A 72089-nucleotide genomic window follows, 5' to 3' on the forward strand; every position below is an offset into this window, starting at 1 on the left:
CGTGATTTTGTAATTATGTATGAATTGTTTTTATTTAGGTCTTTGATGTACCCAAAATGTTCTCATAACTTTATACTTGGGATCATTTTTTATGTAATTTTTAAATCTTAAATTATTGATGTTTTGATCTGTTACTCTGCACTTTAGTAGCCTATTTACCCAATACTTTTTTACTCTTACTTGAGTAATTTTTAGACTTTTTAAGTTTACTTGAGTAAAAATATGTTGTAGTAGTTCTACTCTTACTTGATATTTGGATACTCTACCTCTGGTGGAGAAAAGTGTCTTAGTTCCTTTTGTTTACTGGGATTTATGATAGTAGCAACGTAGATTTCAACAAATCTGAAATATTTTTTAAACTGTATGGGTTTATGCTTTTTATTGAATAGTTTTTGTTGTCATATTTTTGTGTTTTATCTCTGAACAGACTCCTCTGTAGGTGACTGCATTCTCAGTTTACCTGCCGCAGCAGTCGATGCTGACTCGACTTGTCATGGTTCTGGTTCATCCTTTCTCTAATGTGACATACATCCTTGGATAACTTCCTGAACATTTCACTCTTCTGCGTCAGTTTCTGCGGATGCCCTTCCTCCCAGCGCCCACACCCCCTCCCGGCCGTCCTGCGTCACCTCCATCCCGGCTGCTGGATGGGGAGGGAGTGGGCAGTTCACGGTTTCATTTGTGGCGGCACTTTCTCCATCTCCCTCCTTTCTCCCCGAGCCTCCTTGCCTGTCGGTGCACGGCTGCAGCTCCAGCTTGTATCTACCTGCGCAGAGCATCCAGCTGCTTCCCCCCCTGACCGGACAGACGCACTGCAGCACGCAGAGAGGAGCTGACGGAACATTCTTGTACCGAGCAGTCAGGCCGTCCTGCTCCAGCTGAAATGCTGCTGACACCAACCAGGTCGGCTTTTCATTCGCTTCATGTCTTAATAATGATTTCATGCCGTCTTTTTTTTTTTTTTTTTTGCGCTTTGCGTTGTTACGGAGTCAAGTTCATTGCAGCTGCACCTAAGAGTGAGGTGCATTACTGTGCAAAAGTTTTAAACCATCCCATCATCGCTTTAAACTTTGCTTCGATCCTAACAGGATTTTAGTGTTTTAATGGGGATTTTAAAGTTTTTCTTGGACTTTGGTTGCTTTGGCATTATATTTCTTCAGAGTCGATTACATTAAGTGCCAGTCCAATAAATTAAGATTACCATGAGGGACTTGGTTGATTTAAAAATGATATTACTTGCGCTTAAAGCATTGCCAATTAATTTACAAAAGTTTGTTTTTCATAAGATCAAGCGATAGAGATAACAGAGGTGAGCCTGTGCGTGTGGTTTTCTAAAATATTTGGAAATATGGATTTTTAATTTAAATTTTAACAATATTGACTGATTCAAGAAACATAAATGAAACTGAATTGTTTAAAACTTCTAGAAAATGTAAAAAAAAAAAAAAAAAAAAAAACATGTAAAAAGTGAATTAGGACAGTCTTACATTTAAATTACTTTTAAAGTTACACAGAAGGATCCTTCTGTTTTTTGATATGAAAGTAGAGGGCTGTCCAATAAAAAAATTTAAAAAAATCTTTAAAAACTTTCATTGGTGATATGCAAAGAAAAGATCTTTGCTCCCATTAAGGACAGACAGAACAGAAGTTTGCTAGAGATTATTCTGGAATAGATAGATTAGTTTTTGCTGAATAATTAATTAAACCATATGCATCTTGGCCTGTCATGAAAGCACAATGTCCCAGACATTATTGTGGTAAATGGTAATATTGTTGTTTTGAGACCATTTTCTAGTAATATAACATAAGTCCACTCTCTCAAAGATCAATAAACTTTAATTTCTAATGAACATTTAACACTGCACCTGGAAGACATTTTAAATATCCAAAATAAATAAACAAAACAACCGAAACAACAACTAAAATGGTTACTGAAGTCTTTGTAAACAATAGTCCTCAAAGAAAAGGACTTGTGGAGACCAAAGCACCAGATTTAAAGCTTTTGTTATTCACTCTTTGGTTGAACAAGATAGAAAAATGAGAAAAACAATCATGCATATAGAAATGATCAAGCTCGTTTTAATTTATCATGTGATTAGTAGATTTATTGAGACAGGCTTATATGTACAGCATTACAGGAAAAGACCGTCATTCGAACGGTGAAGCATGAAGGTGGAAGTGTCATAGTTTGTGGATGCTTTGCTGCTGCATCATCTGATTCATCGTGATTTCTACCACATATTAAAGGATGTTGGAGAAAAATCTGAAGTCATGGGTCTGAAACTGGACCCTGCAACACGACAGTGGCCCAAAACAAACCAGTAAATCCACCAAAGACAAGCTAAAAATGTATAAATGTAAGAGCCTGTATGAGTCAAATCCCAGATCTCAACCCCATAGAGATGCTGTGCTCAAAAATATCAGAACTGACAGTGAGCAGAATGGTGAACTTTCTTTCTTCTGATGTCAGATGGCTTCAAGACGCGCATCAGCTTTCCAGACATTTCGTAATCAAGAACTGAATATTTAATGAGGTGTCCCTATTTTGTCACATCACACTGTAGCCGACACAGTAGATAAGAGATAACCATCTTCCAGTTGTTTGCCAGTAATGACTCTCTACTTTGGGAACCACCATATTGGTACAAAATTTATATTTATCAAACTAATGTATGTGTAATAGCTTTAACTAAATAAATCAGAACCTACTATGTCCTTGTGGCATCTACCAAATTAACTAAATCAAAGTTGTTTATTGTGTTTAGACACAACACTAAAACATATTTTACACTGCCACAAACTGGCTCCACAGACATGACAACATTTAAATTAACAATAAAAATAAAGCGCTGAACAATAGAATAGCAACCAGTGCAGCAACATTCAATTGCATGTGTTAAATACTTAAAACAAACAAATGATGGAGAGAAAAACAAGAGGAAGGGAGATTTTAAAAGGCTGAAACACAAATATCTCAGTCAATCAATGCTCTGCTGCCTTAATCTAAGAAGAACAGATGTTGAAATACAAGAAAAGAATGTCACGTATACTTTCATATCTTTTACCCATTTAAATTCAGACCACTTTATTTTACATGGCTCCAGTTCAGAACGTATACCACCCCATGCTTCATGATCCAACCTGGATCAAAACCATCCAGTTTGGTGGTTTCGATACATCCAGGCTCAATATGATCACTATCAACTGTGATAAGTTGGGTTAAGAAGACAGAAAGGAGCCAGACAATGAAATGCAAATGAAAACCCCAAAGAGAACTGATCATTGATGGCAGTAAGAGCATTCCCATTGGTTCTGTACAGAGAAGAGCAACTCAAAGTAACTCAAAAGGCCTCGGGCTGGCAGGACTTTTAATAAGAAAAGCAAACAGAGTACAAAAAGGTAAGAATGGTAAGAAAATGGGAGAAAAGTGCAGGAACATTATGTCCTCCAGCAGCCATTAGCAGAAGAAGAAGTTCAAGATAATCCAGAGGCTTAAGTTTTTAAGTCTAGTGTTGAAGGTCCGAGTGGTGTGGATAAGATTTATCTGAAAGTAGCCAAGTTCTGGATATTTAGAAAGCCAATACAAACCATTCAAAAAATAATGATAATAAGAAAAAATCTTGACTTACTGGGGACAAAATATAAACAAATGAGGGGAAAATAATTATTTTTACCCAGTTCTGTAGCTGTGAAAATTTGCATTATAGTTTTTAATCAGCATTTTTGTCTAGATAAAAGCAAAATATATATTGCATATTCATAAACCGCAGGTTTTTATGTACCCTGGAGAGCCAGGATGCTGCTTTTAGTTTTGAGTGCTTTCCCCAAATGTTACCTCACTTTCTGCACTTCACCTTGAGGCGCAGGTAAATTTAAGTAATGGACACAGAGAGCGCCAGTGGTCACATTCAGTCATGTAGCCTTCTTTTTAGTAGCTTCTGTTATATAATGCTTCAATGGATTCTGGAGTTTAAGAGGTAAAGATGTGACGATTCAGATATAATATTCTGTCTTTGCTTGTAATGGTGAATCAGCATTCAGTACTCATTTTTATTAAACTACTTAAAAAAATGTCAAGCAACTGCAAGTTTCAAGAGTATTTCATTGGGAAAACACTAAATTTGACTTTGAATCTCAGTATGGGATTTAAAATGAGTCCCTGCTCGTTTTTAAAGGCGTCAATCTGACAATCACTACCATACCTTTTCTTATCCATCCATGTTTAGTTTTCTTCTTGTACCTTTGACAGAAAAACACACTGTAATCAACCTGTATTATCTAATGATTTGTATTATTAATCTAAACGTATTACATAGTTCCTTCCTGGTAATGTTAACTGAACAGACTTATTTTTGCTACTGATTGCTTTAATCAATTCACTTTAATTAAACTCTAGTTCGTTTGTCCAGAAAGTCAGGTTCGTTTGTGGAGGTGTGAATGCACAATCGGACTCTGATCCGGACCAGAAAAGAAAACTCTGGTCTGCCCAAAAACCAAGTTATTGGTTCGGTTGAAGTGAATGATGGTGCGGTCCGAATGTGAACGCTATCCGACCGGGTACTGCTCCAAAAGCAGGATACGAACCACATAGCAGAGCATTGTGGGTAAAAATAAATGTGGGGTCTAGCGCTACAGGGAGAAATGGCTGATTGTTTTTCACCAGAGACAAAAGAGAAATCCTACAACCGCTAAAATCTGACGCTACTCCGTTTTTGTTTACATTTTGTGAAGCAGGAAGTTGCGCTGGTTTTCTTTGTTGGTTTTTGTGTCGTTTCCTTCAATTGTTCCTGGTGCAGCGCCACCTCAGGCAAGGAGGTGAACAGATTTTTTAATTAGTTTGGTTCATCTTTCACACAGTCCAGTGTGAAAGCGAACTGAAAATGTAGAAAATGTTGCGATTTTGGTCCCCAACTGAAGCGAGTCTACTGGTTTATCAGGTGCTCAAACATCGTAAAACTCACTCATGATGAACTTTTCTATTTTACTTCCAAGAAGTCAAGCTTTCTTGTAATGTTTTATCATAATCAATGGCTTTCCAGACATGCTGAAGGTTTTGTTGTGATTTTTCTTATTTTCTATTCAATCTTTTTTATGAACCCTTTTGAAAATTAAGAACGCTCACATACAGAGGAAATAAGATACCTGATGGAGTTATAGTTCAGACTTAGTTAGTGGTTTTACAAACAGAAAAACATTCCTCTCAAAATGACCAGGTACTGCAGTGAAAATAAGTGGAAACATAGTTTGAAGCTTTTCCAGACCCACTGGATGGTGAATCATAGTGGGTGGCTTTCTGGCACAGAGATGCTGTGGGGAGACATCCTAGTGGTTTTTCTTGGAGATGTGCAAGCGGAAGAGGAAAAAAGCCTGTATTATGGTGTCAAGTTAATACTCTAACAGATAATTAACTTAATTTAGAGGCATTGGTCATTTCAGGTACGTCAAATGACATGTAATTTTCCAACCTTTCTTTTTATTTATCACCCCACAAGGGGTCTTTTTGTGGACTCTAGTGTCCCCTTTTCAAAGTAGGCTGACCGGAAAGGGGGGAAGACATGCGGTAAACGTCGTCGGGTCCGGGAGTCGAACCCGCGACAGCCGCATTGCCTCTGAATGTGGGTCGCGCTAACCCCTCCGCCACCATGGCACACTCCCTTTCCAACCTTTTTAAGGTATCTTAAAACCCAAATCGTCTTACTGAATGTCTTATTTTACTCTAAAAAAAAATCTCTGCCCAGTCTTTCGTGGAGGCACACTGTTAGTTTGTTGGATACTTGGACGTTAAGAGTAATTGTTTTGCATGTAGTAGGTAGAGCTTGCCATATTACACAAACATAAAATCTAGACTTAAACAGAAGTCTGTCATAATACCCCAAAACCAAATTCTTAGTCCAAGTAAAGTTGTCAAATTAATTAGTATTTTGATACATTAAAGATATATATTTTTAATTACTTTAAGTTGTGCGATTTTTATCACGTTTGGCACACAACTTTGCACAGCATTGCTCCAGATATTATCCCTTTCTCTCTGTTGTATCAACGTACCTGATGGCTGAGAATCACAAAGGTGAAGCTTAAAAGTTTCTGAAGGAAAACCTTTGCGACTTTACTCAAACATTTGCATGGAAAGTGTTGTTTGGATGTATTTTACCTGGAGTGAAAAAAGAAAGCAGGAGGATGTCTATCGGCCCTTATGCAAGCCAGTGATTCCTAGAAAACATTAGATTTTCAAACTTGTTACTTCTTTCAAACACCTTAAAGCCCAACTCCCTGATGCTTAAAAGGTTAACAAAGCTCCTTTCTATATAGCAGCAAACTGTTGAAGATGCCGGAAAACTACAATAAAGAAGGTGCAACATTAACCACAAACCTCACCACTCCATTACTCCCCCACTTTGTTCAGGCCTAATGAAAAAACAAGTAATGTTAAAGAAAACGTTATACATGCTACAAATTTTTGTGTCAAACAAAGTTAATTCATGAGTTAAAAACTTTGTTAAATTACTTGTTTTTAATCCAAGAATAAATATATTTGACCAGAAATTTGTAAGAAACTGTGGTAGGTTGTTGATCGATGGAACTGTGACTGAAGAAACCAACGTTTAGTTCTCTATTGTTTTGCTCTACAAGAAAATGACATTTTTAATAAGTTTTAATTAATAAGTGGCTATTGAATTCCCTGCTGTTTATTGGATGTTAACTAATAAAGACACAAAATGCATCATATTATTCCAGCTTTAATTTTTTTTTTTAAAGAACCTTCTGGTTTAAAATAAACCTTAGCAGTATTAAAAACAATATAGAGTATCAAGTATCTTACCTAATGTCAGTATTGAATCTTAAATTTCAGGGTAATGTCAACATTATCATTAAGTATTAAAAGACTGGATGACAAATTATTAAAAGTTGTAGTAGCTTCTTTAATTTTTCTACACTGGTGTTAGCTAGTTAGGTCTGTTTTAGTTAGCTTACGTAGCTAGCAGCTAATGGTTTACGAGTCATTCTCATAGTGCCGATGAAAGGTTTGTATGTTGCCTTTCACTCTGTCAATGTCAAAATGCTGCCACACAAATGATTTTAAAGCAGTGAAGTGGTCATGTTTATGTAGCCTAATCTTGCCCAAAGCAGATAGCAACGTTAGCATAGTTGCTGCTAACGGTTAGCTAGCTGTTATATCTTGTCTACCAGAACTGGTTAGTTCTTCTTCAAAGCTTTTGTTACTCTGTTACATAGATATTTTGGCAGAACATTTGTTTGTTTGTTTTTTTTGTTGCAGGTTTGTGTTTAAATTTAGGGTCTAAAACTACTAGGCTATTATAGTTGTGAACCTGTTAGCTTGTCCTATCACCCAGTTCTTTTTTCGGCAGCCCAAGGAATATAGCTGGAGTCAGTTTTAGTTTCCACAAGCCAAAGTCTAATTTATTTGTGACCACATATATAGTTTTACAGCTCTGGTCCCTTTATGCGTTGTGAACACCACAGATAGAGTAAAGTAGTTAGAGTATTTAATATTTATCTTAAGATAATACGCTGGACTCAGGCACACACCGCAATGTAATTAGCCATATGCTAATACTGTGGGCAGGCCAACGTCTGCACAGGTCAAGTCGTTGGAGTGTGTGTGTTGCTTTTGGCATGTAGCTAACTGCAACAAAACTGATAGTAAAAGACCTTGAAGGCACTGCAGTGCTCTGTTGTCAGCTCCACATAATATAATCTTTTTGATTACACTAATCAAAAAGAAAGTTCCCATGAAATTCCATAAAGCTTACAAAGGGTTTTCCAGTTCTCAACCATGTGAATAAATCAGAATTTATCTGAAACTCCATGAAGCTTACAAAATGTAACCACACAAACAAGCTGGTAAATTGTTAATATTGTTTCACACACAGTGATCACAAATAAGTTAACTCTAACAATTAGAATATAACATTTCAAAATAAGAAATACATGCTGAAAAGCTCTAATTTAAGTGATTAAAATGATAAATCAACAAAAGAATTAACATGTTGGAACTTTTTTAAACAAATGCAAGAAGCTTCTTTGTTTTAAATAGACTATAGTGCTGTTTCTTGCAAAAAGAAAACCACAAAGTCAGCAGAAAAATATGTTTTAGTGAGTATTCAGCTTTCTGTTTAAATCGACCTTTTGTGTGCCGGATATTGCATTAGATCTTATTGGTGTTTTGCATGAGGATCTCTACTTTTTACTGCATGTAATTGTAATGCAATCACACTAAAATCAAAAATCTGGGGTAGACCGAGCGTACTCGTAGAGTAAAAAAGCTTGAGCGCCACATTTATACCTCGTAAAAGGTCAATTAGTGGGCTTTAGAGAAAATGTGTGTTGTTCCATCTCAGCACTCCTTCGAGCTCGCTGCACATCCGTCAAACAGACGTGTTTGACCTGGCTGAATTGGGATCACGAGTCATTTTCTGGCTTGTTGGTTGGAACCGGGGATGAGGTCTCCCTGTATTGACAGTGATGTAAAACTCTACAGAGACCACCCACGAGACGCAGGGGGAATTTATTTACAGTGCAACATTTGCAAAAATGGTGTAACCACGCTCCTTATGTTTCTTGATCTACTGAATATATTTTAAAGCAATCTTTAGGCTAACATAGTTTAAGGTTTCAATGACGAAAACAGAGTTACTTTGTTGTCACTTTTTATTTGTCTAATTCGGTAAGATTTAATGAATTTTTAGTGTGTTTGCTAGTTTTTATTAGCTATTATTAGTTTAATGTTGTTTACTTTCAGTTTACTTTTTATTTGCTATAGTAGTAGTTTTTGTTTTTTCCTTTTTTAAATTTTTAGGTACAGAATTCAAAAGGGTTAAAGTATTTTATTGTGATTATGTATACATTGATTGGGTAAGGAATATTTAATAGAAGGTATCATTTTCAGAAAATGTATTCAATTATTGTTGGACAAGAAACAACAATTGGTTGGTGTTTTCTACCAACTTTTGCTGTTGCTATTTTGCGGGCTAGCATAAGTGTTAGCCCGCAACAGTTTATGTTCCTACACAAACGTAAACTGTTTGTGTGGGAGAAAAAAAAATCAATTTCACATCAGTTTAAAAGGCGAATAAATAGATTCATAAACACAAAAACGATGGATAACATTTCTATAATTTCTGTATGTTTCAGCTAATTTACAATATAGTCCTAGTTAGTTATAGGATTTTCCCATTAATCACAGTTTTCATTTATCTCAGTTAACAAAAATGTTTTCTCAGTTTTAGTTTTTGCTAGTTTTAGTTAGCTATAATGACGTTAATAGTCTGGAGCTAATCTGTGTTGACGGGATAACACATTGGCTGCAGTTTGCAGACCCCTAAATGCACTGGGTGCCATTGATTTCAGCTTGACTTTTCTTCAATGCCGTTTAAAGAAGAGGAGCTGCGAGCCTTCAGTGGCAAATGCGATATAAAGATGGCACAACACCCAGCAACCGCAATTATTCTCCTCTCCCATCAACTTGATTCACAGACGGTCATTTGGGCCTAACAGTGCGGGCGTTTGAATCAGTGTCCGGGGTCTTAATGCTGCTGTTTCTCTTCTACAAAGCCTGGTGCACAGCGATCCTAAGTGCTGAAAACTTCCCTTTCCAGCCATGAAAAGAGAGAGAAAAAGAAAAGAGAAATAGTGTGCGAGTGTGCCAGTGGCCTGTCCTTTAATTTTCCATGCAGCCTTTTGTGAGGGAGTTGGTATGAAGTGAAAGCACAGTGTGCAGCTGTCCCCTTGGCTCCATGCTTGGTCTTTTATGAGACGTTTTCTTGTCAAGAATACTAATAGTGATACCAGCCTTGTAGAGTCCAGCCAGCTGCCAGGAAAACAGACGGCAATTATACTGCCATAAGAGAAGGCCATTTCATTTGACAAAAGTCAACGAGGTCTATTTGTGCCGACTCATTTCAAAGGAACTGTTTCACATAAATGCAGAAAGTATAAATGTATTAAGTCTTTTTTATGCTTCAGTCCAGAGGTTATAACTTTATTAATATAATATGTAGTCTTGGGTTTTGACTCCAACATCCACTTTTTAGTTTTGGATATTTTTAATCAAATAAGTCTGTCTGGGTACCTTTTTTATTTCAATTATTTTAATAATACTTATTTTCTTATAGCTTTACTAACATATTGGTTTGTTTTGTTGTTGCTCTGCCTCTGCAATAGTTTCTGTTAAAGGTGACTTTTATGTTTCCTTGATCAGGTTAGAATATGTCTTTGGGCAATACACAAACATCTTTATTAATTTTTAATTTTTTTATTTTTTGCAGAAAATTATTCTTAGGCTACGTTCACTCTGCAGCGTGAAGTGACCCAATTCTAATATTTTTGTCAAATCAGAATTTTCTTTTTTTTTTTTTGGCGTGGCTGTTCACATTTCTAAATATGTGCGACTCCAGCGAGAACTGCAAACAACCTGAAAGTGTCCCGCATGCGCAGTAGAGGGCGGAATAACGTCACACATAGAGCGCGTGCTCAGCGTTTTGCCAATCACGAAGAAGTGCTCAGTGTTTGCGGAAGTTATGCTAACGGTGGAGCATAGCTTACACATTTTGAAGTTGTTCTTCGACCGGAACCAGCACTTTAACAACTTAATCCTCTTTATCGTCCGCCATGGTTGTTGTTTTTCTTCCCGCTTGCACGTATCAGGACAAAGAATAGTGACGTTTGTCGAGTATCAATGACGTTCAGGTCGGATGAATGCGACCTGGACATTAGGTCACATTTGAATCGGATACGTATCGGATATCCAAGTGGACTGGATCGCATTCGAAAAAAAATCCGACCTGTGTTGTTTAGGCTGTCATGAAAAGATCAGATACAGGTCGCATTAAGGCAAAGAAATCGGATAGTGAGTATTCAGTCTGCTCAGTTATGCCTATTTTAAGATCCTTTCAGAATGAGCTGTTTTAGGGCGTCTTGTCACTTTAAATCCAAATAAGCAGCTTGGGTTGCTAGGTGACTGGCTGGACTTCCCATGAGTTGCTAGGTAACAGTGCAGCGCCCACCAAAGGTGATGTAGCATTTTCTGTACACCAAGAGCACTTTAACTTATTTCCAAATATGTATGGGTGTTTTTTAAGCTCTTAGGCTGCTTTTAAAATCAGTTTAGGCTCAAATCGAAGTAAAAAAAAGAATTTTGGTGAAAAGAAATCTAGTAGTTAGCATTTATTTGTTGTTATGTTGGGTGGCAGACGAAATGTTCTGCCCAGGTTTCAGTTTCTGTCACACCTATAGTAAATTCATCATTATTACCAGAATACCTCCATGATTTTAGCTTTGACGGCTACACAGATGAATAAATGGTTGACCAGAATGTATTTAGCAGACTTGCTAAGTCCTAGAGACTTTGAGGAGGTAAATATGGCAGCTAATATATTCATTGATACTGCGAACAAACCCTCTGAGACAAACTATGATCTCATTGGACTTAACTTCAAGGTTTGATCGCCTGCCAGGCCTTATTGAGTTGCTTGGGCAGGGAGAGCTGCTGGCAGAAGTGGAGCAAGAGAATTTAGAAGTTTGGGCAGCTTTCACATAATTTTTTAGGAGCGCTCAATTAATTATCAGACTTCATCCAAGAAACTAAAGTTTTCAAAGCTGAGAGAGTCTCCACAACATCTAAACATCCCTGTCCCTGATTTTCAGGACCTGTCTCTCCACAAGGGAGGTTCATCTCAATAAAAGAAGATTTCTAAGGATAAATCCGCAGTAAGCTTCAAAAATGATGTCTGAACAGGTTTATATATAGAGGAGGATTAGGGTCTGTGATGATAAAGATTTCTGATTGAATTTTCTCAAAATTCTAATTTTAATATAATTCTGACTTTAATCTCAGAATTCTAATCTCGGAATTTTGTCCTTAATCTCTTATTTCAGATTTTTTTTCTCAGAACTTTGTCTTTAATCTCAGAACTTTGACTTTTTTCCCTCAGAATTATAACTTTAATCTTAAAATTCAGACTTTTTTCAAAATTCCAACATTATTCTCAGAATTCTGATGTTTTTTCTCCTCAGAATTCTGACTTTAATCTCACAATTCTTACTTTTCTTTTCAGAATTTAGATTATGTTCTCAGAATTAATGTTTTCTTAGAATTTTGACTTTTTTCTCAAAATTCAGTTTTTTCTTTCTTGAAATTTTGACTTTAATCTCAGAATTTTGAGGGCATTGTGATGTCATAGCACTTCTATATAAATTAGCATAATTATCACATAGCTCAAAATGACAATTCCTCGGTCACAGAAAAACTTGCGTAGATCCAACATGTTTTTCCAGAAAATTCATTATTCTCCCCCATAAATCTCATATTGATTACTGATCCTGGTTCCTCCCAGGTACCCATTTCCTTTAAAGTCAGAAGTCTTTATTTATTTATGTTTTTTGTCCAGTGTGTTAAGGAAATAAATAAGTCTTACCTAAGGTGAAACAGTGAGTCAATCAAGCATGAATCAAAATGCATTTTGATTATTATTTTATTAAGAAATTAAGCAAAGAATATAGTAATGACTCCCCTGACATAAGAGGTGACCCTAATCTTCTTTATACATGTGACTTGGGTTGAACATAAAAGACCTAATCTACTCTGCGGTAAAGAAATAGTGCAGAAGCACTGTCTTTCCACAATGAAGGAATATTTCCAGTTGTTCCAGAGGTTGTATGAGGTCACTGTAGACATCCCGTCATGGCTGCTGGGTTAATAACAGACCTGGGCTGGTGATGGAGGGCTGGACAGATGCCTCCCGGCTGAGACGCTGTGTCATTAGCTCATGGAGGTGATAAATAGCTTGAGGTCAGAGGCCTGCGGCACCGATTTCCCTTTGAAAATCAGAAAAATCTGCTGTATGGTTGGGCTTTTAGTTGCTTTCGTGGCTCCTGTAATTTACAAAAGCCCCCACAGTTTGTTCAAATCACATGGATTCTTTCCTTGAAACCAGCTGGTTAAAATGAACAGTTTTAGTCAGATTCATGTGCTATTCAGGTAGAAAATGTTGTATAAAATTAGCAAAAAACATTCACAGATTTCAATAGATATAAACACACAGATTTACATTGTTTTGTTTAATAACTAAAGCACTACTTCAATCTATTTACTCTATATATACTCTACTATAGTCTATAAATGATTTTTAAACATAAACTTAAGATAAAAAAGATTAAATGTTAACAAAATAAATTAAAAGCAGAATAAATCTGAAAAAGCAATTATATGAAATAGATCTCCAGTTGATCTTGTCAAGGAATGAAGTCAATCAATAGTAATAATAGTTAAATGAACAGCAGGATATAACCACAAAATAAAAAGTATTTTACATGCAAGTGCAGGTATAATGCATGTATGAATTGATCAATTTGAGATCAATGGAGCATAATTAGCTGAACCAACAATATGCACACTTTCCAGCATCAAAAATCTATTTTCTATGTTATTCTCCAGGAGGTTCTGAAGAATATTTTTCATCTTAAATGCAAATGTTTCTATTTATTGTTCTAAAGTTGTTATTCTTTCAGGATATGTCATATCTTTGAGTCTGTATTCTAAATTAATGGACAATTAATCACAATGTCGGTGATTCATTGTTTCAGATCTTTTATTGTGGTAATTTGGAGTGATTGTTGTTTTATCTTTACAGATATGTCCAGATCCTTCCAGTCATCTGTGCAGTTTGTCATCTCACCCTGGCCTTCCCCATTCAAACGCCATCAGCTCAAGGTGAGTCCACCTTTCTCGCCTTACAAAATAATTAAAAACCCTGTGAACTTTCACCACATTATGTGACACTAGCTCTTTCATTATGCAGTTGGATAGAATGAATATTTATCAAGCGGTATAAAACGAAAGCAGGATTGAATATCAATACACGTTACGGTTTTCAGAATGTTAGAGGAAAATTTTATTTCATTTAAACTTTTTTACACTACTTTTTGTGCAATCACATTAAGTCCTAATAAGCTTAATAAAAGTTTATAGTTGTGATGTGTAATAATTTATATTTTTGAAAAGGAACTGTTTTTGTATTTGCTTTACGTAGAGTGCAAGCAAAAAATATGCTCAGTAAGTCTAAATATATGTCTAATTTCACCATGAACAGGTGGTATTGAGTTACTGTGTCCAGGCTAAGAAAAGAAATAATTATATTACCAGAATAAAGTCAAAGTAATACAATAATAAAGTTGTAGTAATATGCAAATAAAGTCAGAATATGGCAAGAATAGTTATAACATTACCAGAATAAACTAATATTAAGAGAACTCCAACAAGAAAAAGCAGTTTTACAGCTGCAATAAAATGAAGAATGTGGAAAATGTTGTAAAGCTATACTTTAGTATTTATCTTATAAATAAGAAAATACTTAATCTGTTTACACATCAGCATTAGATTATTATTAGTAGCAAGCTGTATCCTTGTTACCGATAATTTGACGCTGATGTGTTCACTACGACTTTATTCTGGTAATATTATGACTTTATTTTCATAACATTATAATTTTATTCTTGTATTACTATTATGACTTTATTCTCATATTACTATGAGTTTATTGTCTAACTATTATGACTTTACTCTCATACAACGTTATTCTTATAATATTATGATTTTATTGCCAAAATTTTATGACTTTATGCTTATAACCCTATAATTTTATTCTGGTATTACTATTACAACTTTATTCTGATATCACTATAACTTGATCCTCAAAATATTATGACTTTATTCTCATATTTTTATGACTTTTGTTGACTTTATTATGTTTATTTGATAGTGATAGACACACATTAGCGTAGACAAACTGAATAAGACAACAATCCCTTGGTGCTTATAGCTAAGCTAATTTGTCCCTTTTCTTGTATTATTTTCCCCTATATTACTCCATATTATTTTTAGCATAATTTTTTAGTAAATTATTTTATTAAATAAATGTAGTTTTGGGAAGCTTTCGGAGCCGTTTTGTCCCCCGTAATTATTATTTTTTTCTTGTTTCCATCAGATGACGTGCGGCAGCTGAAGCTGGACATCCCCCACTCAGGTCCAATTCTTGTCCCTCTGGGCAGCTCCATCTCCATCCCTTGCTTCGTGTCTCTGTCCTCTTCCTCGTCCCCGCCTGTCGTCCCCCGGGTGAAGTGGACAGTTGTGTCCGGCGGGATTGAGACACAGATCTTGGTAGCGCGAAGTTCAAGGGTGAAGATCAACGAAGCGTACCGCGACCGTGTGGCGCTGCTGAACTACACGTCCTCCCCTGAAGACGCGTCTCTGTGGTTAGGCGATCTGCGCCACAGCGACTCCGGTCACTATCGCTGCGAGGTGCAGCAGGGACTGGAAGATGCCAGCAAAGTCGTACAAGTTAAAGTCAAAGGTAGCATCAGTATGTTGAGACTTATTCGAATTTTTTTTCTGTGCAACACTTTCCCCCAGTGTGTTATAAGCCTGGCGGGCTCCCAGGCTTTACTCGTGCCCCCACCAGGCTAAGCATTGCTTATTTATTTAAGTATTTTTAAAATGTTTGCATTTTTTAAGACTTTATAGTTGGTGTTCAGGTGTTAATCTTACAATCTTTCAATAACACGATTATCAAGTGATATTTTCAAATTCAAAAATTATTTTACTCAAAAATGTGACGGGCCGCTGGATGAATGTCTGCTCTAGAGCCCAAACACCAGACTCGGCAAATTTTCTGGGGGAAACTTGGTGGAAATTTTGAAAAATATGCGATCATTCTGTGTCCAGAGTTGGGTAGTAAATAGTTACATTTACTCAATTACATTTCCTTGAGAAAAAAATCTACTTTTAGGAGTATTTTTACTACGCTATACTTTTTATTTTTACTTGAGTAATTTCATTATGAAGTATCGCTACTCTTCCTTGAGTAAAATTTCTGCATTCTCTGCGCACTGAATGAAAAACAAACATGTTTTAATCAAAAATTCAGACACACAATGCAGTTTTTGTTCAAGTTTCATACGTTTTTTTGTTGAAAGAAACTGATTTGGAAAAAAAATTATTTTGCCGGATTTTGTTATTTTTTGTTACTTATATGAATTGCTGTCATTTTCGTGCAAAATATACCAAAATTTCCACTTAACTTTACCTTTTGGTCCGTCTGATTATGTCATTTTAAAATATAAAATAATTAATAATTTGATCACTTACTCAGTACTTGAGTAGATTTTTTACCAAATATTTTTTTACTCTTACTTGAATAATTTCTTGGATGGCTACTTTTTACTTTTACTGAAATAAAAAATATGTTGAAGTAGTGCTACTGTTACTTGAGTAAAATTGTTGTGTATTTTACCCAGCTCTGTATGTGTCAGCTGTAAAATATTTGATTATGTCATGTTAATAATTGCACAACCTTACTGTCCAGTATATTTCTGAATGTGTAAATATGTTGTGATGTTTTTAGGTGTGGTGTTCCACTATCGAGATGCTTTGGGTCGATACTCCTTCTCCTTCCAGCAGGCCCAGAGGGCTTGTGAGGGGATCGGTGCTCAGGTCGCCACACCCGACCAGCTGCTTGCAGCTTATTTTGATGGATATGAGCAATGTGACGCAGGTTGGCTGGCGGACCAATCTGTCAGGTAGTTTTTCACTCTTTAAAGGGCACCTATTGTGCAAAATGCACATCTTTGTCCTTCTATTTGGGTTTCTATTGCTTCTAAAAACAACCCAGGGATCTTCTGGCAATCAGTTAATGCTTTTTGGAAAATGCTTCAAAACCCTCCCGATTGTTAAGTCACATTCAATGGGCACTGCACTGCTACCTAGCAACCCCAGCACGTTTGGTCAGCTGGTTTTATAGCGGTATGCACTGTATCATGGCTGCTGGAAAAGTGTTTTGTTATTGACTGACCATCCAGAAACCACTTGCTGCATTCATTTTGGTTGTGAAGGAAGCTCTACTTCTGCTTTTCAAAGATGCACGGTTGCATAATTGCATCTTTTTGCAGCCATTTTCACGTACGAGTGTAAACATTGAGTTGGGGGGCCTGGCAAGCAGCAGATTATCTGGATTTAAAGTGATAAGACACCCTACAGCAGCTCATTCTGGAAGAAAATACAGACTAAAATCTCATTGGAGAATGATTTTGTGTAAAAAAAAATATAATCAACATGCTTTGTACAGCACTAACCCATTCAAGGAAGCATAATATCTTTGAACTTTTATTATATTTCATGCTGAAATCACACAAAATCCAGAAATTACTTCTTTAATCCCATAATATATTTATGAATCTAGGGTTTGTTTTTTATTTTGTCAAACCTGCATTAATTTCTCTGTCAGTTTCATTTTAGAAAGCATTCTTCTTCACTGATGTAGGTATCCAATCCAAGTACCCCGTGAAGGTTGCTATGGAGACATGGATGGGCAACCAGGAGTGAGGAACTATGGGACGATGGATCCAGATGATCTCTTTGACGTCTATTGCTACATAGAGCAAATTCACGGTACGAATTACAATAATGTAAAATTAGATGTGGTGTACAGAGAAACAGTTCAAATCAGATAAACTTTCTAAAAAGTACACAAAACTTTTTTCCCACTGTCTGGCAATATTAGGTTATTTTTTTGCTGTCATACATTCATGTCAACATCTCATGAGTTATTTACAGTATATTGTAAGTTGCAATCTTTTGACATACTATTGATACGAATTTCCTCACACTTCCAGAAGGTCTTTTCAAAATGTACATCTAAATTTAAAAGTTTAGAGACTGTGGACAATTTCACTGCTGTTTCTGGATCTTCTGGGTCATAACACCATTCCTGACACCAAACCTGACATGAAGTCAGACTAAAAAGCAGACAGAAGAATTAAAGTCTCAAAATAAAGGATATTTTCTTAAGATAACTTTAGAATGACACCGGGAAAACAACAAGAGAGCATAAATTATCAAGACACATGAGAGAAACAACAGAAAAGAGGCTTGGAAGCAGGTGGATCTGACAAGGAATAAGCAAAACGGGCAGGCTTATCAATGTTTGGGGAGATGATTAGGGAAATCAGGACCAAAGTGGTTAGTAGCTAATAGAGTTATAGGATAAGTCTAATGAGCTAAGAAAAACAGATCAGTGACCCACAAGGAAGACAGAGGTATAGGTCGAAAACAGAAGATTACCTTAAAATACACAGAACTAAGATAAAACCAAACTCAAAATTTATGGCATCATGACACTAATATTTTTTTTTACTTCAAAAATGTGTGCTCTTTGGTATTTTTCATAGATTTAACTAAGAAAATATGAACACAATGTTTTCTTGAGACACAAAAACACTCGATTTTTATGAAAATATCGTCGATGTAACAACACCAGGGTTTCCCCCAGTGTATCATAAGCCTGGTGGGCCACCAGGCTTTACTTATGCCCCCACCAGTCTAAGCATTGCTTATTTATTTAAGTCTTTTTAAAATGTTTGCATAGTTGATTTTCAGGTATTAATCTTCCAATATTTCAATAACGCATGATTATCAAGTGATATTTTCAAATTTCCTGTCAACTTTAAAAAAGATTTAACTGAAAAACACGACAGGCCGCTGGATGAATGAGTGCCCTGCCACCCAACCACCGGGCTTAGCAAGTTTTCTATGGAAAACCTTGAACACAATAGAGGTTTAGGAGACTATTTAAGTCTGAATAATTCACATTTTAAAGCTACGTTTAACTAATGTAAAAAAAACATAATCTGAAAATTACCATGTGCAATGGGCATTTGTAAAAAAACAACAAAAGGCATAAAAATTGAAACTATGATCAATTGAGAGGTGACGAATCTCTTGATTTCTCTGACAAGTTTTTGCTGGATTTTATTCCTGATATTAAGTAGTTGATTTGCAGATACTGTTACTTTCTTTTTGATAGTTTTTATAGAACCTTCTTCTTCTCTCCTTCACCAGTCTTATTGTTTTCAGCACATTATGCAAGTACAAGCCATGTTCTCAAAATGAAAAGCCTGAGGAACCTTAAAATGACAAGAAATAAAATCTAAAACCTCAATCTGTTCCGTACTAGTAATCAAAGCCAATATTTTGTGTTTTTAGGAAAGGTCTTTTATGACCCCGTCCCACAGCAGTTGTCATTTGACGAAGCCCAGTCGTATTGCGGAGCTGCAGGAGCACAGCTGGCTACAACCGCACAGCTGTACTCGGCGTGGAGCGAAGGGCTGGACCGCTGCAGTCCAGGCTGGCTGTCTGACGGCAGTGTGCGCTACCCCATTGTAATCCCAAGAGAGCGATGTGGTGGCCCACAAGCAGGCGTCAAAACACTCTACCGCTTCAGCAACCAGACCGGTTTCCCAGAGCCGTCTGCCCTGCATGATGTCTATTGTTTCAAAGGTAGGCGTCTTTAAATACGCCGGACTATAAGGTGGTCCTTTAAAGTGTGACTAACCTCCCTTGAGCTGTTACTATCATGATTATGGAGACCGAAGACTGTTGTCAGTAGGTTTATTGACAAACAAAAGAGTGAAACTGAAAAAAAGACAATGTGATAAAAATTATAAAGCTGTGCAGCATTGTACTGAATTTCTGCCAAATAAAAGCCAAAAACATCTATATGAACCTACACTGCTGATGCCATCTTGGACAACTTTGCAAATCGTGACTAATTTTTATAGCAAAACAACTCATTTTTCAGTCAAATAATGCATCTAGCATAAAAACAGTGTTACAAAATAATTCATTTAGTACATACCGGCAATGCAACCTTAAATGAAAGATATATGCAGTAATTTCCTTCAACAGGGCATCATGAAGTGACTACTGACACCATTACTGTTTTGCTTGACTGCAAGGAAAGGTTTTGGTCCAGATTTTAAAAAAAGAAAGATTGCCAAGTTGCAATACCTGAAAAGTGATGGTGTATTACGACCAATGTAAATAGAAACAAAAAAGAAAGAGTAAATATTATCAACCCATTTAGTAAGTTAATCAGAAAAAAACCCTTTATTTTTTGGGGGAGTTAGTTACACTTTAATATTCTTGTTTGTTGTTGCTTTTACTCTGAAAGCAAACTTTTAATTGATGACCTGTCCTCAACAGGACACGGAGAAACTTCTACTGACTCTCCAGTGGATAATCTGATCACAGAAGCTAAAAACTTACAACAAAATGTTGTTATTCTAGAGGAACGAGAACAAGAAATACATCTTAATCAACTGGAGAAGCAAGTGGAACGGGAAGCACAAAGCGAACTGGAATCTTTACCCCTGTTGCCCGACTCTTTTACTACAGAAGATCCACTCGATGGAAACCAAACGGTCACCTCAGATAGAGCAGAATCTTTCCCCACTACAACTTATGCTTTGGACTTCCTTAAACCACTAAATGAAAGCACAGAAATACGTTACGACTCCCAGCATCTTCCAGAGACAGCGGTCAGCACAATCAGCACAACGAAGACCTTTGATTCAACACAAAGCACAACGACTCCTCCTGGTGATTACAACGGGACAGACTTACACCAGAACCTGAGCTTCACCTTTCACACTTCGGAGTTTGAGATAAGCACATATGAACCGCAGATGGAGAACCAGACAGCATCAGACACAAACTCTACTGAGTATCTACAATCAACTGAACAGACAATCCAGTACCAAGAAATTCACGAGACCAGTTTGGACAAATCTCACACCAATTACAGCGAAACCAAGAACAACCGTACAGACGTAGATGTAGAGAAAGCGTTTTGGGAGGGAACGACTTTGGCGGCTGGTCCGTTGCTTCAGGTAAAGTTGGAAGATGCAACTACAGAGGATCCTGTACAGATGGACACGACTCAGACGACCCAAGACAAAAGAACTCCAGCCACACAAGAAACTCCAACTACTAAACTAACCATTGAGGCCTACTCAATATGGACTCCCAGTGATGGATCTGGAGATATTTCCCAAGGTAGAGAAACTATTTAATAAAATAAGTGCATTATACAGGCCAATCACCTGAAAATGTGTCATTGTATAATTAAATGATGATATGTTTAGAATCAGAGCATATTAGCTCTAAATGTTAATATTCAATACATTTTATAAGCCACATTTAGAGAGTTTGATTAAGACAGAGTTTTCAAGAGGTTGGTATTTTCTATGTAAATTAAAGTCAAACACTACGGATTTCACTGCAAAAACACAAAATCTGATCAATAATTTTTGGTTTCTTTTCTAAGGGAAATGTCTTTGTACATATGAAATAAGACAAATCTAATCTACAAGTAACTTCTCAGCAAGATAACTCAATAATGCTTTAATAATGGCAAAAAAGTACCAGTATCCCCGACAGATTATTTCACTTATAACAAGACATTTTTCCCATTTTACAAGTTGAATAAAATGCCAGTGACACCAGTACTTTTTCATCAATATTAAGCAATTATTTACTTAAAACAAGCTCCTATATCTCGCTGAAGAGTTATCTGTAAGTTAGTTTTGTCTTTTTTCAGGTGTACTAACTTATGTGCATTAGAAACTAGACCAAAAATACTTTTTGTGTTTTGCAGTGTTGTTAATGAAAATTTAATTTTTTTTGTTTTTTAATAGACAGGTACTTGTTGTTTTCTTCTTTATGTCATACAGATTTTTTCAAACAAGTTTCCTCCGGTATCTAAAACAAAAATTTATATTCAGAATTGATTTTTTTTTCAATTGATTTGTTTATTTATTTATTCATTCACTTCTTGTTTATTTATTTACAGGAAACTATGTAATTATTGGTTTATATTTTACGTTTAGCCACTTTAAATATTTTTCTGAACAATATCCAACAAAGATCAAGTTGCTTAATTTAAAACTACACACACACAAATTGTATTTGACTTTGGATTTTTGTGCCAGGTGTTAAGTTGTAAACTTTTTTGATATCAATATTAAGTGTTTTGTAGTGTCAGAATTTCTTTCTGATATTTTTACATGACTTGAGTTAAAAATCTTCAGTGTTTTTAGTGGTTTGTGTTAAAAAAGATTTTATTTTGCAGGACTAAACTGCTTGAGCGAAATGTGCTTGAAATTTAGGTGCATTATTTAAGGTTAAATGAGAGCTAGAAAACTAGGTGCAAAGTTGAAATAATGAGGATGTGTAAATCAATTTAAACTTTTACAAAACAATTTTATTGAAGACATTTATCCAGATTTCCACTGCTTTTGCTTTATAAACCTGATATTTAGATGAGATAATATGTTATCTCAGTAAACTCTTATCAGTTAAGCATTTTGTCAAACCTACAACCCAAAATATTTTATGCTTTCTTTCAGAGAGAGAATTTGAAACGGAAGCAGCCACCTTCATGTCCTCGTCTCAATCCTCCGCTGCTGGATTCACCGCTAAACCGTTGGGTTCTGCGGTGGCTAGCACCACACCTCAGAGGGAAACTCCTGATCCAACCTTCTCTTCTGTGTCACGCCATGTGGGCAAATTGGATTTTGAAATCCACACCACGACACCAGACTTGTGGGAACTCACTATTTCTAGACAGGAAGGAAGTACAAGCTTAGACACAGAGGAGGTTGATGCAACTCTGGCTCCTAAACAGGTAGTTTCTGGAGTAAGTTTGCCTATGACTGAATCTCCAGAGGACTTCAATGTCTCTCATTCACCGTCTGAATTTGCAACGGAACAGTATCAGACATTAGGCAGCTCTTATGAAGAGGCAAGCGGATCTGAACTTGGAACAGCTACTTCCATCTTTCAGGAAGGCATTAAAGTTGCATCGCCTTTTGAGAAAACATTTGTAGTTTCCCCAACCCATGGCAAAGAAGAGAACAAGTCGACTTCAACTGAAGAAGAAGCTAAATTTTTCTCAACTGCTGTGCCCATAAAAGAAGCTAATGCTAGCCAAAGCACTGAAGAAATTGCCCCAACACTTGTTCTTGAAGTAGGAACCAAAGTTACACCAACTGTTGTCCTAGTAGAAGAAGCTAAAGTTAGCCCCACATTGGGTCTTGAAGACAGTAAAGTTGTCCCAGCTCTAGTTGCTGAAGAAGAAGCTAAAGGAACCCCAACAACTGCTCTTGGAGAAGATGTTAACATAACCCCAACAGCTGCTCTTGGAGAAGATGTTAACATAACCCCAACAGCTGCTCTTGAAGAAGACACTAAAATTGCATCAACCCCAGTTTTTGAAGGAGAAACTAAAGCTGATCCAAATGTTGCAGAAGAAGCTAAAGTTACAGCAACTCTGGTTTTTGAAAAAGAAGCTCATGTTGACCCAACTGTTGCTCTAGATGAAGAGACTAAAGTTAGCCCAACTTTGGTCCTTGAAGAAGTGAAAGTAGCTCCAGTTCTGGTTACTGAAGAAGACACTAATGTTGAATCAATGGTTGCAGAAGCTAAAGTTCACCCTACTTTGGTTCCTAAAAAAGAAGCTAATTTTGAGCCAACAGTTGTAGAAGAATCTAAAATTCGCCCAACTTTGGTTCCTAAAGAAGAAGCTATGGTTGACCCAACTTTTGTCCCAATAGAAGAATCTAAAGTTAGCCCGACATTGGTTGCTGAAGAAAATAAAATTGTGCCAGCTCTGGTTGTTGAAGAAGAAGCCAATGTTGACCCAACTGTTGCAGAAGAAGTTAAAGTTCACCCGACTTTGGTACCTGAACAAGAAGCTCATGTGGACCCAACTGTTGTCCCAGTAGAAGAAGTTAAAGTTATCCCAACTTTGGTTGTTGAAGAAAATAAAGTAGCCCCAACAGCTGCTCTTGAAGAATACTCTAAAACTGGATCAACCCCTGCCGTCGAAGAAGAATCTAAAGTTGACCCAGAAATTATAGGAGAAACTTCAAGTCCCCCAACTCTGGGTCTTGAGGAAGAGGCTAATGTTGACCCAACTCCAGTCCTTGGAGTTGTCATTGATGAAGAATCCAGACTAACCCTAAACATTACTTTTGAAGAAAAAGCTAAAGTTGACTCAACTCTGGTTCTTGAAGAAGAAGCTAGTTTTACTCCAAGTGTTAAAAAAGGAGCTCAAGTTGATCCCACTTTGATTTATGAGGAAAGTAAATCTACCCAAATCCCTCTCCAGGAGGAAGAAGTCAATGTCCTAGAGTTAGAAAATTCAGAGGAAATTACTAATCTTTCTGGTGCCCCTGAAGAAGAATCCAAAGTAACCCCAACCTTTGTGACTGATGAACTTAAAGTTACTCCAATCCTTAATTTTGAAAAGGAAACTGATGTTGCACCAACCTTTGAGGACTTTACAATCTTTCCTGTGAATACTCAAACATCTAAGTGGAGTCTGTTGACTACCACAACTGGACCTCAGGAGCATCTGAATAGTGTAAAGATCAGTCAGAAACCCCCCTTCATGTCAGTGTCAGAGCCCTCAATGAATACCAAGTCTATGTCTTCTGCCCCTACCATTTCTACCCCAACATATGTGCCCCAGCGCACCTGGAGCCCAAGAACCACAAGACCCCACACTTTCCATAAGACGACTGAAACCCAGAAGGTGAACCATTTCATGCCACCATTGGATCATGGTCTGATTGATCTTGACATTAGCCTCACCCAGCCACCCACCCTGCATAACTTGCCCAAAGAGAGGGCAGCTGTAGGTGGTACAGGGGCATTTTCAGGTAATGCTAAAACCACTCTAATCAACCTAACCGTCCTCTTCTTGCTCAGCACACTGATGCACTAAAATCCCAGGTTTATTTTCTGACAAACTTCCTCCATGTTCTGTAAAACAAAAATCCCCCCAAAAAACAAAACCCTCTCCCTGTTTGTTTCACTCGCTGTCTCAACAGATCCTCACACCTTTCTGACTTCTAAACGCTTCACCCTGTTAAAACATTCCCACACTCCTCACTGCTCTCCTGCTTCTCACGCTGGGACAGTTGACATTTTGTCAACATTTTTTCTTCTCCTTTTTTTTTTTTGCATGACATTTTCCTACTCATCCAAAGACTGACTTCTGTGAAGTACAGATAAGTTTGAATGAATGTTTTAGTGTTTCCCTTATAAAGAATGGTGGCAAAAGCCCCTGAAATCAGAATGTGTTTTGCATAAATGTTGAAACTAAGGCTACATTCACACTGCAGGCTTTTGATATTCAATTCTTTTATAAAATCAGATTTTTTGGTGTGTGGTCATATATGCGACCTGTATGTGATCTCCAGTGTGAACTGCAATCTACCTGAAAGTGTTCCGCATGCGCAGTAGAGGGCGCAATAGCGTCACACATAGTGAGCCTGCTCAGTGTTTTGCCTATGGTTTTGCCAACCGCCATGAAGGAGGAAGAAGAAGAAGGAGAAGAAGAAGAGCTCAGTGTTTTAGGGAGTAAATGTTAGCTATGCTAACGGTGGAGCATAGCTTATCATTTTATTGTCCGAAATAGCACATTAACAACAAAATTGTCATTATCGTCCGCCATGGTTGTTGTTTTTCTTCCCGCTTGTGCATCTCAGGACGCAGAATAGTGACGTTTGTCGAGTATCAATGACGTTCAGATTCAAGTCACATTTGAAAAGATCGGATGCGAATCTCTGTCATTCAGACAGTCATGAGGAGATCAAATATAGGTCGTATTAAGGTTAAAAAAACAAAGGATTTGGGTCACTTCAGGCTGCAGTGTGCCTGTAGCCTAATTTATGAATGTAACATAAGTTAATTTGAATGTGATAGCACTGACCAATGCAACTGGAATAATGTTTTTTGACAGGAATGTTCTCTGATATTACCTCTGCAGATAAATAAGCACACATTGTGTTAAGGTTTAGAAGCACAACCCATGTTTATTCACAATTTGTTGTGAGCAGTGGGGGTTTTTGAGGTTGGCCATGCGGGCAGTTGCCCAGGGCAGCAATAGAAATTGGGATGGACAAGCTCCAGATTTTCTGATGGTTTTGAGCAAATCAAATGGAGAAACTCAGAAAAATGAGGAACCTTCTTGCATTTTGATTGGCTTGGGAGAGGCAGGAGGAGGGATAAGCACAGTCGCCATTCATGCAAGAACTGCCACTGCTTGTTAGTGTTTAGCACCTTGTTTTGAATTATCTTTAAGCTGTTCCCTTTTCATATTTCACAATTATATTGCCTGTTGTTTATTCATGGTTGCTTAGGATGTGTGTTTTTAATAAGTAATTCTAATATTATCTATTTTATTTCTGTCTACACTAGTAAAAACGGTAATTTTATGGTTGGTAATTTCTACATCCCGAGACATTAGATGTTAATTTCTTTAAAAAAAAAAAAAACAAATACTTTAAAAAAAAAGCTTGTATAAAATTTGCTTGACAGAAATCCATTTTAATTGAAGTGCTATTAATTGTGTTTGTAAAATAAGATCCTTTTATTTTGAACTCAATGTAACAAGTTAAAGTTAAATTTTTATTAGTTTAGTCAGAAATGGCTGTGCGATTATTGACAGAACAGTTCAAAAAAGAAAGTTTTGGTGAATATTTCATCCCACAAAGAAGTATAAACATTTTATACTCATGACAATAATAAAAACAATATTAAAATATAAATAAATGACGAAAATGTGACTATAAATGTCAACACTTGACAACAAACTGATAATAACAATTGGTAAAATATAACACAAAAACAGTTATATCATCTATAAAATGTGGCTTAATCGTTTTATATTTTAATTTCTGGTAAACTTCAGCATTGTTAACATAGTAAAAAAAATTTACTCTTCAGTCAGTAATTTATAAATCCATTTTTCTTTTTATTTTATGTTTTCATTCAGGAATTTATCTTCGTATCATTTTCTTCGCTTGCTTTATTTATATTTATTTTTTACAAAATTCACTACCACATGCACTTTCATTTCTGAGTCTCACTTTCTTTTTTTTCTCATTTACGTTTTGATGTCAAATAATTTTAAAATGAATGTCAATTGTCAATGTCAATTACAGGTCAAATGCTAAAAAATTGTCTTGATAAATTAGACAAATGACAAATAGAAATTAAAATAGAAATATCAATTTTGACCACATTTTATAAATCCATAAACTAGTTGTTTTTATTATTTTACGGGCATATTAAGCCATTTCTAAAATACATTTCTGGTTCTGGTTTGCCACAATTAAATAATAAAATTGACAGGATTTTCTTGATTAGCACTTGTTTTTTTGTTGTTGTTGTTATTCTGGGTTTTACTCTGTTTTATTTGTCTGTGTTTAGACTAAAACTGTCCCTTGTATTCAAGTAACTGCACTGAAAACAAAGTGTTTTAAATATGTTAGCAATGCATGTATAAAGAGATGGACCTTTTGCAGATTTACATATTTTAAGTCTCTGTTGTCCTCTAAAGGCTGAAGGTATCCATTTTTGTTTGCTAAAATAAAAATAATCTCACAATTACTGGTGCTTGGTTAAGTAAAATACCAACTGCAGCCTTGATTTTCAGATTTAGTGATGCATAAACAGCCATCTCTCCTTTTGGTGAAGAAAAGTGAAAACATCTCTACTGAGTTAAACTTTGCCAAGTTAGTAAAACTTTGATGTTTTAGTGAACATAAACATGAGTAAAACAATCTTAATGAGAGGACGGGGTCCTTTAGACTTTAAAGGAGTCTCTGTGGTTTTCCACGCTTTATTTATATTCCTTTGCTCAGCTTTGACAACAGTTACGCCTGGAGAGCATATGATTCCCATTTGTGTTGTGAAAAGTAGTTATTACCTTTTACATACACTGCAGAGATGTTTCTGGAAGGAGCTTTATGTGAAAGTGAACATAATGACAAGACAAAGCTTATGTTGTTAAATATTTGATTTCTGGTTATACAGATATGTCATATTTTGCTTTATTTTCATATATTTTAAAATAAATCCAGACTTTGAGCTCTCTTTCTTCTTTTCAAGGCTTTAAACAAGCAAGCTATCATCTCAATGTGACAAAGCAAATATTTTTCTGTTTTGTGCACTGAAACTTTCAGTAACATTTTGCTTAAGTGAACACTTTGTATGAAATAATGTTGAATTATCAGTTATGACTGACACATTTAGCTCAGATTATTCCTTTCCTAGGATTATATTTTTCATGACCATAGCAAGAAAACTGGGTACTTTTAATAAAAATACTGAACATAATTGCCAAAAATAAACAACTTCTGTATCTGCAAACCTTTTGAAAAGAGAGTCTTCATGAGAAGCAAAAATTGCTGATTGCGCCTTGTGCAAACAAAATTAGATACTTTAAAGGGTTAATATTTAGGAGAAGAACAAAAAGGAACGAAGACGATAAGAAGACGAAAAGATCACCCTGTCCTCTCTTGGCCTACATTTTGTCTTTAATTCTGTGTCCTACATTTTAAATTATACTAATATTAAATGTACAAAGCAACAGGTTCCTACCTTTAAACTAGTGTGTGCTTAAGTAATATTATGGATAATTTTCCCACATGGGTCAGATCTGTGGTTTTTATTTCAACATTGATCTGCAGTCCCTCTCTTGTGTTTCAGATGCCTGTTTGGACGACCCATGTCTCAATGGAGGGACCTGCACTGAGCGGGACGGACGCATTAAATGTCTCTGTTTGCCGACATATGGAGGAAGGTTCTGTCAGAGCGGTGAGATTCCTGCCTGTCGTTGCTTTCCAAAGTTTTGAAGTACATGCACATTTAATCGGATCCTTCCTACGTTGTGTTGATTTTATTAAATGTTTTGGCTGACACTTTTTTTTAAATTGGTGGTTTCTTGGTTTATTCTGACAAGAACAACAATAATGTTTGACAACAATATTAAAGTCGCACAGTTATAACAATGACAGAGTTTTATAAGCTGTTTCCACAGTCAGTTAAAGGAACAATCCGAATAACAAAAGACATTTTGTGTAATTATAACAGAATAGAAATGCAACCCGATTACACACAGAGGTATCAAATGTTTTTCTCACTTGTTTAAAAAACAAAAATGAGATCGTGAACAGTCAATCTAGGACTTTTTCCACCTGTAAAGTGAAAATGATTCAGGGTTATTCATCTGAAATAAAAACTAATTTTTTACAGGAAAAATGCAAAGAAAAATTAAAGACTCGATCAAAAGCATCCCAAGAAAAGGCAGTGGGTGGAAACAGGTGGCTTGTTTCTTAAATGCACTTACTAAATAACTCAAAATTTCTTAGAACTTAGATGCAAACCAAAGTTAACTTGATCTGATCTTACAAGTTCAAAAAATGGCCAGAAAAAATTATTTTAAAAAACTGAAAACATCTTTGCCATGCCCTCTGGTGTGTTCTTAATTTTCTTTATTAATTGGAGGGTCTAAAACTTATCAAAATAATCACATCAATTCCAAATACAAACGTTAATTGCAGATTTAGGTTAAATACTAGCTTAAGTATATCCTAACTGCCTCAAAAACTCAAAATGACCGCAACAGCCCCTTTAACTGATACTTTACAGATTCAGCTTTTGATTCAAATCTGTATTAAATCTCCTTCAACACACATAGCTGTCATAATTTGCACGATTAACTGTAAATAAAGGTGCACTATCCTAGATGGGTCTTTAAGTTGCTTTTTTGCATCCTTTAGCTGCAGATTTAGGTTAGCTTGCACTCAGGTTGCAGAAGTTTCTCATTGTGTCAGGAGAGAGTGCAAAAAAATCCACATTGTAACATATAAAGTGCCAAGAATGTAGACAGTTGTTTGAGAAAATATGGAAACACAGTGACACTGCGAGTAGTGGTTGTTGTCCATGATTGATAACACAAAAAAAGGTCATTGAGGTAACTAAACGGCTGATGGAAAAGAACATAAATAATCTTTATTATGGGGAAATTCAGCTCTGCTAGCAGCTAAGTGCAATATAAAAGCAGAAAATAAAAGTAAAGTAATGTACAGTAAAGACTTTTCCACATCTTTATCATAATTTTATTGTAATTTTATGCAAAGCAGTGAGTGGAATAAAAGTTAACAGGCCACAGTTTCTCTTGAGCCATTAATTACCACAAAATGAACAAAACTAAGCATTCATTTAGTGCAGAACCTGCTGAGTCATCTAAGCTTGCTTTGTTGTGCTTTCCTGACTCCCTGCTGTGTTTCAGACTTGGAGCGATGTGAACCGGGCTGGGATAAATTTCACGGTTTCTGCTATCGACACTTCAGCCAGCGCCAGAGCTGGGAGGTGGCAGAGAGGCACTGCCGCACACAAGGAGCTCATCTGGTGTCCATCATGACCCCAGAGGAGCAGGACTACATCAACAGTAGGGTCATGATGTCCACTTCACCTTTTCTTTCCTGTCAGAGTTTAATTTAGACTTATATATATATATGTATATATATATATATATATATGGGTGTGTTTTATTTTATGATTGAACTGGGATATGTCTCTACTAGGTAACTACAAGGAATACCAGTGGACTGGTCTGAACGATAAGACGGTTGAGGACGATTTTCGTTGGTCTGACGGAAACCCACTGGTGAGAAAAGTTAGACACACGCCTTTTACAAAAAAACAAGCAACAAACATCACACAAAATTATGACAAAGTTTTACATCCACGCTAAGAAAATGAAAAAACAAACAAACAATATTACGAGAATAAAGTTGGAATATTAATAGAATAAAGTCATAATCCTGCGAAGGTATTCTCATAATATTATGACTTTCTTCTTTTTTTTCATTTTTTTGTTTTGTTGGCCTTTTTACTCCATCTTAAAAATGTCTCTGAAGACTAATTTTCCTTTCACTTATAGATAGATGGATAGAAAGACAAAATAACCAGGGAGAATATGGAGAAAATCACAAGAACATTACAACCTTTACATGGCATCAATTGTGTTTTTGGCACATTTTAAAAGTTTTGTAACTCCACTAAATAATTTTTAAAACTATTATTAATCCAAATTTAAAATGTATGAGAGAAATGCCCCTTTTTTCAAATTCAAACTTATTCTCCAAATCAATACAGCTGTATGAGAACTGGTACCGAGGGCAGCCTGACAGCTACTTCCTGTCTGGAGAAGACTGCGTGGTGATGGTGTGGCATGATAGCGGCCGCTGGAGTGACGTACCTTGCAACTACCACCTGGCATACACCTGCAAGAAAGGCACCTGTAAGTTCAGCCAATCAGACTGAGCAGACATCTTTTGAACCTGAGATTGCAGCTCCCTCTACTGGTTGATAGAAGCCATTACATTACCATTTGTTCCCTCTTTTAACAGCCTCTTGCGGCCCGCCACCAAAAGTCCGGAATGCGTCCATATTCGGAAAAACGCGAGTGAGATATGAGACCAATGCAGTTGTGCGATATCGCTGCTCAGAGGGCTTCCAGCAGAGACGGAACCCTGTGGTCAGGTGTCTGTCCGGAGGCCGATGGGAGAGACCTCACATCCTCTGCATCCCTGGTGAGATTGGAGCTTATTCCATAAATATACCTAATTATTCATTTTAATCATGTCTAATTATTTGTTTGTTCATATTTAATCCAGAAGGTGGAGAAATTATGCAGCACCTCGGCATGTTGGCGCAAACCGACAGCAACTTTTCAGCAGGTGAAACTGAATTTGAAGCCACTAAAGAGACGCCACAGTACTGGGACATCAAGTTTTAAACACCTTAAAAATACAGTTTGGTTATGGTACCATGACAAAATGATAATTATCTTCAATAATGAACCGCAAAAAAACAAAAAATGATGGAAAATTATTCAAATTTGCTTCAGATAAGAATGTGCATCCATGATTATGGATATTTTAAACTCCTCATGTGGCAATTAATTACTTCCAAATCAGGCCATGATCTATAAATATTTCCTAATAATTGTTCTTGTTGTGGTTTTTACTATGTTTAGGGTCTTTTCACACAATGGTGCTAAGCTTTTTAGACAATTTTACAGAGTAAGATTTTTATTGTGTCATGTTCCTACTTTATCAAAGATCCTGACACCTCTAAGTGAGTCATCAGATACCAAGAAATGTTGTATATGTTGGTTTTCACAGCTAAAATTACCTTCCACGTTATTTTGGGGGGTTTTTTCCAACAGAAAACTTAAGATCAAACAGACACAGTTTTGTTCGGTGGCTTTATGTTGTAATAAAGTTTTGTAGAACAGAGCCAAGAATAAATCAGTCTATTTTACTCTCACTGTGTGTTGGCTTTATTTCATGTCAATTGATGTTAAAATAACAACCCTGTTTTTCCTGTTTCTGATATGCCAGCTGCTATAAAATTGATTTATTTGAACCCCTGTTGCTGCTCTGTATGTGTAGCAAATTATCTCCAACTCAAGATAACAATAGAGCATCTTTGACAAACAAAATACTTTAATAAATTACCTACAGCTGAAATTTAGAAGAAAGGTACTGCATAAATCATTCTAAAACCTGTGTGTAAAGAACTGCTAACTGGTACCAATGTCTGGTGTCTGGGATTTACAGAATTTTTAAATTATGAGCACTATTTTCCAGGGGCAAGAAAAATTTTGCAAGAGATATCAGAGAAAATGACTGAAAATTATAAATTTGTTGTTATTGTTGTTGTTGTACGGAGCTGTTTGAAGATCTTCTGAATTTCTTTCTCCCATAAAATTAATAAATTCAGATTTCCAAGTTGGACACAAATCAACTGGAAGTCAGATGTACCACTGAAATTCAGAGAATTTTTCACTTTGAGATCCAATATGGCCGCTCCTCACAGTCACAATAGTAAGTTGTGGTGGAAACATGTTTATTAGACTTGTAAGCGTCAAAATCAGTTTACGTGTAGCAAATGCAACTCTAAGCTGAACAGATTAAAAGTGGTGTTTGTATGTGGAAAGCAAAACAATCTTTGTAAGTGGTACTACAATTAATGAAAACTTGGGCACCGCCATATTGGAATCTTAACGTCTTCGAGCTCTGATATGACGTCATTCCTAGTTCTGAGTTCCAACTTCCGAGGTAAATAGAAGATTGAGGTGAAGAGCGGCCATATTGGATCTCGAAGAAAGCGCTACAGAAATTCTGACTTTCTAAATGGGAAAAGGTGACAAAAAAATGGAGATTATTTTTTTATTTATGTTTCAAACAAGAAAGATTAATAGTTAATAATGTTTTCTTGCTTTTAACTGGATTAAAACGGGCTATAATTTTGCTCTCTTTAAGCTAACTTGAATTTCGAGCAAATTAGCATATTTGTTCCTAGCAACCGACTTCATTCCGCGTCGATGAGTATTTAAAATAAGTTGGATAGAAAAGAAAGACAGAAAGGAATTGATAACGGTAAGTTTTAGTTGTGTGTGTAAATCAGAAGTGACCTTACAGACTTGTAAAAACATGAAAATGCATAAATCTTGGTAAACAGGAGCAGGCCTCATGCTTCCTTTGCATAAAATGACCCTTTAAAATGAGTAAAGAAATTGTTTTGTTTACTGAAAAATTATATACTTATATTTTGTGCTGTTTAACTATATGTGCTCCGATAATTTGACAATTTCCGAGTTTATTTAGATATTAAAAATGCTCTTTTAAGAGCTGCATGAACGGATTTTGCCACCAGATGGCAGCGTTGTGACATGTTTATGAAATGGTACTTTACAGAAAGAGCAATGACGCTGTTGCATGGGATTTCGATTAATCTTCATTTATTGCAACGAATTTAGTCTCTACATGTGAAAAACTGGTAGAGACATTGTTCAAAAAGGCATGTTTATAGATTGAGGATTGAAGTTCTTTGTTGGGAACAGAGGATATTCTCTGAATTTACCAGTACTAGTTGTAAAAACTAACTACCGAGTTCCTACCCGCCTGCAAAAGGAAAACACAAAAGGCTCTAGAAGAGGTTGGAAAGGCGTGCCAAGCTGGCTGGGAACCTCAGCAACCAGCGTTACCCACAACCCTTCACCCCCATGTTGCTGCCCGCTGGAACACAAACAGCCTTTGTTGCTTCTCTCATTTGTGAATTCCAGTTTTGGGAGGGAAAAGCTGGAATTTTTTTGTGTTTTTAGTGAGTATTTGCAGCCTCCCTTTTCCTCTAGTTTTAACACAACTTTAAGCTGAGGTTTACACAATGAAAAGCAGGCCGTTCAACAGGGGAAATGTAGACTTTTGCCTGTATAAGGTTCCTGTAACAGTAATATTTCATCATAGTTATTCTCTTTTGTCACCTTCAGCTTCAATTTGTATAGAAAATTGCTCTGATATTTGTGAAAATACTGTCTAATAACCATGTCTAAGGTCTATTTTTATTATTCAGCAATTATGTCCCTAATTACATGATTTGTTTTAAATTCACAGATTCTGGTTAGTAATTTTAGACACTGTTGCCACTTTATAAAACCACCAGATGCAGGCCAACTACTTAAAAATCTGATTCTTTTCCTGTTCATTAAATGCATTGTAATGGAAAACTTCTTCTTCTTTAGTCTATGGAATTATTTCACCTTTTTTAGAAGAAAAATCAGATAAAGGTAAAGTATGCATGCTGGTTTCTCTGTTGATGACTTTGTGCAGGAGGTGGGACAGCTGACTAGAAACAGAAATAGAAACATTATACACTGCTCAAAAAAATAAAGGGAACACTTAAACAGGTGTTTAACACTTAAAGTGTTCCCTTTATTTTTTTGAGCAGTATATATTGTCCTGTAAAGTGGAAATTCATTTTATGTTGGTGTCTTTCTTTATTGAAACAAATATTTGGACATTTGAAGAAGAAGCATTTTTAAACTTGAGCTTGTTCAGAAAATGTAAATCCGGTAATTCCCTCTATTTAATCTTCTGAGCTTAATTTTTTTATTTGTAATTTTAACTGCTACTCCAAGAGTGTTGATCTAATACTTTTAAAACAAATCAAATGTCAGTTTTGGCACAAAAGCATTTGAAACATTTAGTTTTTTGCTGATTTAATCCGTGCTTGGATGTGTCTGATTTTCCCCTGCAGCTGCAGAGCCGCACATGTCCAGCAGGGGGCAGTCTGGACTGGAGGTGAAACTCCAGATCCGATTCAGATCTTTTCGGGCTTCAGACATTTCTGTACTCCAAACCTGTGCACTTGCGCTTTATATATTTCGTATTAATATATTCTGACATTGAACCACAACTAAATGTTGATATTGAGTCAAATTTATCTATGAGTAATGCTGCATTGTGACATAAAGGTCTGGTTTATCAGGTAGATTTAAACTGAAAAGTGAAGCTTGGATTGTTTAATTGAAAATTGTGTGTAAAAATTTACATTTTAGAGCCATTTTCCCATCATCCAGCTGCAGCATCACCATTTATCTCATTCATGTTTGTATTTTCTGCTTATTTGGAGCAACAAGGACAGAAAGTGATTTGTTTCTACCAGTTAAGCAGACGTGTCTGTCAAACTCATTTAAATAAACTCTGTTCTGACCATGTTAGAATCACCACCGAGTGTGTGTGTTTTCTTAATGTGCTGCTGCGATGCATTAACATGTGAAAGCATGGAGTTCCTGTGAACTTATTTGATCTCTGACCTCTCTTCTGTGTCTCAGATAACAAATAGCTGCAGCTGAGGCGGAGGATTACTGGTCGGTTCTCACCCACAGACTCCAGACTGGGACACGTCTGCTCAGAAGCATCTCTGAGTGGGTAAGAATAAGTGATTATTTTAAGTGATTCTGACTTGTTTTGATCGTTAATGACTTCTTCAGACACACTCTGTGTTGTTTAAGCACCAGCTCTGAAAAGAAAGAAACCTCTCTGTCAATTTTCAGGTTTTAACGTATATGGTGATTTGCAAAAGTATTCATACACCTTGTCGTGTTACAAGCATAACTTTTGCTACATTTGACTGGGATTCTGTGTGACCGACCCCCACATAAAAGGTCATAATTGTGAAATGTGATGTTTTCTGACTTTTCTGAGCTTTATGGACGAAGAAAGGCATCCAGAGAAAGTCCTCTCTGCAGTGGGCACAGCAAACATTTGGAAGAAGATGTAACGAAGGGTGTTTTCACCCTAAGATCCATTTGCAGCTAATGTGGTTCATTTTCACACTCCACTGAATCAAATGATCCAAACCATTGGAAAACCAGTTCCCCTCCTCACCTGTGGTGACGCTGCACCAAGAACTACTGAATGAAACAACAGAAAAACGTCTGATGAAAACACTGAGCACAACTTCCTTCTTCATGAAATTTAAACAAAAATGGAGTGGTGTCAAATTTTTGCGGTTTGTAGGATTTCTCTTTTGTCTTTGGCTAAAAGCAACAAGCAATTTTTCCAGCTGGAGCTCAGCTAACACATTTGTTTTGCTTGTATTTACCCAAAATGCCCTGTGCTGTAGTCCACTTCCTGGTTTTCTGGTCACATTTGCATTCAAACCGTACCAGAGTTCACTTCAACCGAACCGAGACCCGGATTTTTAAGTGGACCAGAGTTCCCTTTTTGGGTTCATTTTCTTCTGTTGCCTTGTGATGGAATATATGAGTATTTAAATATTACCTAAGTATTCATTTTTCTTGCAGTTCTGGTAATCAAGCATTATTTTTTTAGCAAAACAACCCTGAAATAAGAGCTAAAATAGTTTAAATATGATTTGTAGCAATAGATGGATCTGCAGCTAAATATATTTTCACCATCAACATGTGAAAACCTCAGCCTTTTCTGGATGCATCAATACAATGTAGTGCTGATGTGTTCATTATTTTTGGATTAACTAATTAGTAAGTGCACAGAAAATGTGCTTAATAGGAGATTTGTCTTACAAGACAAAGAAAGAGAGCTATAACTATACCACATTAAGATAGATTTTATTGCAGACTCGAAGTCCAAGTCCCATTTAGAAGAACAAGAAAAACAATCAATATAATAAAAGAATAAAAAAGTACATAAAAAATCCCCTAACCATTCAGGAGGCAGTCATACCAAAGTACAGATGAGTGTCTGTCTTTCGGCACTATATTTAATGTTAGTCAACAATAGAGAAATTCTACTATTAGACTCGTTTAAACGGCAAATAAATTTACACATAATCTTTCTTAAAGCAGCCATTAAAGAGCTGACACGAGCAGATATTAACAATTCACTGGCACTGGTCCATCTGGGCTTTTTTAATGAAAATGCATCGTTATAAGCCACCTTCAACCTCTGAAGACTAGTGCTATTAAAATTACAAGTGTTTTTTTTTTTTTTATCTTAAATGCAAAATCATAGATTTTTTTGCACAGTTTTGGCTTAATTACTGTTCTAATTATGTTGCTCTTTTGAGTCTGTATACGATGGCTAATGATTAACTGATTACTAAATTAGTTGACGGTTATTTCAATAATCCGATTAATATTTTCAGTCCTAATCTTGCACCAGGTACCATCATCTTCACCCATTGAAAAGCTTTTATCCCATTCAGATATTCCAGGTAGAGTGTCAATAATTATTCTTTTTTAATCTGTTTAGAAAAGAAAATGGTTCCAGACAGACAGACATTCCTGCACACAGCCAGAATGCAGACATGTTCACAGGTTCTCACAGCCCAGACACACACACACACACACACACACACACACACACACACACACACACACACACGCCCACTCACACACCCTCAGTGTGATGCAGACGATCTGAAGGGCCTCATCTCGCCTGCCTTTCTCTGCCTGTCTGATCCGTCTGACCCGGCCCTTTTATACATCTAATTAAGCAGTCAGACCCTCCACCATGCCATGACAAACTCATGGCTGATTTCTCACCATGTTTTGTGTCTTAGTCTGGATGGATCTGTTATTTATCGTAATCTATGACGCATTGTTTTCCCATCGAGCGGTGTGTGTGTGTGAGAGAGAGAGAGAGGGAATAATTCAGAAAATGTTCAATAGGAGCCACCAGATACTTTCAGTGGAGGGTGAATGACTTTAGTCAGAATTTCAGACGGTGCTGAATATTGAGGCAGCAGTTTCCCATGCAGCATCTGCGGCACAAAAAACATGGAGTCTGTTGTTTCAGCGTTAGCCTGGTTAGCACACGCCTAAACGCAGACCTCCACGGTCCACTGGGGATGGCGACACGCTCCGACCTCCTGTCCGAGGACGCCGCTCCCAGCTGAGACCTGACCTCTGACCTCCCATCAAAAAAAAGGCAGAGAGGTTAAACTCAGCAAAGCAGCAGGTCAACAGGCTCTTTATCCGGACACGACCTCTTCGTCCCTGTGGAGAAGTTAGGAAACGCCAGGAAAGAAAACGTGTTTTTCTTTCTCTGGTTCTTCAGTTGCTGACATGACTTGAAAAAAAACCCCAAAAATTTTTTTAAAATTTCTGTCAGAAAGCTTTATTTTCTTCTTTCTTGATATTTTCTCCCTTTCTTTCTTGTTTTTTTCTTTCTCTCCTTGTTTTTCCATCTTTCTTGCTCTTGCTTTGTTTCTCTTTGTTCTTTCCTTGTTTTTCTCTCCTTTTTTGCTTTATTTAATTATTCCTCTTTCTCAGTTTGTTTTTTTCCTTTTCTCCATTTTTCCTTCTTTTCCATTTCCTTGTTTGGCTTTCTTTTTCACTTTCTTACTTTTTCTTTCTTTCTTGCTATTTTCTGCCTTTCATGCTGGGTTTATTTCTTTCCTTATTTTTTTTCCCCATCTTTCTTGCTATTGCTTTGTTTCTCTTGCTCATTTTTTCTTTTTCCTTGTTTCTCTTTTCTTGTTTTATTTAATTATTTCTCTTTCCCTTTTCTCTGCTACTCTTCTATTGCTTTGATTTTTTTCTTTTACCACTTTATTTTTTTACTTTCTTCTCTCATCTTGTTTCTTTCTTTTCTTCTGTCTTTCTCTGTTTTTCTTCTTTTTTCTTTTTCTCTAAATATTTATAAAAGTATTTCTCACCTTTCAGGTTTTGTTTTTGGATTTTAGTCACATTTAGCTACGTATAATTCTGGCTCTTGTTATATCATTAATTAACCTCGTTCAAACCTTTGAGCATCACTTTATTAGCCAAACAAGGTAAAGATTTGTATTGGAAAAAAGAAATTACTAAAATAGAACCTGCTAAGCAACATGAAGTAGGCTAAAGCATCTAAAACTAGCAACACTGAAGGAATCAAAGATGAGAAATAAAGTCACTCACACTTTAAATCACAGGATCATTATGAAGGTGAATTTTAGTGGTAACTTTTTAAAATACCTGAAAATTGATAACAACCTCCTGCACTTTGTCAGTCTGTTTTTTCCACATAATTTTTATATGAACACCTGCTGATTTTCACATATTTTTTTAGCTTTTTTCATCTTTTCTGCCACAATGCTTTCCCCGTATTAGCAGAAATTAGTCGTGTTAAATCAGGAGGGTGTGTCGGCACATAAAGCTGACAGCAGGATTTCACAGGTGTCTTTATGGAAAATCCCAGTGGCCTGGCAGGAAGCACAGCCACAATCAAAGGGTTCAAAGGTCAAACAACTTGTGGATTTAAAAGACTATCAGTGAGGTTCATGGAGAGTACCCTCCTCCATTCACCGCAGTCTATGGAGAGAGGTCATGAGCAGGGAGATGTGACCTTTGTCCAGCTGGCCTGGGGTCACATTTCTTTATGTAGCACTTCATTTTTGACCTCGGACATGTTAAGGCTCTTCATTAACTGCACATTATGTTTGGATGGGATGTTCATTTAAATAAAATGTGGACACTTTTACTATAAATATTGAAGATTTAAGACATTTAAAATAAAGAGAAATCAAGTTATATCTCTTTTATGCATTTTTATGTCTAAATCAACTTGTTATTGTAAAATGTTCTTACTAATAGCCAGAAGAATTATTCAGATGCTTATCTGAGTAGTTTTGTTTGCTAGATTTTAATTACACAATTTGTTTACAAAACATTTCTTAAAGTTTATATTTCTAAGTCAATAATACCAAAATATTTTCCTTATTATGAACTCAAAAGTGTATAAAAATGTTTTTTTTTTTTCTTACAAAGAGTTTTGAATTGACTATTTTACAGCATTTTTCAACTCATTCAAATTGTTCCACAGTTTTATTTCTTGCAGTAAAATGCATTAAAATTTTATGCATGCTTTTATTCTGGAAATCGCACTTTCTTCTGTTATTTCTATCACCTGATCTTAAGAACTTTTGTCAATTAATTGGGAATAATCTCTTTGTAGCTTTAACAAACTAGACCAAAACCCAGATATCAGTCACTACATAGAAGTGATCCACAGTAAAATAGTTATGAGACGTTTTGTATTCGTCCCATTTATCAAGAGAGTCAGCAGAAAAAAACAAAGGCCTCTGAAATTAAAATAAAACAGCTCAAATTGTTTAAATCTGGCAGCAACATAAATGTTTTAATGAATTAGAGCTCTGGTGAGAACTTTTCTGAATAAACATTTGATTCTAATTTATCTGAAATGTCTCTAAGGAAAATGAACAACAATGTTTTTATCAAGCAGAAATATCAAAAATCCCTTTGCCTAGAGCTTCCTAGTATCTGTAAATTTAAGGTGTTGTATTATAAATTCAAAAACCTTTTTTTTCAGTTAATTAATGCTAAAATGAGTAAATTAGGCAAGTTATCATTTGAGCATTTACCGTATTGTTTATCATTTATCAATAAGAATTTGGATTTATTATTGTCACGATTAACTCCAACTAATGACTTAAAATACAAAACTCTATATTGTTGAAATTGTTATTTTTACTATTTACTCCACGGTTTGTTCAATGAGAGTACAAGTAAATATTCAGAAGAAATTAAAAAAAATTAAAATTCTAAAATCCAAATCATACTTTTGTCCGAAAGAAATGTATTATAAATTAATATTTTTAACTGCTTACCTACAAGAAGTGGCTTTTGGCGTCACTTCTTGTAGTGTTTTAAGAGCAGTATTTGTGTTTGTTATGCTCTGAACGCTGCTTCATGCAGACACAATCATATATTTATCCGAAAAATAAGTAATAAATAGCTACTGTCACACATTATACTAAGAGTACCACAAAATATCCTGATGAAACTAAGTTCTTATCACCCACTTCTAGTCGGTAACTTTAAAAATGACCATTTGCAGTTAATTAGTTTGCTGAAGTTTATTTTTTGTGTGCCATTCACCAAAAAAGGAGCCAAGCCTCCATTCAGAGATGCAGACAGAAAAAAACATCCTTCAAACATAAAGTGTCGTCTTTTTGAAACATACTGAGCTAACGGAAACGTATAATCCTTAGATAAATACTGTAAGTTATCTGCAGGTTATCTGTAAAATAAATCTGGGTAAACATCAAGGACTGTCCCAAACAAAAAGTGCATTTTATTTTCAGTTTCATTTAAAACACAGAAAACATTTTCGGTCTTTTTCTGGGACCGAATTGTCTATTTTCTAAACCTGTAAGCAAAGAACCAGATCTAGGCTGACCTGGTTTTTAATTCCATGTCACATAAAGACACATGAAATTTTTGTTTTACATATTTTCTGACTAAACTTTGCCCTCGGTTAGTTCCAGGATTCCTCTGCAGCTGTTTTATCTTCATCACTTCTACATGCAGATGAGGATTTGCAGTTGAACCTGAACCCAGTTCTCTCTCTTCTCTCGCGCTGCCTGATTTCACACCGTCCGCCCATCCCCGACTCAGCACCATACCCGTCTTTGTGAAGCTGTCTTCCTTGACTTTTTGCATCCCCCGTCTGGCCCGGCACAACCTCTCCCTTCTATCGCCGCCTCCGCCTCCTTCCCCCCTCCGTTCAGCCATTCTTCGCTCCTGGGGCCGGGGAGGGCTCCGGGAGACGGCCTGCAGGGACTCGCAATACAGAATGCTAATCATCCCCTCGGCGACACTTCCCACGATTTTCCTCTCAGACGTGGGCTTTTGTTTCGTTATTGATTCTATCGCAATCAGACAGTTCCCGCAACTTTCCTGCCGTCTGGGGCCGGATCTGTAACGCCGCCCCAAGTGCGAGACGCACTGTTCAGATGGCGCTCTTTTTAACGACCTCAGGCATTGTCTCTATTATACAACAGCTGTAATTATGTCTGTTCAAACTTTTTGTTACTTGGGCCAAAATTGTCGGCTCAAAAGTACTTGTGAGGAAAAAAAAAAACTAATATCAAGCAAATTAAGTATTCCTACTTTTTTGTGAAATGGATGTTGTTCTTTTCCTTTACTTTTTTAATGCATTTATCTGCAATTGTCATTGCTGTCTGCTAGACAAATTGCCCCTTAAGGACAATAAAGTTGATCTAATCTAATCTAGCCGTCGTAGTTCCAAAACTTAAAAAGCATTTTGTACATTTGATGTACTAAAATCTAGTTTTCAGTTTCTTTTTTAGGTAATAAGAACAGATTTTGAGTCACTTTCTTTCTAAACGCTTGCTATATTTAGTTTGATTAAGAAGATAAAAGCTGATCCGGGTGCAGTAAAGTCGGCTATTTGGTGAAAGTATCTGGATAAATGTGATTCTACTTATTGTAAAAGTTTGGCTGTAAAAAGTAACCAAGTTACTCAGTTTAATCCTTAAATCAAACTTTTTGTCGCGCGAGCCAAAATTATTGAGTCAAAGACCAAAAAAAGAAAAACTTAAATAGAAGAAAACGTACTCATAGTTTTTCTAGTGAAATGGCTGGTATTCATTATAGATCCAAAATTTTAAAAAAGCATTTTGCACTCTTGCTTTTATTAAAATATGGCCATCAAGTTTTCAATTTCCTTTGGGCTTGATTTAGCCTTTCGTACAAGATTTGAGTCACTTTATTTCAAAATACTTGCTATATTTAGCCAATTTTAATAAAGATATGAAAAAATAAAAGCTGATCCAGATGCAGCAAAATCGGATTTTCAAAAAAAGTCTCTGGACCAACAAAAGCTTGGTCCAGAGATCAAGCTGGTCTCTGGAAAAAATGAAGAGCCCATTGCACTGAACAAAATTGTAAACCTCCTGGTTATTCCACCAAATATTTATCTCTGAACTCTTCCTGAGTTAAAACATTAGTTGTGTTTCTAAATGAATATAAACTTGTTTTTTTTTTTTTTTTTGCATTATTTGAGGTCTGAAAGCGTTGCATCTTTTTAGTTATTTTCACCATTTGTCATTTTCTGCTAATAAATACTAAATATTTGCTTGGAATTTCGAAGACATGATGTAAGTAGTTCATAGAATAAAAGAACAATGTTCATTTTACTCAAACATTTACCTATAAAGAGTAAAATCAGAGAAACTGACCATTTTAAGTAGCTTTTTAATTTTTTCCAGAGCTGTAAAGAGATTATTGCTTTGTGTTTGTACTTCACTTTTTTCATGTAAGAAATTTAATTTGGTTGTAGTTTTACCCTGATTACAAATAATAACTCTGTTTGCATCAACCACTTGTGCCAGACAAATTTGAACCACGTTTGAATTGCAGTTGGCGGCCACACAAAATCAGCCCACGGGCCACAAATGGCCCTTGAGCCACATTTTTGACACCCACGTCTTAAATGTTGAATTAGTGGGAGTGTGAAAGGCATTTCCCGTTCCTTATCCTGATCAGTTTCTGTAAAGTTTAACCTACATTCAGTTATTTTTAAGTTCGAATCTTTTATCCAGTGACTGTTTGCATCCATCTTTGAAACATTTTCCTGTAATTTTCTGCCTATTTTAGCTGCTTTTATTCTCAATTGTTGCCAATGTCTCTTTAAAACCACGTTGTACCGTATTCTTGAAAGAAATTAAGTTGACATTTCGTCCTGTAACGTCTACTCCTTATTTTAGTGCCGTTTAATTTAAATTTGCCCATTAATTAAGGTATAGAATCAGAACTTGCTGAAGGTAGAAAGACGCTAAAGGTCAGCCAGTCCAGCACATGTGGTCGCAATAATTGAAACACAAGTCTGTTTTATCATACTGATTGTAATTTCTAATTATATATAAAGTAGCAGGTTTTTTTTTTTTTTATGAAAAAGGGTATCATTATCCTTGCAGAATTCATCAGTTTGTACTTACAAATAAGGTGAATTAAGAGAAAATTGAAAATAATTTAAGGAAATAAATTTATGTGGAAACTATAGCATCATTATTCTGTTAAAAATTAAAATGATTTACAAACTGATTACGCTTTGAATACAAAATAGTTTATCGTAAAGGGAGGGAAAATGCTCATGACTCAAAGCACGGGTGTCCAACGTGCGGCTCGTGGGCCATTTGTGGTCCTTGGACTGAGTTTGTGTGGTCCCAGCTCCAGTTTAAGGATGACACAAATTTGACAGCACAGGTGATTGATATAGATGGAGACTTTTTATTTTTAATCAGGGTAAATTTACTACAGACATAATTTTCTTATAGTTGAAAATGTTAAGTACAACACAAAGTATTCGTCTTTTTATAACCAAACTTTACAGAGACTTTTACTGGAAAGTCAACTTTACTGCACCCAAACCAGTTTTTATTTTATTTATTTAATAATGAAAACTAGATGCTTTACTGTTAATACACGAAACGTTCAAAATCCTTCTGCAATGAAAAACATTACTTTCCTACAAAAGAAAACAAACATAAATATCAGACCACTTTACTCATTTTATTTTAGTTTTCTTTTTGTCTTCTTCTGAAGTTAGATGGGTGGTTGTGTAGATTATTTCTGTGTTGGACCCGTCCAGTGTCCCCTGCTTCTCATCCACCATCAGGTTGCAGCGTTAGCTTTTGCTAACAGCATTTAGCATGTAGAACATGAATGATTACTTAAATTTTCACAATTCTGAAACAGGCCTAATGTTTTGGATTTTTTTTTTGTCTCAGAAGATGAAGATATGACCGTCTAAACAGGGAATTATGTTTGTGATACTCAGCCTGAACTTTGACCTCGGAGTGTTTGTGATGACTCTTCTAGATGTTTCTAAAAGCAGCTCTGCAGCAGCTGGATCCACTGGACTGCACGTCGTTTCCAACAGCTGCGGCACAAGACTTCACCCAGACGTGATTTTAAAATCTGCGCTCTTTAATTAGTGTCTGTGTTTAGCGTTCAGGCAAACGTGTTGTAAAAACATTTAGCACACGACTGTTTCCATGTCCCAGCAGTTTATATGATGGATTTTCTTGCTTCTTGTCTGTTAGCTACATTGATGCTAGCCATGAGTTTCCCTACATAGATTCACCCTTAAACTCACTGAAGGGTTTATGATGCCATGTCTCTTCTTATTCAGCTTCCTTTTGTAGGTTTTCTGCTCTGTTTGAGGTCATTGTTGTGTTGCTGACCCAGTTTGGGCCAGAGGTGATCTGTTGGACGGAGGACTTCCCATTTGACTGGAGAACATGTTGGTGAATAACTGAGGTGCATTTCTCCTCGACTGAAATGCTGGACGTTAGTTATGAGATGTTCTGCTTGTTTTAAATCAAAAGTGACTGGATGCATTGTGGCTAAACATCAACACCAAGGGTGTCCAAAGTGTGGCCTTTAATCAGAAATGTAAGAATAGTCTAAATTTGTAGTTGTCCAGTTCGAGCAAAACAATATAAGACATCCAAATGAAAAATGTAAGGTAGAACACAAGTTTTCTCCTTTAATTTGATTTATTTCATTTGTAAAAAACAGTTTTACTAAAATGCAGACTTCCCATTTCCTAAACTTTCCAAAGTAAAGCAAGAGTGAGCCAAAAAACACAAAAACATTATGTTGAAAATATGATAAGCCTGAAAAAATTAGGGTACTGCTTGTTGTTATTTTTTAATCTGGCAAACATTCAAGACATTTTTATGTTTTAAATCTACAATAATTTGTTGATTGCTAAATTATGTTGCTGCTATCATGTTTAGTTTCAGGTAAAATTGAAAACATAAAATAGTTTTTACAAAAACAAAAAATACTAAAATGTTTGTGGCCCCTGGAGTTGTTTCAGCATGCCAGAAGGTTTTGGACACCTCTGACCTCCAGCCTGGTCTCATCTGTCCAAAAGGTGATGGATTCAAAAGACCTCCTAAACCTAGAGCATCACTGATTTTTTGGCAATTATTTTGAATGCTGAATGGTCTGGCTTTAGGGTTCACATTAGAAACTGTTTAAAATGTTTTCCACTTGTGAATAATCATCTCTCTCTTGAAACTATTGAATTTTTGTGCACAAAGTTCTGTATAAGTCAAGGTTTCCCCCAGAAAACTTGCTAAGCCTGGTGGTTGTGGCGCTCGGCAGTCGTTCATCCAGCGGCCCGGTGTATTTTTGAGTTAAAAAATGTTTAAAGTTGACAGGAAATTTGAAAATTGATAATTGATAATTATGTATTATTAAAAGATTGGAAGATTAATATCTGAACACCAACTATTAAGTCTTGAAAAATGCAAACATTTGAAAAACAACTTAAATAAATAAGCAAGGCTAAGCCTGATGGGGGCACAAGTAAAGCCTGGTGGCCCGCCAGGCTTATAATACACTGTGGGAAACCCTGGAAGTGACCTTACAGCTTTTCCCAGATTGATGGGCAGTGACAATTGCTGCTCTAAGGTCATTGCTCCTGTTTTTTGTTTCCTCCCAGCAGTAAACTGTGGAAATTCCCGCTTTTATAGATTAACTCCCACTAATCATGACCAAGCAATCAATTGTATTTGATCTTAATTTGACTTGAATCACCTAGAAGCAACAAAGATGTGACTTTATTTCCTCAACAACTCATGGAATCTGTTGCTTTTCTTCTCTTTAGATGTAAATAGTTATAGACCTTCCAAAGACCGATTGTTTTATTTACCTGTAACTTTTCATCAATAAATCTAAAACTATTTTTGAAAGTGTTTATTGCTACCAGAATAAAAAAACATCTATGCAGGACCTTCTTCCTGCAAGTGCTAAAATGTGGCACCATGCAGTCATTTAAGTCAACTGAATTTGCCTTAATTACATTTGTGGCTCATTAGAAACAATGATTTTGATTGATATCTGTTGAACTTTGAACAAAATTGATCAATTCCATATAACTAAATACTGATTGTCTTGAACCTCTGAGTTGGGATTTTGTTTATTTAGACTCGTCTCTAAATAAACCAAACTTTACTGATCAAAAGTGATGGTACACATACAAACTTCACACAGGAGCAGATGAATGTCTTATTGTAAACATCAATACTTTTATTGATTTACATTAGAAACCACTGCATAGCACAGCTCAGGATATGTGCAAACTGAACTTCTAAAATTGCTAAGAGGCAATTATTAATAGTGCAATATTATGTAATTATTAGTACCTTTAAATTGTTTTTTCTGATTTTTTTATTTTCCGATCTTTTTCTTTTACGATACTGAATGACATTAAACCTTTAAACTTTTAAACATCTAAAAAAAACCCTTTCTGCAAACTGCTTCAATTAGTGCAAAATTTCAAGAAACAAATGATACATTCTCAGTCAGAAATAATAATAAAGCTTTATCCTGAGTCAATAAAATAAATGTAACAAGTTTGACATAAAATCAGAGATGATTGCTGAGAGTCCTAAGATTGTCAATAAACTGAGCCATTCAGATTCACACAGGACAAATATCACCAAGTATAAAACTTAAAAGCTAATGAAAATAAAGAAATTAAGATGAAGATGAAAAAAACGTTCTTCCTAAAATAAAGCAAATCTAAAACTTGACTACTTAAAATCACTAATTTTGTCAATTTCAGATTTTTTTTTTTTTTACATAAAAACACATAAATATGACTTACATCTCAGCTGAATTGTTGTTTTGTTTGTGTGTTTGTGAGAGAGATGCTGATCTGAGCTCTGACCTACATTAAAATCTAGTCCAGATGTTTCCTGAACATCTGTACAGGGCGGTTTCCCAGAATCCATCACTCTGTCCTTCGTATCCAACATGTCGAACAGTCAACATGTTGGAAGTTTTTGTATCCAACCAAACGATGTGAGCGTCTGAACTGATTTCTACCAGGTTGCTTTGTTTGAGATCTTTTCTTCAGCTTCAATTGTTGAGTAGTTTGTTGTAAAACTCCTCCGGATCAGAAACCTTAGGGGGGAAATAAAAGGATTAAAATCGTTAAAAGCTGTCAACCAATAAGATTTCAGTAAATCCCATTTTGTGCAACCTTCTGAAAAGTGATGCATCATCAAATGTTTTAATTTTTATCATGTAAAACCCCTGAAAAGCTGAAGGAAGTGCATTATATTCTTTATAGAGGTATTATTAATCAGAATCAGGCAGTTCCTCTGCACGATGCGCAAAAGATAAAAATCGTAGGAATGTTTCTTCAACTCAAGGTGAGGTGCTTTTTTATGTTTTACAGCGTCTCATATTTGTTACTGCAATACGCTGAATTAGGTTAGCTTCTTTTGCTCGCTTATAAAAATGCTAAACCATAGCAATATGCCGCCACCACCATGTTTCACTGTGGACATGATTTGTTTAGGGTGATGTGAAATACAGCTCTACTGTAGAAAGCCCACTGTACTGAACCCCATTGAAAACCTCCTGGTTATTCCTCCAAGCAGTTGCTTGCAGTTGATTTCTGAACTCTTCATGAGTTAAAACATTAGTATTGTTGTTTCTAAATGAATATTAACTTGTTTTCTTTGCATTATTTGAGGTCTGAAAGCTCTTCATGTTTTTCGTTATTTTTTGCAAATAAATACTAATTTTTTACTTGAAATTTTACAGACATGTTGTCAGTAGTTCATAGAATAAAAGAACAATGTTCAATTTACTCAAACATATACATATAAAGAGTAAAATCAGAGAAACTGATCATTTTAAGTGGCATCTTAATTATTTCCAGAGCTGTATATGTAGGGCTGAAAAGATTAATCAGATTAATCGTGATGAATCAAGTATTGAAATGATTGTCAACTGATGTGTTATTAAATTAATCGTTTACTGGTGCATGCAGACTCTAAAAAAGGCCATTTGCTGAAAGAACAACAAATTCAGAGCCGTAATTAAGTCAAAACTGGATAAAATCTATACATTTTGCAGTTAAGATAAAGGAAAAATATTTTCTACCCAGCTTCCTATTAAGTACATTTTGCTATCCAGTTATTCATGGATTAACCCAAGAAATAGTCAACAGATTATCTCTGTGCTATTGACGTAAAGTGAAGAAAGCTTTTCATATGTTAGAAGCAGGAAACCCTGCAATGTGATTGGTTACATCGAAAGAACAAGTAGGAAGACATATTATTTCAGTGCAAATTAAAGTTAAAATATATTTATTGTTGAATTACTAAATGTAAAACTTGCTCAGAGGTTGAAACATGGTGGGATTGATTATTGGAGTCAATCCTTCCACTGGATACAGAAAGACCCAGCAGTTGTCTTGGTTTAGTACTGGTTTGGTCTGGAGTTCCTGCATAGTTGTGTAAAAATCAAATTTTTTAGATACAAAAATTGTCAAAACACACAGCCGGATTGTGTTTAGTCTTAATTTATCCCTGAAACTCGTGTCAGTGTTCGATATGTTGCCTCCTAATAATGTGAATGCCCTCAGTCAAGACGAGGTGAAATATGCCCCTCCCACCCCCAAAACCACCAAACTCCACAGCAGCCAGTCTAGACACAAGCTGCTCTTCAAATCATCACACCTCCTCCTCCCTCATCCCACATCATTGTCTGAGCCCCCAAAGTGTTTTTTTTCCCACGCTTTATTTTTCTCTGTCCTGTTTGCAGCCGAGGAGGAGGAAGAGGAGAGGGGTGGAGGGGGGTGATGGGGTGGCCATGGAAACCCCACATTGGTGTTTCCCCTGATTGGAGTATCCAGTGACTAATTATTCAGTGCATATGCTTAAAAAAACAATAAAGCGGGACGTATTGAGATGCAGAGCGTCGTAAGGGGTGTAATTAGCATACGGAGCAGAAAATCCTCCTTCTATGGAAGGCAGACCACTTTCACGAAAATTAGTGACTGAAATGATCTTTTTAGGCAAAGAGAGAAGGTTTACTGTGGATTTGACTAGAAAATCAATTAGCTTCATTAAATCTATCTATCTATCTATCTATCTATCTGTCTGTCTGTCTGTCTGTCTGTCTGTCTGTCTGTCTACATACATAGATGGATTTAATTAGGCAAATATATATATAGTGTGTGTATATATGTATAAGATATATTTACAATATTCTTAATGATTCAGATTAGTATATTGTACAAAATATATATAGTATAAATTCATGTTTATATTTATACTATAATTTAAACATTGATTAAATTTATAGCATACATTTTTTATTCTACATAGAAAATATGTTTTCTATGTAAGACATTGATATAATAATTAAATGGTGTAAAGGGATGGGAATATAAAAAGTGTAAACTTCCTCTCTCACACGTACAGTAGCCAAAATGACTGATTATGTTGCCAGACATTGTTCTTTGTGTATTCTGATCTGCTGTACATATGTACATATCTATATGTGTTATTCACATATAGATGTTATATATATATATATCTATATATATAGTGGGTGCAAAAGGAGGGGTTAAGTTAACAGTGGCCGGTATTGTTTACCAATCTCTGTCGTCCATTAATCAGGATGATCCGGCTCTAATTGGCGTTTTGGTTAAGCTGCTCTCCAGACCTCGGCTCCCTCCGCTGGCCTAAATAATGGCGTTACGCCACAAGTGCCGCCACACATTGGGGAGGACAATGTGCCGCTTGTCTGAGGGTCCAGGACAGGATCCCCACCCTCTCGTCTTCGCCTCCTTTCTTAGCTTCTCCCTGTGCCCCCCAAAATAAACCTCACACGCAAACACAAAGAAGGCCTCACACTATTGAGATCTCTCCATCGCAGGCTCCTTCTCCTCGTCTGTCTGCCTCCCCTTCCTCTCATTCCCACACCCCTCCATCATCTTGCAGCCCGTTTAGCTTCTGAACCAGCAGTCGCATTTATTTGGCTCAGTAGTCAGGTAAAAAGAAAATCTGAATTTCTATACAGTGATTTATTTAACCTCTTTAAGCACAAGCAGCTGCTGATGAAGAAAAATCCCCAGTGTAGAACAGTTATTTATCGGAAAACTACACACATACACTGCAGGTCCATGATAATCATTTTATGGTATTTATAGATAAGTGCACTGCAAAAAAACACAATATTACCAAGTATTTTTAGTCTAGTTTCTAGTGCAAATATCTTACTACGCTTGAAATGAGTCAAAACTAACTTGTAGAAGATATAGGAGCTTGTTTTAAGTAAATAACTCCTAAATATTGGTGAAAAGGTTCTTTTTTCACCAATATTATGAAATTATTTACTTAAAATGAGCTTCTATATCTTGCTGATAAGTTGCTTTTAAATTAGTTTTGTCTTAATTCAAGTGTAATAAGATAATTTGCACTAGAAACGAAACTAAAAATACTTTGTGTGTTGTGTGTTTTTGCATTGTAGATAGATAGGAAACTATGATTTTTCGTCATCTCTGTCTCCCACATAGGACTCTAATACATAAAAATACTCAGAACATTAAAAACTTAAAGGTCTTCTGTATCCCATATGCAGTTAAAACTAAAGTAAATAAAAGGAAATAAGGTTAAAAACAAGAGTAGTGACTTTAGTTGCTGCTGGTGTGACTTAATTTATCTTATATCTACAGTACAGCTCTGGAAAAAATAAAGAGCCCACTGCACTGAACCAAATTGAAAAGCTTCTGGTTATTCCACCAAATAACCAGAAGCTCTGAACTCTTCCTGAGTTAAAACATTAGTATTGTGGTTTCTAAATGAATATTAACTTGTTTTATTTGCATTATTTGAGGTCTGAAAGCACTGCATCCTCTTCAGTATTTTGACCATTTCTCTTTTTCTGCAAATAAATACTAACGTTTTCTTGTAATTTCAGATACATGTTGTCAGCAGTTCATAGAATAAAAGAACAATGTTAATTTTGCTCAAACATAAACCTGTAAAGAGTAAAATCAGAGAAACTGATCATTTTAAGTGGCCTCTTAATGTTTCCCAGAGCTGTAGATTTAAATTTAGCCCAATAGCAGATGATTAAAGATTAAAGTCAGGCTTGATGTTATTTAGACAAAAATGTAATATCTATTAAAATACAAAATTACATTTCATAACCTAGTCATAAGAATTACAGACCCACACATTGCAGCTCCAACAAATATCCTAAAATAACTAATTTGTTGGGTTCCTCTACTAAGAGAAAATTTCAAGTTTATTTTTAAAAGTGGGACAATATGAACATTTGTATGTAAATACATGAACTTACAGCCAGGAAGCTAATTTCCATTTTCCTTATTGTGTGGTTGAAATCAGTGTTGCTTTTTATATAAATATATATATTTTTTGTGTACAGCAGCAGATGGGTGGATACTGGTATCATGCTGAGGATTTAAAATATTTCTCTTCATATTGTTTCTACTGTTTAGGGTCCACTGCCCCACCCACACCTGTTGCTGCACATTGCTAGTCAGTCATCTTGGAAATGTTTCTGTGACTGTAAGGTGGTTATCTAAGCAGATTAGACTAATTAACCAGCTAATAGCTTGTTAAACTCCAGGTTTTATTTCATAAAGAGCAGATAAAAATGTTTATATTCTGGACAATAAGGAGGAAACTATACCACTAAATTTGCCACGTATTTTTGTTTGAGTCAATAAATAAGAATAATGGATTGATTATAGGTGATCAGCTCAAAATAACAATATGTCTGAACTTTATTCACTTTTGCTCTCTAAAAGTTATATCTATCTATTCTGTCATCCATCCGTCTGTCTCTCCATCCGTGTCGCTGCCCATCCCTCCATTAATTTATCTATGATCCATTTATTTATCCATACAGCCAGCGACTCGTCTGATATTCATCCATCCATTGTGTTTGTTCCCATGTATAAACCCTTCCATAGCTTTATGAATTCATTAGCTTTTTTAGTTTAAGTTTAAAAATGGGTTTAAAAAAGGAACGTGATTGGTGGTCAAATACTCTACAGGCCAAGCTAGTCATTTTTACAGTGCATACTAGGATTTTTGTTCATCCTTGCATAAATTTGGCTGCCAGATTTGTACCAAAACGTGTCGCGGTTTCTTCGTCAAACTGATGCTACGTCGACTGAACCGAAGGTCTAAGCTAAAACACATTTTTCATGTGAGAACACGGCTAAGTCTGATTACAAGTGGAGATTTATGAACGCCGCTGTGTTGCTAATTACAGCTCCTCGCGTACATGTGGGAGGGTATAGATTGTTTTGTTTTTTTCCTCTATTTCATCAAATCAAGATGCCGGCACGCTCATCTGGAATTAAAAGCTCCACATGCAGAAATACCGCCAGTTGTGCTAATTGCAACTCTTTTGTAATTAAAAACACTGAAACAGTTTAATTAACGAGACCTTTCCCGGGCATCGCCGTTAGAATCCCGATCAGCTGCAGCGAGACGACGGGCACGGCGGAAAGCGGCGCAGTTGCCCTTAAAAATGCCACCTCTTCGACATTAAGACGCCGCCGGCTGGCTGGCTGCACGGTTTTCTCCTATCTCATCCCTTCCTGCACGTCTCTGGGGGGGGGCGGCGGTCTCTGCAATTAACACGCGGGCAGTAATTAACACCGTCTCGAGGCGACCAATGGCGCGGAAAGGATGAGGGCATACGTGAAGTGGGGGAAGGTGCAGCGCCGGCTTGTCCACGTTCCCCGTTCAGCTGCCATTTTGTGCCAGTCTTAGCACCTAAGATGGTGGCGGGACTGTGACTTGCCATGCAGGAGAGGAGGACAAACTGGCAAGGGAGGGGTCAGAGACGAGGAGGATTATGGGATCGAGGAAGGAGTTTTTTATTTCCATTCTTCTAGTTGGTGCATCACTACCAAGACGGCGAGGGGGGGAGGAGAAGGAGGCATGATCGTCACATCGCTGCCCTACATGCACATTCAGGAGGAACTCTCCCGCTCACAAACATGGCACAGAAAAAAAAACAACAAAGTCACAGGAGGGAAACACAACTCCACGTGTCGGTCTGTTCATTAAAAAAATTAAATAAAACGTCCAAATGTACACACGGTGCCCCATGCATGAGCAAACACACACATTCACACAAACAACCAACACAGCCGTTCTCATGGTATGGTCTGCCCCTGAGCATGCAAATGACATTCATTATGCAAATGTATACAAATCAGAGCCAACCATCTGAGAATCTGAGCTGGGGAAAAAACACAAAGAATGAAATTAAATGAATGAGGGGGGAGGAGGGAAGTACAGTCCGGTCAACAGAAAATGGATTATAACCTGCTTCACTAGGAGCTTAAATCTCAGTTTTACACTGATAAAAATACTCACACTCTGTCTGCTAATCAAGCACTGATAGGTGTTTTATATAGCAGCTGGATAAACCTTATAGCATGTTGTTGCGTTCTCTTACTCTCACCAGTTAAAGCCATTTAATGTGACCCTCTAAAAGCTTAAAATTGGGAGGAATTGTGCTCAAAATGTGCCTCAAGGGTCAAGTAATTAATAAAGAGTTTGTTTCTTTTTCATGCGGTTTTAATGGCACCTTCGAGTTTCTTCGGTTTTTTTGTTATTTAGATGTCCTTTTGTTGTATTTTTTTGATTCCACAAAATCACCTGCCAAAAAAAAAAAAAAGGCTTACAGTGGAGTGGAGATGATGCTCCAAACGAGGCAAAGTGCTGCTAATTGCCTTTTTCGCGGCGGTCTTTGTTTTGTCTCCACCTCTGCCTCTGCAGGACGCGCTCTCTGAAACCCAACAAGAGCTGCAGTCTCATTATGTGCTTTTATGAAGGCTACCATAAAAGAAGCCAAACCTTGATGAGTTTGGATTAATATTCATGTGGGGGTGGGGACGGGGATGAATGTGTAAACACACGACCTTTATGTGCCTGAAACATGCACGAATCTGCAGCAGTTTGCTGCTAAATGCAGAAAGATATCGCAGCAAGTTACCAGTGTGAGGTTTTATAAAGGCCACGGCTTCAAAAACAAACGTTCTCCACTGTTTAACGAGAGGCCAGAGGAAGAATCGTCTCTAACTTGATGGAGCATAGTAGCACACACTCTCCCCTCCCACACCTGTTGCTGGAGAGAGTTACACTCACTCAGTGGAACAAGCTCCTCCTTTTTCACCTATCCATCCAGCTTTGACTAATATATATTTTACCATTTTTATGTTTGCCTTTGTTTAAGCCTATTTTGATGCAAAATAAATCACTGATGTTGCTGTTTATGTGTTTTGATAAATATAACAGTAGTTTTTAAGTAATTTAAGCTGATCAAATACTGAAATCCAGAAGGTAGTTTCTTAGTTTTTGTTAATGAAATAAAGTTTTTAAAAGGAAAGACCAACCAGCAGCCTATAAACACCTATATTAAAGTTAAAAAGAATAGTGAAATAGAGTTATATTTTAAATTGGATACAAACTTGAGCATCATTAGCAGTTAGCAGGGCATTAAATAATTGTTTATTATGTACCCAAGACGAGGGCTGCCCACTTCCTACTGTGACAGTAAACAGTAGAACTGATGTCGACGTTTTTGTTCCTGAGCATTCATGCCACCCCTACACAGAAAAACGCCCGGGGCAGAGAGCCGTATCAAAGCTATTGCAGCTCTCTGTCAGTTTATAAACAGTAGAATTACAGAAATTGTTCATATTTTTCTCAATAAACATGTTGGTAGATGTTTACCTTTCTGCTTAACTCTGTGTATCAGAATAAAAATAAATTTAAATTACATATTTAAATTAAAATAGTAATTTTCAGTGTTTTATTCTTATGGCACCAGTGGGAATAATTGCTGCTTTTGTTTTCTGAGTTAAAGAAGTTTGATTTTTACCATTGTAGTTTTACTATAGCAGCAGGACAGGCCCATTTCCACGTTACATTTGAAAAAGTGTTTCAAATACGAAATCAATTTCACTTTGAGGGGAAAAAAAACCAAGATTTAAAAAGCCACCATGGAAAATTGTTCAAAGTAAAAAATATCTAGTATTGAATGTCTTCAACTGTATAAAATATAAAAACTGTAGTCAACTGTAAAAATATACTTGCCATGTTTTCTGGGACTTTTCTGGAAACGTATCGGATTGAAATATTTGAATCTATTTCTGTTCCTGAATGAGACGATGAATTAATCTGAAAAGAATAATCCCTGTGATTCGGCTCTGAAATTAGGATTTGTAAGGTGTGTGTTTGAAAACATTCCTGAAATGTAAAAAAAAATACTTGACATCAAAAATGTTTTAATATTTCTGTGAATCTGACTCTTACTTTTGTGATTTTTGTAATGTTTTATCTCAATTTTTCAAAATAAACTGTGTTCTGATTACCTTCTCATTTCAGTGACTCTATTTTTAACATATTTTTCAAGAATAGCAGATCCGTGAGGTTTGAAATCCCTCATGAGTAATTGTTTAGTTTGAATTTAACCTTTTATAAAAAAGAAATGAGCACACAGATGCTAACCCACAGTGTGAGTTTGCTCTTTTTAATCCCAGTTATTGTCTTTTCGCCCACAGCGCACACAGATGCGTCCCTCCCCTCTCGGTAAAATCGGCCCTTATGTAACGCAGCATCATACCTTCACATCATTGGTTAGCAGCAGCTGCCGTCCACCTCCAGCCCGATCCGCTGCTCTCTGGGCTCAATTTCCGCGCCGTTTTCCTTCTTCCTGTGCAGGCGTGTAATGGGATTCTTGTTACTTTCGGTTATCTAGCTTTATGAAGAATGTACGTCACTCATACAGCTAGATAACCAAAGATAACAGACAACCCCTCAGGCCTGCAGCAGCGAGTGTGCGACAGAAACCTCTGGATGCCCCTGGAAGGACAAACGACAACAAAAAGCAGGAGACATCAGGAATAATCCACCAAAACAAAGCTAATTTACTCTGGAATATGTGCCAACCAGCAGGCAGAGGTGTAAATTAAGATAGTAATAGTCACACGTTATATATGTGGAGTTTTAACACAGACGACTGATCACATGGTGATAAACTCATCCCTGTAAAATTGCTTTAACAGCAAAAACTAACAAAAAAAAGCAAAACATCTCTAAAGATTCATAAGGAGAAACTGCTGGGAAAATGCATCCTCTAGCAATTAAATGTCATGCAAGTGAAATTTGAATTTTATTGCAATTCAAAGCAAAACCATCCAGTAAAAATCTGATTTAAAAAAAAAACCTTCAACATTTAATGAGGAAGTGGATAAAGCAGCAACACCAAGGGGAAGAATTCACATAAATTTAATAAATGCTCTAATTCTACAGGAAGTGTAAATCTGTACTTGTAATGATAGAAAAATAATAAACGTTACACACTTTTGTGAATAACTTCCTAATGTATTAGTTTACATCAAAATATAAGAAATTAGAAATAGAAAACTAAAGTGTTTCAAACATGTTCAAGTAATTTTTGGAAGTGAAGAAAATTGTCTTAGTTTTTGTACTATGTGATGTCTCTTTTTTAAAAAAAAATTACAATTATTGCTGGAAAAAATTAGAAAAATAAAGTTTATTTCAATGTGAGAGAGAATTAGTATTTTATGACAGCTTTTAGTAAACACAGACTTTTATTAATTAGCTTTCTTTTGGGTTTAAGTGGAGGAGATGAGAAGCCTGATTAACAAGCTACATTATCACAGAAATAATAATTATTCTTTCTTTACAGTGTGGTGAAAACAGGCGCTGATCCCATCTCTACACTTCAACCACAGGCTGAGCAGATTAATGCTGCAGGATGCCAACAGAAAACATTTTATATATATCGGATATATATATATATATATATTTATGAAGGGGGACCATGGTTTATTTTGCAGCTGCTTCCCTTTAATCAGTGTTTGGGTTTTTGCCAGAAACAGCCATTGCTGCAGATCATTTCTCTGCGTCACGTCTCCAGGCCATGACGCACTCTGAAGGTTTTTATTCACTCAGACAATTTCTCATTTTTTATAGAACTCCAGTAAAGTTTGTCATGAATTTTATATGTTTTAAAAACGATTATTTTCATAAATGTATTTAACTACGCGCTTTCTAATGTACTTATATATTTGGCGTTGTATATTTTTAGAAAAAGCGGCTAGATTTGTCTAGTGTGTTTTTGATCAACCTTTTTGTCTTCATCAATTCTTACTTTATTTTTTAGCTTTATTTAAATAACTTATATATATATATAACGCGGTATAGTAATAAAGTGTTTTCCGTGTCTTTTATTTGGATAAATGTAAAGTTATTAGCTTTTATGGCAGCGATAGAAACGATCCCGACCGGATTTAGCGAACATTTCCAAAACTGAAGTTCTGCCACCGCCTCATTTCTGAAAAGTTTGCGCCATAATGCAGCGGGATTGTGGAAATGTCTGTCAATCGTATATTCACCTGGAGGTTTGAAGGATGTCTTGATCTTCAGTTCTACAAAAACAACAATAATTGATAAAAAAAAAATAATAATATTAAAAATTAAACAAATATGGTGCGCCGGGGAATGAAGTTGCACATGGCTTCGTTCACGTGAATTTCTGGGTTTCGGGGGAAATCTCATAGGATGATGGGAACTCTGTGGTAAAAGCTGAGCAGGTTGTATCGCTCTGCAGCTTCCATGACTGCAGATGATGCTGCTGTTGCTGCTGCACTCACAGCGACGGGCCCCTTCTCCATCTCAAACATGCTGTGCGTCACAGCGCATGGCTCAGCTGCCAAAATCTGGATTCTTTGCCCATCTTTGGACTTCAAGAGAAATTTCACGGCAGAAATCGCATATTTATACATGGAATAATCGATTCAAGTCTCTGATTTTCTTTATTTGCGTAAAGATTTTGTGATGAAGCAAAAATACACAATAACAAAGATAAATAACTTCAAATGATCTCAAAACTGATGGGAAATAAGCAAAACTTCACTTTAAAATAATTCTTACAAAAAAAAACATTTTAAGTTGACATTTATATACAATAAATAAAACTACAGCAGAAGTAGGCTTGAACTTCCAGAGATTAAACAGGCCTTACGTAAGAGCCCTCCATAATCTCAGCCTGCAGGAAGTCCTGCTGCTTCTGGTAGCACAAACCAAAATCATGCCTTAAATTTCTTCACCTGCTCGTAATGTAGGCTAACTCTTGGTATGCAGAATAGGCCAAACGCATTAGCAAAATGCTGTGAAAGGTCGCAGCAGCAAACAGAACAAACTCTATGCAGCATGAGGGTCATAAATCTAGGAAACCCCCCGCTGTGAAGTTGAGATGCACAATAAAAACTGTCACATGTGTCTCTTTACACAGTAAATGGTGCATCATGGACTTATGTAACACTCGAAACAGTAATAAGAGAGCATATGGCAGGTCCTGAGTCGGTTTTGCATGGATAGATTCAACAACAACAGCATCTAAAGTAAATAACCGGATTTCTTTCATGTGGTTTTCTAAAAATTTGCTAAACGTGGCGCAAATAAGGATATTTGCATCCTGTGGCGCTATTTATTGCGGTTATCCTTTAATAACTGTGTTGTGTTGAAGCTGCAGATCTCCAAACAAACGTGTTTGCAGCCACAAGTGAAGCTGCACGTCTCTTGCTGCTGACATCACATGATGCTCGGAGTCTTTATCTCAGATGCTGCTGCTGCTGCTGCTGCTGCGCACCATGCATGCATCTCTAACTCATCTCAACACAAACCCGCTTCCCTGGAAACAAATCCGGATCAGATTTATTCAGTAAATCTTCACCTGATCAACATCCGGAGCCAGAAATAATAAACGATACACAGATTCTTATTTAGCTCAGCTCGGAACACTTAAAGGGCAGCTGCAGCCTTTTTTAAAAATATATAATATATCCAAACGAGGTCAGAGTGTTGAGAAATGATGTTTTTAAACAGGAAGCAGGTCTTACTTGTTCCTCCTCGGGTGCTCCAGGTCGGGCTTTTAGGGGGTCCTCCTTGTAAGCGGCGGTCCCTCCGGGTGTGCGGCATGCTGGGAGCCAAATGAGCGCGTTCATGAGCTTTGTGGCGACGACGCATCGTGACGTCCCAGCCGGCGCAGTCCATTTATGCTCCTGACGGGTCTCCTCCGCGTCCACAGCTCCGGTCCTCCCCGCTGCTAACGCGGGCCTTGGAGCCGCCCTCACGCCCCGGAGGGCTGCATCTCCATCAGCGATGTCTCCCAAAGTGACTCAACGTCTCGTTTGTCCAAATTCATATAGCTGCGTCCAGAGGAAGACCACACCCCCATGTGGGTCGGTGAGGGAACACTGTTCCCACCCTCTTAGCTTTTTTTTTTTCTTTTTTAATTTATGCAAAACGAAAGATGCCATTATAATACGACGGTAAGGCTGGCAGCGCAGCTCTGCTCACGCCCCCCAACAGGCATGCAGAAGTGCATCCACCATGCATGCCTCTGAATCCAAAGGTCAAATATCCTCATTTTTTTCATTTTCATATTGTTCAGTCTTCCAACTCCCAGTATTTAAATTAATTTCCATTCCTAAAATCATGATTAAATGAGTTAAACTTCTTCAGACTGATAGTCACCGAACAAGTGGTGCATTTGTTTGGTATTTCTGTAGCATTTACAATTAGAAAATATGCAAGTTCTACTTTTTAAAATGTGTTTTCTCTGGGTGAAATGTCTGTCTGACATAAAAATTCATCATCATCAAACATTGGAAACAGATGAAAGTTGCAGAAGTGAACGCTCTTAAAATTGAATTTTTGAGACTAAGAAAACTGAATCAATTATAAATTTTCCCCAAAGTTTTCCAGCCTAATGTGGCAGATATGTAACCAACATCTGATCGAATGAAAAGCTGGTTGCAGAAGTTTATTGGAAGATATTTTGATTTAATTTCAGCATTTGTTCCTCTGTAGTTCACACCAGCCATCAATTACATAGTGGAGATTGTTCACATAAGTATTTTAACGTAAAGTAAATCTGTACAAAAGACAATGATTTTCTGTCATTTAATCATTTCATCCATCCATCAACTATGCACCACATTTTTGCTCATTCCCACTTTATTTATCCCGAAAGGAAGTTAAATCCTGTCACAACTCATCCAACTATCTTCAGAGTCATGAATAATGATGATGCTGTTAGCAGGAAGGATCTCCTGTAGCAGTCAGTCTTGCAACATATTTGAAGAGGCCTCTGACTGCAGCTTATTGTTGCATGACAGTTTCATGAAATGACAAACTGACAGCTCAATATTCAGGAAGCAGAGACAATATTTCACAATAACATGTCCTGGATGACGCCATCAGCTGTTGGAAACCACTGCTAATCCACCTCATTTGCTTTTACCACTGCTTTTTAAATATCTATCCAGCCACAAGAGTTGGTTTGAACTTCCTTCTTCTCTCTGCTCTGCATCCATGGATGCAGAAGAGGATCCATGAAGAGGTTTGTTGTTTTAGTTCAGATATTATTTGACCTTCTGAGCTAATAATCAGTTCCTGGTTGTAAAAACAATACCTTGTTACCATGTTCACACATCATAGCAAATGTCCGAAAGTAAAAAAGTAAAAGCGAAGTCTTTCCAGCTGCACGGCATCAAGAATAATCAGTCAAGAGCAGCTCCACAGCTCTGATGGTGGAAGTATCATGATGTGGGGTTGCTTTTTGTTTCTGATGTAACTGAGATTTGTGTTAAAACAAATAAAACGTTGAAAGGTTTCAAATACTCGTAAGTTTTGACACACACAAAAAAACATTATAGAAAAACATCACAATCACCAAAACAATGGGTTCACTTGAAGAAAATGAAAGTTGTATAATGACCAAGCCAGTTTCCAGAACTAAATCTGATGAGGTCACTTAAAAATGGAAAAGGAGACGACCTTGAAGTTTGAAAGATTTGGAGAATTTTTCCTGGGCAGACACTAAAGATACACTGCCTGGCCAAAAAAAAAGTCTCCACCAAGAAATGGTCACACTCTCTAATATTTTGTTGGACCGCCTTTAGCTTTGATTACAGCCCGCATTCGCTGTGGCATTGTTTCAATAAGCTTCTGCAGTGTCACAAGATTTATTTCCATCCAGTGTTGCATTAATCTTTCACCAAGATCTTGTATTGATGATGGGAGAGTCTGACCACTGCGCAAAGCCTTCTCCAGCACATCCCAAAGATTCTCAATGGGGTTAAGGTCTGGACTCTGTGGTGGCCAATCCATGTGTGAAAAAGATGTCTCATGCTCCCTGAACCACTCTTTCACAATGTGAGCCCCATGAATCCTGGCATTGTCATCTTGGAATATTCCATTTAGGAAGACAAAATCCATTGATGGAATAACCTGGTCATTCAGTATATTCAGGTAGTCAGCTGACCTCATTCTTTGGGCACACAATGTTGCTGAACCTAGACCTGACCAACTGCAGCAACCCCAGATCATAGCACTGCCCCCACTGGCTTGTACAGTAGGCACTAGGCATGATGGGTGCATCACTTCACCTGCCCCTCTTCTTACCCTGATGCGCCCATCACTCTGGAACAGGGTAAATCTGGACTCATCAGACCACATGACCCTCTTCCATTCCTCCAGAGTCCAATCTTTATGCTCCCTAGCAAACTGAAGCCTTTTTTCTGGTTAGCCTTACTGATTAGAGGTTTTCTTACGGCTACACAGCTGTTCAATCCCAACCCCTTGAGTTCCCTTCGCATTGTGCGTGTGGAAATGCTTTTGCGTTCACAATTAAACATACTCCTGAGTTCTGCTGTTGTTTTTCTTCGATTTGATTTGACCAAACGCTTAAGTAATCGCCGATCACGATCATTCAGGATTTGTTTCCGACCACATTTCTTCCTGGAAGACGATGGTTCCCCACCATCCTTCCAGTTTTTAATGATGCGTTGGACAGTTCTTAACCCAATTCTAGTAGTTTCTGCAATCTCCTTAGATGTTTTCTCTGCTTGATGCATGCCAATGATTTGACCCTTCTTAAACAGACTAACGTCTTTTCCACGACCACAGGATGTGTCTTTTGCCATGGTTGTTTAAGAAATGAGGAGTTACTCATTGCATCAGCTGGGGTTAAATAACTTGTTGCCAGCTGAAAGATAATCGCCTATGCAGTACTTATCCAATAGGAGGCTTGTACCTATTTGCTTAGTTAAATCCAGGTGGCGACTTTTTTTTTGGCCAGGCAGTGTATTACTAAGTCAAGATGTGGCCTCCTGCTAGACACCAAGGAAGATTGAATGCTGCAATTAAATCAAAAGTTAATTCAGCAAAGTGTTCGAGCAAGGGTGAGCACACTTGGTTATTGCAGCTTTTTATAGTTTCTCCTGACAGATTTGTTTGTTTTTAATATAAAGGTGTAAAATTTAAAATGATTCATCATAGCCTAAATTATTCAGAACACTGGGAGTCACTGTAGTGACAGCAATACATAAATGTCTTAAGCTTCATTTAGAGTTCAGAAAGGAAAGATTTATGTCGGGATTTGTTCAGCAGTAAAGAAAAGGAGTTTTCTTTCTGAATGTAGTATCCTGGAGACCAATCAAACCAGCACTCTACCCAGGGATTTAAACGTTTTCTGCATGGACCCCTGCTGGAGTGTAGAAGAGAAGCTAAACTACTGACATGTACAACTCAGACTGCTGCTGCAGAAACCCAATGTCACTCACTTGGCTCAGACACAAATAAAAAGCTGCAGGTGAAGCTAATTAACATGTAGGAGGATATGTTACTGATTAAAGAGAAACATCAACACATTTCATAATGACAGTAAAATTTGCTTCAAAAGAAAGAATGTTTTTGTAGTTAAGTCCAAGTTTCCAAGTGATTCATAATCCTGAGAGATTAATTGTTTTCAACAGAGATGGATTTTAGTGAGTATAGAGAAACTTCCTCCCTACCTGTGTTTATATCTATGGAGCTGACTACTTCCTGTAAAGATCATCTTTAAAATAAAGAAGTCTCTCTAATAGAGTTCAGTTTAGTTGTTCCACATCCATCTGGCATATTCCCGTTTTTAATTAAGAAATACATTTTTATTCTGTATAAACTGTAAAGAAATAGACTTGAAGATGGAACCATATTTTATTTATAAGCTTCCTTTTTTCAGTGCCTCTTACATGCATCTTCTGTTTTTAGGCCATGTTGTCATATTAAGGTTTCAGATCGTCAAACTAATTTTGATATCTGGTGAAAATAACCCGAGTAAAGACAAGAGTCCATTGTCAAATCATTAATTTCATTCTGACCTGATTGCAGCCTGGATGAATGAAGAAATCACTCAAATAGAACCTGTTTGACAACATGAAGTAGGCTAAAAGATCTAAAAATATATATATTACAAAACCATTTTTAAGGCTTTGGGACTTTGACGAACCATAAAAATCCCTTGTGACCAAAAACAACACAAAAGCCCATCTGTCCAAAATATCTTAGAGGGCATGTATGAAGCAAAGTTCACATTTTTCATGATTCTGTGCTTACATTTTGTGTTTCTACCACTTCTAAAAACAACCCAAGTGCTTAAAAAATGTGTAAAGTGGCTCTTTGCAATAACTGTATATTTTTTTGTGTCTGGAAAAGGAGCCATTTCAAAATACCTTCTGAATGTAACGTCACAAATCAGAAAAACACTGCCTGTTACCTAGCAACCCCATCAGAGCTCCAGCACGTTTGGTTACTGCTGTATTTGCTATACAATGGCTGTTGGAAAAGACAAGAGTTTTATTGTTGACTTACCATCCAGAAACCACTTGCTGCATTCTTGTAGGTTGTGCAGGAGGCTCCACTTCTGCTTTTCAAAGATGTATGATTGTATAATTGCACATCTGTTTGCAGCCATTTTTACAGTTTCAACAAATGTAAATGTTGAGTTGCCAGCAGCAACTTATCTGGATTTAAAGTGACTAGAGGCCCTAAACAGCTCCTTCTGACAAGAGATCAAAATAGGCAGAACTGAACAGACTAAAACCTCATTATCCAAGAGTGATTTTGTACCAAAAATGTATTTAAAATGTTTGTATCGCCCATAAACCTATCCTAACCTGTTCAAGGAAACATAGTAGATCACCTTTAAGGATTTCAGTAAATTAGCATCATAGCTACAGTCAAACATGGCAGTGGTAGTGTCATGATGTGGGATGACGCTGTTTTTCAGGATCAATCATTTAATATTTAAAATTTACATAATCAGATGGAACAAAATATAAAGTTTAGTGAAAATTTTGGTATTTTAAGGACGAAAATGACCATAAATCAAATGAATCAATTCACAATTTCCCAAGTCGGTTTCTTTCAATAAAACATTTATTCAATTTTAATAAAAACTGCAGGTGTGTGTCTGTGTCTGGTTCAAAACATGTTTGTTTTCCATTCAGTGGGTAGAAAATCCAGAAACTTTACTGAATTAAGAGTAGAAATACTTCATAATAAAATTACTCAAGTAAAAGTAAAAAGTACAGCACTTCTAAAAGTAAATTTTTTTTTTTCAAAAACTCAAGTAAATGTAACTGAGTACTACCCAACTCTAATCCCTCTGCTTCCGAAATGATAAAATAATATAATTTGCTTCACTGAGTCCAAAACTCATTAATTGGAGGATGCGGAAAAGGGACCGGAGTGATTGATCGCTGCTTCCCGCTTCTTCTTCTTTTTTTTATTCTTCTTCTTCTTCTTCTTCTTCTCAAGGCGTGAGAATCAGACCGTCTTCGTGCTGCTTTGGGTCAAAGTCTGTCTCGGTTTCCTCCATCTCCATCCCTCCCTTGTTTTGCCGCTGCCAGGCCAGACGCCGCACGCAGCGCCGCACGCAGCAGACTGAGCGGGAGATTCCCTGCGTGCGTGGAAGATCACGCAACTTTAGCTTTAGCGCACGCTGGAGGTGATCTGGAGGTGTGAACCCCACAACCGACCTCTCACTGTAAATATAAACTGTAGATCAGAGTGGGTTTTGTCACCCACTCAGACCCGAGAGTGGGTTTGTGCCACGCATGCAGATCTGGCAGCCTTTCACCCCGCGTCGCGCCAGTATTCAAATCGCGATCGGCTGGATTGAAAAGGAGCTTAATGAGACTTGCTGGTGTATAATGGGCTGCGGGAAAAGCGAGAAGCAGCGTGACTGAAGTCATGAAGCACAAGGATTTCAAGCATTTAAAACATTTTTGCTCATTTTCTCCCTTTTTTATGTCTTATTTCAGCAACATCCATAATGTGACCTGTAAGGAAATCTGCCTCATGGCTCTGAAAGCAGAATCTCTTTTTTGTTTTGTATATTTTAAAGTTGTTTGGACTTTAATTAACTCATCTGGAGCTCTGAAAACGACCAGGAATTATCTGCCATCCTCTCGACATGCAGCTGAGATTTTAAATCAGCACAACCCACTAAGCTGAGTTTTACTGGGGAAAAAATAGACAAGAAAATGTAGCTGATTTCCAAAGCGATATATCTTTAATTGAAAAATTTCATTTATAGTCAAAAATTAAGTGTTTAAGTAATTAACAGATTTCCGTAATACTGTAAGAGTGAACTGAAGCATTATTCTCCTTTTTATTAGAAGTAATTATTTTAGCAACAGATTTTAATCCACCATGACTTTTGTGTTTTGCAACAAGTTATCATAAAGCTGTTTATATTAACAACCTAATTCCAACTGTAAATAATAAAAAATAAGATTTTCTAGATAAGATTAGCTTTAATAATTCTAGATTAAAACATCACAAGATCTATATTAAAATGATAGTGCTGCAAACATTTTAGAGTTATTACAGATTTTAAGTCTTTAGTGACTCCTAATAGCTTGCAATATTTTTAAAATATAAAAGAATTTGTTAAAAAATGTATCTAGTAATAAAATTTTATTTAATATTTCTGTGTAAGTTCATGACATTAATGCTATTAATGCGTATTCTATTGAGTCCAACTTAATTTCTTTCTAAAAACTTTTCAATTGACTATTTTTTGTCTTAGGAAAAAAATAATTCAGATGTTCAGAAATAGCGTGATATATTTAATTCTTCCCGATTCAAACTTTGATTTCTGTTTAAAATGAATTAAAACGCCGCGGTTTGTTCAACAGGAGGTTTCTTCGCCTCTGGCCAAATGGAAAAACTATTCCTGTCAATTTGAAAATAAACGGTCATAAACACGCATCGTTTTGCAGTTTAACACTTTAATAACTTTAACAAAAACATTAAAAGTTTTCCTCCAGGACTTTAAATTTCCCTTCAAATTCTGAGCACTATCTCTCATTTTTAGTGGTCAGCTTGATTTGCGGAAGCTAAGATGTTTTATGTGTGATAAAATAGTTCTAAGACAATATAAACGAAAGGAAATATTCTTTTAAAGATACTATAACGCAATGCTGAATATTTACATTCACGTTGCCTTGTGTTTAAATATCTGTATTTGACTGAAATCAGGCGGGATTTATCTTATTTTCTACTTTTTTTTTTTTTTTTTAAATCTCCTTTTTTGGACACTATAAATACATTTGTGATTTTTGAAACCAGCCTTAAATGTGCATATTAGCACAACAGCTGCCAATCATTGGCATAAAATCCTGATCTAAATCTCAGCATTCATTGTTGCTGCTTTAAAATTCGGCAACTTCTTTTAAAATCTTGACTAAATATCACTATAGGAGCAGCTCAGGTGATACGAATTATAATAAGTACAATTGTAGATACTAGGCAGCATTATAACTGAGATAATTTATGTTGTCTGAGGGTAAATCACGTTTTTGAACCGATAATGAAATCCATATTTATCATAATGATGGACTTCAACTGAACTCATTTCTTTTGCTTTTAGTGAGTAAACAATTTACAATATACGTGTTCTGTTTAGCCTGCTTGTTGCTTCACGTATTTTTGCTAAGTGCGGAATAAACTAAGCAGAAAACGATCGATCAAATTCAGATTTCTTTTCATTTGCTGCCATCGTGTGGACATTTTGTGCATTGCAGGAAGAGCCCCAGTGAAGTCATGATTTCTGATGTTCTGCTGCCCCTTCAGGTCAAACTTTGCATAGCCGCGCCTTTGAGAGTGAGTAAATCCGGAAGCGGGACTAATAAGTACATTTCTAATCAAGCAGGATAAAACAAGGACTGTTTTTGAATAATGGTTTGGGAATTTCTGTCCGTCCTCTCAGGCCGAAACAGGAAAGATTTCACTTTAAGTAACAGAAAAAAAGAACGTCAGTGCAGTTTTCACTAAAGATTTTATTCTATACTGGAAAAACAACAAACATGCAGGTATTTAATAAATGTTGGTGTGGCTCATCTTCCTCTATACTAAAAAAATACAAATAAAATAAAATGAAACTTTTTGCACAGATTTTGGGGTTCAACACAAAAAATGTATGACAAAGCTGATTGATTGATTGATTGATTGATTGATTGATTGATTGATTGATTGATTGATCCTGTCAGTTGGCTGGTCAACCGGTCTATCAGTTAATTGGTTGGTTGGTTGGTTGGTTGGTTGGTTGATTGGTTGGTTGGTTGGTTGGTTGGTTGGTTGGTTGGTTGGTTGGTTGATTGGTTGGTTGTTTGGCTTGTTGGTTGGTTGGTTGGTTGGTTGATTGGTTGGTTGGTTGGTTGGTTGGTTGGTTGGTTGGTTGGTTGATTGGTTGGTTGTTTGGCTTGTTGATTGGTTGATTGGTTGGTTGGTTGGTTGGTTGGTTGGTTGGTTGGTTGATTGGTTGGTTGTTTGGCTTGTTGGTTGGTTGGTTGGTTGGTTGGTTGATTGGTTGGTTGGTTGGTTGGTTGGTTGGTTGGTTGATTGGTTGGTTGTTTGGCTTGTTGATTGGTTGGTTGGTTGATTGGTTGGTTGGTTGGTTGGTTGGTTGGTTGGTTGGTTGGTTGATTGGTTGGTTGTTTGGCTTGTTGATTGGTTGGTTGGTTGGTTGGTTGATTGGCCAGTTTGTTGGTTGGTTGGTTTGTTGATTAGTTGGCTGGCTGGCTGGCTGGTTGATGATTGGTCAATTGGTTGCCTTGATCGATTTCCACAATCATATATTCCATGCAATTTATTTACTAAGAAAAGTGGAAGGAAACTTAATTAATCCCACTCTCCTTTAAGGAAGTAATCCACACCCAGACAGTGTTCCTTATAAGAACATTATTAACATATTACATAAACACATAATCTAAAACAAGTCTAAAAAAACACCATATATGTCACAAACAAGAAAAAAACAACACTCTTTCCCACCTCACTAAATCCATGTATGCTGTGTTGTGTTTCAATAAGTCATGTTTTGACATTGTTATGTACGTAGATAGCTGTAGAAAAGCTTCTTGAGGCCATTACTGTGCATTTCAGTTTGTCCTTCAGGTCAGTGTTAGTATATTTCCCTCTTGGTTAGTAGTTTTCTTTGTGTCTAGTTTAGTTTCCCCATTTTCTCTCAGTCTCTCTGTTTTGCTCCCCTCCACAGCTGGTCTTTACCCCCCTGGTTTCCTCACATGTTTGGTCATCCTCCACACCTCCAACAAAGTATAGGCTCCCTGGTTTTCATGGCTCATTGCTGATTCCTCCATATCCTTCTCTGTAAATTCTCCTTTTTTATTAATTATTAAATTGCTCTGCTCTTTCCCCAGGTTCAGAGTCTGCAGTTGGGTCCTTTATTAGCTATAAAATAAGACAAAACATCATGGAAATAGGTAGACAGCATACACAAAGCAAAACTGCAGCACATTCAAGTTCAAGTGTCCTGATTTTGCATTCTGGATATAATAATAGAATGAAATGAAACTTCAGCTGTCAGTGTCATGATTCCTCTTTAAACTCCTTTAAATATTCATTATTTTATTTTTGTCTCTGATTTAAGATGAGTTCATTCATTGTCATCAGATAAAAGTAAGAAGTGCTTCGTAACACAACAATCAGAAAGAGTAATGACCAAAAACCAAGCTGAGATTGTGAAAAGTACAAAATTTAATCAGTTTGTTGTTTTAAGCCTTTTTGAATTAGAATCTTAATAATAAAGAAGCTTCAGTTTCTTTTTTAAACAAAAGGGAGAAAGTTAACGGAGCGTAAACACCAATGACAGCTAACTTTACTGCTGAGCAGCCGTTGTTATATAGTTGTGTCTGTCTGCTGTTAAATAAAATAAGAACAATTATCTCTTAGCAGACCAGAGTGGAAATGTAAACATTTATAAGGATTGAAAAGTTAAAAATAATGATGATGAAACAAAAGTTTTTATTTGATCAACCAAGGAGGTATCAATGCACACATGTAGTTTCTCACCAGATTAATCCTCAGACATTAAATTGAAAGCAACTTTATAAATCTTTTTAGGAATGATTTATGTTTTGTCAGGTCAGTTTAAAAGCTCTTTCATATGTAGAAATAAATATTTGTTTCAGGTGGATTATGACATTTTTCTTCACTTACCTAAAGTATTTATGCTTTTCCCATTTTGTCACAAAATTATAACAAAATTTAATTTGTTCTTCTGTGGTTTTCTGTGCTAAACTTAAGTGGAAAATGTGCATGGTTATAAGTCTGAAAAAGAGACGTACATATGATGCAGTAACAGCTGCAAACCTTATTAGTTTTGCATATTTAGAGACTGAAATTCTTGTTTCTGAGTTACTATAGATTAACTACGCTGCTTTTCTGATTTTCTGAAACACAGTGGTGGCAGCATCATGCTGTGGGGATGCTTTCTTCTGTAGATACAGAGAAGTGATCAGGATAATCCTTGATGTGGAGGACAGGTTCATCTTCCAATAAGAAAACAACCTAAACAGAATTACAATGAAATTAATTTTATAGTCCAGATCTAAATTTTTTACACTGATCACTTAAATTGCATTTAAGTAAACCTCTACCAAAGTAATTGTACATTTACTTGAGTACATTATTTTTGTCCTCTTTCCACCTCGTTGAGCTTGTATGTGTCATCTGTGACGTGTTTCAATTAAATCCTCATTAGAAAAGACAGCGTGACCCAGATCTCAAATCTTCACAGATATTCTCACGCCTGAAATCTCATCTCGACAATCTGATTTAAATTTAAAACTGAAGCAGAAAAACAAATCAGTGTCAAAGAACAAAGAAAAGCTGGAGAAAGATAAAGTCAGAGAGGAAGATTGTATTCTGTAGTCACTTTGCTGTGTTCCAACAAAAATTAAACGATTAAATAATCATGTTTTATTTGTGGAAAAAGCAAAGAGGGATCAAGTTTTTGCAAACAGTACAGACGTTGGTTAAAAAGATGATCAAGGTGGTTTCTACAACAGGAAACATCTGTATCTGCCTTCCTATAAAGGGGGTGCAAAATGAAGGTTTTCTGATGACTCCAAACTGTCCATCTACCCACAGTTGATGAAAAACCGACCCCAAAAGAGCAGAGCACACAAGATGGGAAGAGTTTCTCAGAGGACAAGGAGCCTTTTGCAAGAAAAATGTCTGAAATGACTCCAAAGAGGATCTGAAAGAACTTCAGCTGCCAGAAAAAGAGAGGACTAAACGCTGACGTGCTTTGGAACGTCTTTCCTTCTTCTCATTTTCAAAGGGGCAAAAGACAAAAATAAAAATGTAATCTTACGCAAAGATCTTCAAGTTATATATTCTTAGCTGTACAGCTTGTGGGAATGACCATAAACGTTTAAAGAGCTGCAACTGCAGAGTGGTTTTCTGTATTTTCTTGCTTTTTGTTGAGTGAGCAGCAGATTTACCCCTGAGGCCCAAACGACTAGACTGTTGCAGCAATTTTGATTCACAGCAAAGGGCAAAAGATTCAACCCAACACAAATAAACATCGATACTCGGCGATTACCCCAGGTTTTCAGCTACTTTGGGAATCACCTAGTTGATTCTTGGTTATTATTTATTGGTAAAACTGTTTTATCTTTGGTAATTTTGATAGCCTGCTGGTAGAAAAATTTAATTTTACACCCAAAACTAGATGAATTCACGAAGTCAGGAACTTTTTCAAGGCTGAATGATTCATAGAGTTAGGCGACTGAACGGATAAGAATCTTTTGTCTTTTTTAAATTTTTATATATGCACTGAATTTCCATTAAAAATTACACTAAAAGTACCAGTAATGTTTTTAGATCTTCTTTCATTGTCATTAATGTTTATTTTTTTTGTCCTTTCAATATGTAGTTACACCAAAATGCAGTAAGAACAAAATAACAAATACCACCTTTTCAAGTAATTGACTTAAAAATAGTTTTCCAACCAAATAAAATTAATTGTTGTACATTTTCCAAAATGTTGTCACAATTCAAAAATAAATTGTAATTAAAAAAATATATATACAGCAATTATAACAATTATTTCCAGCCAAAGTGGTCATTGACAGGAGCCCAGAACTCTGTAAGTACGTCTAGTTTTGCAGTAATTTTTTTCCTTTATGTCGACATTTTTTAAACTTTTTGTCACTGAAGAAGAGAAAGTTATAATTTTTATTGCCATCATAAAACAGAT

The 72089-nt window shown here is 36.4% G+C and overlaps 1 protein-coding gene across 3 annotated transcripts; it reads left to right on the plus strand.

Moving 5' to 3' along the window:
- The first annotated feature begins 591 nt into the window (after positions 1-591).
- LOC114156421 (brevican core protein-like) lies at positions 592-32041 on the plus strand. Of its 3 annotated transcripts, XM_028036844.1 has the most exons (15): positions 597-903; positions 13650-13729; positions 15003-15368; positions 16419-16593; positions 17334-17461; positions 19055-19348; positions 20054-20905; positions 22258-23030; positions 23067-24573; positions 28412-28519; positions 29997-30155; positions 30292-30374; positions 30866-31010; positions 31120-31302; positions 31387-32041. In XM_028036844.1, the coding sequence occupies exons 1-15, from the start codon at positions 884-886 to the stop codon at positions 31506-31508; spliced, it is 4995 nt and encodes a 1664-aa protein (XP_027892645.1). In that variant the 5' UTR covers positions 597-883; the 3' UTR covers positions 31509-32041. The 3 variants fall into 3 exon arrangements, with proteins under 3 accessions (XP_027892644.1, XP_027892645.1, XP_027892643.1); XM_028036843.1 differs by having other exon boundaries at positions 592-903; positions 22258-24573; positions 31390-32041; XM_028036842.1 differs by having other exon boundaries at positions 22258-24573.
- Positions 32042-72089: the final 40048 nt, after the last annotated feature.

The sequence above is a fragment of the Xiphophorus couchianus genome, chromosome 13 (genome assembly GCF_001444195.1).
Source record: "Xiphophorus couchianus chromosome 13, X_couchianus-1.0, whole genome shotgun sequence".
NCBI classification, from domain to species: Eukaryota; Metazoa; Chordata; class Actinopteri; order Cyprinodontiformes; family Poeciliidae; genus Xiphophorus; species Xiphophorus couchianus.

Coding starts and splice junctions, on each gene's coding strand:
- LOC114156421 (XM_028036842.1), top strand. CDS start 884: ATGCTGCTGACACCAACCAG. Junction 24,574..28,411: donor TGGTACAGGGGCATTTTCAG/GTAATGCTAAAA, acceptor CTTGTGTTTCAG/ATGCCTGTTTGGACGACCCA. Junction 30,156..30,291: donor GGAGCAGGACTACATCAACA/GTAGGGTCATGA, acceptor TGTCTCTACTAG/GTAACTACAAGGAATACCAG.